This window comes from Nyctereutes procyonoides, unplaced genomic scaffold (genome assembly GCF_905146905.1).
Source record: "Nyctereutes procyonoides isolate TBG_1078 unplaced genomic scaffold, NYPRO_anot_genome, whole genome shotgun sequence".
Classification (NCBI taxonomy): domain Eukaryota; kingdom Metazoa; phylum Chordata; class Mammalia; order Carnivora; family Canidae; genus Nyctereutes; species Nyctereutes procyonoides.
In genome coordinates, this window is record NW_026575160.1 from 21,035,371 (window position 1) to 21,107,459 (window position 72,089).

General features: G+C 39.5%; 2 protein-coding genes and 1 pseudogene across 2 annotated transcripts; 2 read left to right on the forward strand and 1 right to left on the reverse strand.

The window, feature by feature from the left end:
• The first annotated feature begins 2,061 nt into the window (after positions 1 to 2,061).
• Positions 2,062 to 2,781, forward strand: LOC129502766 (dnaJ homolog subfamily A member 1-like; annotated as a pseudogene).
• A 15,510-nt stretch (positions 2,782 to 18,291) lies between these two features.
• HERPUD2 (HERPUD family member 2) lies at positions 18,292 to 52,140 on the reverse strand. The gene is made up of 9 exons (XM_055314693.1): positions 51,827 to 52,140; positions 51,168 to 51,610; positions 40,875 to 40,952; positions 37,046 to 37,159; positions 34,776 to 34,930; positions 23,510 to 23,632; positions 20,661 to 20,984; positions 19,848 to 19,965; positions 18,292 to 19,157 (listed from the first exon to the last, which is right to left on the reverse strand). The coding sequence occupies exons 2-9, from the start codon at positions 51,312 to 51,314 to the stop codon at positions 18,996 to 18,998; spliced, it is 1,221 nt and encodes a 406-aa protein (XP_055170668.1). The 5' UTR covers positions 51,315 to 51,610; positions 51,827 to 52,140; the 3' UTR covers positions 18,292 to 18,995.
• Positions 25,986 to 26,770, forward strand: LOC129502856 (60S ribosomal protein L7-like). Its single transcript, XM_055314694.1, has one exon. The coding sequence runs from the start codon at positions 26,081 to 26,083 to the stop codon at positions 26,696 to 26,698; it is 618 nt and encodes a 205-aa protein (XP_055170669.1). The 5' UTR covers positions 25,986 to 26,080; the 3' UTR covers positions 26,699 to 26,770.
• Positions 52,141 to 72,089: the final 19,949 nt, after the last annotated feature.

Consider the following 72,089-nt stretch of genomic DNA (forward strand, 5'->3'; position numbering starts at 1 on the left):
GAGTCCCACATCAGGCTCCCTGCATGGAGGTTGCTTCTCCCTCTGCCTGTGTCTTGGCCTCTCTCTCTCTCTCTGTGTGTGTGTCTCAAATAAATAAATAAATAAATAAATTAAATCTTTTTAAAAAAGAAGAAGCTAAAGGAAAAGATCAAAAGAAATATCAAGCAACTCTGGCCACTTTTATCTGTATGCTTGAGTTTTAGACAGTAATAATTAAACCTGGGTAATAAGAGATGAGGCCCAAAGAAAGGTGTCTCCTGAGGGAACTATGATGTAAGGCATGAGGCAGAGGGGTCATCTCATTATCAAAAGCTGTGGTCTTGTGGACGAGTTTTCTGTGCATTTGTCCAAAATGAATGCTGTCAAAAATTAAAATGACCCTCGCCTGAAAAATAATGGTCCAGCAGCCAGCTCTGGACAGGAAGATAGTGAGACTGCCATGCTTAGCTCCTTCCAGAAGCACTTGCCTCTCTGGCGCCCTCCACAGACCCTTCAGTCACCTGCACAAGTGGTTATTATTCTGTTTCTGTATGTTTGAAATATTCCATAATAATATTAAACTCATGTTTTTCTAGATTTTTTTCCTATTGAAACTTCAATTTTGAAATACTTGCAGACAACTTGCAAAAATAGCTCACCCTTCACCCAACTTCCCCATATGATAACATTTCACATAGCTATAGTACAATGATTAAAACCAAGAAATTAACTTTGAAGAAATACTATTAATTAATCTACTAACTATCTTCAAATGCCACCAACTGTCCCACTAATATCCTTTTTCTGGTCCAGGATCACACATTGCATTTAGTTGCCATGTCTCCAGTCTGGGGCAGTTCCTCCGCCTTTTCTTTCACATCCTTAACACTTTTGAACCATCAAAGTAAAGCAGTTAAATTCATGGAGTTTATGGCAATCTCCCCAAAACAGTCTTATTGAAGACAGCTCTTCAGATCGTTGCCAGCACATCAGGGAAGAGCCGTGATATGGGTTCTTATCTGAGATGTCTCTATCACCTCAAGCAAACCCCCAGAAGGAGCAAGAAGAGGATAAGGAAGTGGCTGAGCGGGGGCAGGACTGTCTTGCATCAAAATTACAGACAAACCAAGCTTTTAAACTAAATCTCCTGAGCCTCTACCACAGTGCCACGCTCCTAGATACCCAGAAACCTCACCTCCTTTGCTGGAATTTCTGAGGTGGGGGGGGGGGGCACTATGAGTAAATATCTGCCCAAGTCCATTCACCAGGGCTTGGTGAGGGAGTTCAACCCAAAACTGTCTGAGAGAGGACCAAGCTGTCAGTACTGTGCGCCCTGGAGCAGAGTGGGGGCCTCGGTCTCCAGCCTTCCCAGAGTTTAGCATAAAAGACCAGACTGTCAGGGCCAAGAGAGGGGTTTCCTCTATTGCATGCTTTCTCAGGCTGCTGAGAAATAGCATCCTGCCCCGCAGGGCCCCCGGGTAACATTCCCCTAGGGCTCACAGCAGTAGAGATAAGTGGTGATATACCGCCATCTAGGGCTGAAATAAGAAAGTGCAACAATGCTTGCCTGGTCTTGGGGACCTAAACTAGTTACTGAGCAGAGGTTGACAATCTAGAAGAAGCAACATGTCAAGATTTACTCAGTTTACTAATATCATACTCTGGAAAGCCAATATAGTTTATTGGGAAGAAAGACTTTGGGGTCGGATGGACTGAGAGAGGATCCCTCTCTGTATTCAGTGTGGCTTGTTCAGTCTCTGTCTCTGGCCTTTATTTTCCTCATATTTACAATGAAGCTAATAATAGTTACATTTAGGGTTGTTATAGAAGCACCTGGGTGGATCAGGGTTGAGCCTTTGGCTCCCCCGTGGAGATCTTTGATTTGTTTTTTTGGAGGAGGAGGAAGGATGCAGAAAGGAGAGGTAAAATGTTGTACATCAGCTCTCAGTAACCTTGGAAGGTTTATATAATGGTGCAACAAGAAAACTAGCTCTGCAAAAGAATGTGATTTGCGATAAATGTGAAGGCCGAGGTGGTAAGAAAGGAGCAGTTGAATGTTGTCCCAATTGCCGAGGTACTGGAATGCAAATAAGAATTCATCAGATAGGACCTGGAAAGGTTCAGCAAATTCAGTCTGTGTGCAGGGAGTGCCAGGGCCATGGGAAACGGATCAGTCCTAAAGATAGATGTAAAAGCTGCAACAGAAGGAAGATAGTTGGAGAGAAGATTCTAGAAGTGCATATTGACAAAGGCATGAAAGACGGCCAGAAGATAACATTCCATGGTGAGGGAGACCAAGAACCAGGACTGGAACCAGGACATATTATCATTGTTTTAGATCAGAAGGATCATACTGTTTTTACCCAATGAGGAGAAGATCTTTTCATGCATATGTATATACAGCTGGTTGAAGCCCTGTGTGGCTTTCAAAAGCCAATATCTACTCTTAACAACCCAACCATCGTCATCACCTCTCATCCAGGTCAGACTGTCAAGCATGGGGATATCAAGTGTGTGCTAAACGGAAGCATGCCAGTTTATCGTAGACCATATGAAAAGAGTCACCTAATCATCAAATTTAAGGTAAACTTCCCCGAGAATGGCTTTCTCTCTCCTGATAAACTTTCTTTGCTGGAAAAACTCCTGCCTGAGAGGAAGGAAGTAGAAGAGACTGATGAAATGGACCAAGTGGACCTGGTGGACTTTGATCCCAATCAGGAAAGACGGTGCCATTACAATGGGGAAGCATATGAGGATGATGAACATCATCCTAGGGGTGGTGGTCAGTGTCAGACCTCCTAATGGGGCCAGTGAAAAACACTGCTGCTGGCATCTTATATGTAGTAGTGAATGACTGAAGGACTATAATCATAGCTCACTACTTGCTATTGTTTTTAATATTCAACTATAGTAGTGTTTTAAAAGTTAAATGAAGAATAAACTCAAATATAAAAAAAGAAAATTACATAAATGAATATCTACAAAGCACTTAGTAGAGTCAACATTTGATGAGTGTGATCAATTATTAATAATATTTCTGAATGTTGCCGACCCAAAAATGCAGGACTGGGAGTGGGAAGGCTCCCAGCCAGCATTTATTTGATTTATAAAAAGAATGTTACATATTACATTTCTTGTCTTTTTGAATGCTTCTATCCCATCCCTTGTGTTTTCCCCTAAATACACACACACACACACACACACACACACACACATCATCTGTTTTCAAATAGTAACTTTGAGTCTGATGCCTCTTAACTGTTAGCTTCCTGGGCCAGACCATGAAGTAGCATGGCCTGGGCAGCCTAGCCGGGCTTCATAGAGAGCCGGGCCCCTCAGAGAGCTGCATATGCCTTGTAAAGAGAATCTTCTATTACTGTAAAATCTCCCTCTTACTCCAGTTGCTTCTTACCTTAAAGTCCGCTTTGGAAACTAAAAACATCAGCTTCCTGTTGGTTCATAATCACATGGGAAGGTTTTTGCCACTCTTCTACTTTCAGCCCTCCCATATCCTTATACTGAAGGTTAGGTTTTGTTTTTAAAGATTGATTTTATTTGTTTGTTTGTTTGTTTATTTATTTATTTATTTATTCAAACATTCGTTCATTCATTCATTTGACAGAGAGAGAACACAAGCAGGGGGAGCAGCAGGCAGAAAGAGAGGGAGAAGTGGGGCTCAATCCCAGGACCCCAAGACCATGACCTGAGCTGAAGGCAGATACCCAACCACCTGAGCCATCCAGGTGCTCCAACCTTTGTTGTTTTTAAGGCTCTTAAAAATCAGATTTTGTTATTTATCCAGGCCAGCAATATTGTCTTTATATTGTAATATTTAGTCCACTTCTGCATGATGTAAGTATTGATGCATTCAGGCTTAAATCTACCTTCTTCCTGTTTGCTCCATTGGTTCCCATCTATAGTATGCTCCTTTCTCTCCTTTCTTGCATTCTTTTGAATTTTTAAAATTTCATATTCCCCTTACACTATCTGTTTGCTTTACATTTTAATTTTTTTAGTAAATACCAGAGAAATTGAAATACACACCATGCTTTATTAATTCCTAATATAAATTAGTGCCTTCAACATTTCCATTGCCAAGACAATCTAAGGGCCTCAGGATATTCAATTCTATTTACCTCTCATCAGACATCTAGGCTACCTTTGTCATAATTTTTAGTTCATTATACATGGAAGACACCATAAAAATCAGATTACTACTTTATGGATTTTACTTTTTAGATTTATACACATATTTACCTTTCCATGCCTTTTCAATTCCTTTCTTCACCTCCAAGTGATCTGTGATCATTCTCCTTATGTCCAAACAGCCATTAGTATTTTCCTTTTGGTACTTTCAAATGGTGACAAAATCTATTTTCATTTGCTTGAAAATGTCTTTTGAAGGATATTTTTGTTGCCTATAATCTCCCAGGTTGGCTGTTTTCCTTAAGCTCTTTGAAAATATCACTATTATGCTTACTTACTGTTACTTCATTGAAAGTTCTCCTCTGGTTATTTTTATAACTTGTTTTTTTTTCCAGTAGTTTTACTAGGAAGCAATTGATGTGACTTTTTTTTTATTATAAATTAATTTTTATTGGTGTTCAATTTACCAACATACAGAATAACACCCAGTGCTCATCCCGTCAAGTGTCCCCCTCCCTCCGTGCCCGTCACCCATTCACCCCCACCCCCCGCCCTCCTCCCCTTCCACCACCCCTAGTTCATTTCCCAGAGTTAGAAGTCTTTATATTCTGTGTCCCTTTCTGATATCTCCCACACATTTCTTCTCCCTTCCCTTATATTCCCCTTCACTATTATTCATATTCCCCAAATGAGTGAGAACATACACTGTTTGTCCTTCTCCGATTGACTTACTTCACTCAGCATAATACCCTCCAGTTCCATCCACGTTGAAGCAAATGGTGGGTATTTGTTGTTTCTAATGGCTGAGTAATATTCCATTGTATACATAAACCACATCTTCTTTATCCATTCATCTTTCGATGTGCACCGAGGCTCCTTCCACAGTTTGGCTATTGTGGACATGGCTGCTAGAAACATCGGGGTGCAGGTGCCCCGGCGTTTCATTGCATCTGAATCTTCGGGGTAAATCCCTAACAGTGCAATTGCTGGGTCGTAGGGCAGGTCTATTTTTAATTCTTTGAGGAACCTCCACACAGTTTTCCAGAGTGGCTGCACCAGTTCACATTCCCACCAACAGTGTAAGAGGGTTCCCTTTTCTCCACATCCTCTCCAACATTTGTTGTTTCCTGCCTTATTAATTTTCCCCATTCTCACTGGTGTGAGGTGGTATCTCATTGTGGTTTTGATTTGTATTTCCCTGATGGCAAGTGATGCGGAGCATTTTCTCATGTGCATGTTGGCCATGTCCATGTCTTCCTCTGTGAGATTTCTCTTCATGTCTTTTGCCCATTTCATGATTGGATTGTTTGTTTCTTTGGTGTTAAGTTTAATAAGTTCTTTATAGATTTTGGAAACTAGCCCTTTATCTGATATGTTATTTGCAAATATCTTCTCCCATTCTGTAGGTTGTCTTTGAGTTTTGTTGACTGTATCCTTTGCTGTGCAAAAGCTTCTTATCTTGATGAAGTCCCAATAGTTCATTTTTGCTTTTGTTTCTTTTGTTTTCGTGGATGTATCTTGCAAGAAGTTACTGTGGCCAAGTTCAAAAAGGGTGTTGCCTGTGTTCTCCTCTAGGATTTTGATGGAGTCTTGTCTCACATTTAGATCTTTCATCCATTTTGAGTTTATCTTTGTGTCTGGTGCAAGAGAGTGGTCTAGTTTCATTCTTCTGCATGTGGATGTCCAATTTTCCCAGCACCATTTATTGAAGAGACTGTCTTTCTTCCAGTGGATCGTCTTTCCTCCTTTATCGAATATTAGTTGACCATAAAGTTCAGGGTCCACTTCTGGATTCTCTATTCTGTTCCATTGGTCTATGTGTCTGTTTTTGTGCCAGTACCACACTGTCTTGATGACCACAGCTTTGTAGTACAACCTGAAATCTGGCATTGTGATGCCCCCAGCTATGGTTTTCTTTTTTAAAATTCCCCTGGCTATTCGGGGTCTTTTCTGATTCCACACAAATCTTAAAATAATTTGTTCTAAGTCTCTGAAAAAAGTCCATGGTATTTTGATAGGGATTGCATTGAACGTGTAAATTGCCCTGGGTAGCATTGACATTTTCACAATATTAATTCTGCCAATCCATGAGCATGGAATATTTTTCCATCTCTTTGTGTCTTCCTCAATTTCTTTCAGAAGTGTTCTATAGTTTTTAGGGTATAGATCCTTTACCTCTTTGGTTAGGTTTATTCCTAGGTATCTTATGCTTTTGGGTGCAATTGTAAATGGGATTGACTCCTTAATTTCTCTTTCTTCAGTCTCATTGCTAGTGTATAGGAATGCCATTGATTTCTGGGCATTGATTTTGTATCCTGCCACGCTACCAAATTGCTGTATGAGTTCTAGCAATCTTGGGGTGGAGGCTTTTGGGTTTTCTATGTAGAGTATCATGTCATCGGCGAAGAGGGAGAGTTTGACTTCTTCTTTGCCAATTTGAATGCCTTTAATGTCTTTTTGTTGTCTGATTGCTGAGGCTAGGACTTCCAATACTATGTTGAATAGCAGTGGTGAGAGTGGACATCCCTGTCTGGTTCCTGATCTTAGGGGAAAGGCTCCCAGTGCTTCCCCATTGAGAATGATATTTGCTGTGGGCTTTTCGTAGATGGCTTTTAAGATATCGAGGAAAGTTCCCTCTATCCCTACACTCTGAAGAGTTTTGATCAGGAATGGATGCTGTATTTTGTCAAATGCTTTCTCTGCATCTAATGAGAGGATCATATGGTTCTTGGTTTTTCTCTTGCTGATATGATGAATCACATTGATTGTTTTACGAGTGTTGAACCAGCCTTGCATCCCGGGGATAAATCCTACTTGGTCATGGTGAATAATTTTCTTAATGTGTTGTTGGATCCTATTGGCTAGTATCTTGTTGAGAATTTTTGCATCCATGTTCATCAGGGATATTGGTCTGTAATTCTCCTTTTTGGTGGGGTCTTTGTCTGGTTTTGGAATTAAGGTGATGCTGGCCTCATAGAATGAGTTTGGAAGTACTCCATCTCTTTCTATCTTTCCAAACAGCTTTAGTAAAATAGGTATGATTTCTTCTTTAAACGTTTGATAGAATTCCCCTGGGAAGCCATCTGGCCCTGGACTCTTGTGTCTTGGGAGGTTTTTGATGACTGCTTCAATTTCCTCCCTGGTTATTGGCCTGTTCAGGTTTTCTATTTCTTCCTGCTCCAGTTTTGGTAGTTTGTGGCTTTCCAGGAATGCGTCCATTTCTTCTAGATTGCCTAATTTATTGGCGTAGAGCTGTTCATAATATGTTTTTAAAATCGTTTGTATTTCCTTGGTGTTGGTAGTGATCTCTCCTTTCTCATTCATGATTTTATTAATTTGAGTCTTCTCTCTCTTCTTTTTAATAAGGTTGGCTAATGGTTTATCTATCTTATTAATTCTTTCAAAGAACCAACTCCTGGTTCTATTGATCTGTTCCACAGTTCTTCTGGTCTCAATTTCGTTGAGTTCTGCTCGAATTTTAATTAACTCTCTTCTTCTGCTGGGCATCGGGTCGATTTGCTGCTTCTTCTCTAGCTCCTTTATGTGTAAGGTTAGCTTTTGTATTTGAGTTCTTTCCAGTTTTTGACTGGATGCTTGTATTGCGATGTATTTCCCCCTCAGGACTGCTTTTGCTGCATCCCAAAGATTTTGAACAGTTGTATCTTCATTCTCATTAGTTTCCATGAATCTTTTTAATTCTTCCTTAATTTCCTGGTTGACCCTTTTATCTTTTAGCAGGATGGTCCTTAACCTCCACGTGTTTGAGGTCCTTCCAAACTTCTTCTTGTGATTGAGTTCTAATTTCAAGGCGTTATGGTCTGAGAATATGCAGGGGACGATCCCAATCTTTTGGTATCGGTTCAGACCTGATTTGTGACCCAGTATGTGGTCTATTCTGGAAAAAGTTCCATGTGCACTTGAGAAGAATGTGTATTCAGTTGAGTTTGGATGTAAAGTTCTGTAGATATCTGTGAAATCTATCTGGTCCAGTGTATCATTTAAAGCTCTCGTTTCTTTGGAGATGTTGTGTTTAGAAGACCTATCAAGGGTAGAGAGAGCTAGATTGAAGTCACCAAGTATAAGTGTATTATTATCTAAGTATTTCTTTACTTTGGTTAATAATTCGTTTAAGTATTTGGCAGCTCCCACATTCGGGGCATATATATTGAGGATTGTTAAGTCCTCTTGTTGGATAGATCCTTTAAGTATGATATAGTGTCCCTCTTCGTCTCTCACTACTGTCTTCGGAGTGAATTTTAGTTTATCTGATATAAGGATGGCTACCCCTGATTTCTTTTGAGAACCATTTGAATGGTAAATGGTTCTCCAACCTTTTATTTTCAGGTTGTAGGTGTCCTTCTGTCTAAAATGAGTCTCTTGTAGACAGCAAATAGATGGGTCCTGCTTTTTTATCCAGTCTGAAACCCTGCGCCTTTTGATGGGGTCATTAAGCCCGTTCACGTTCAGAGTTACTATTGACAGATATGAGTTTAGTGTCATCATGATATCTATTTAGTCCTTGTTTTTGTGGATTGTTCCACTGAACTTCTTCTTAAAGGGGAATTTTAAGAGTCCCCCTTAAAATTTCTTGCAGAGCTGGTTTGGAGGTCACATATTCTTTCAGTTCCTGCCTGTCTTGGAAGCTCTTTATCTCTCCTTCCATTTTGAATGAGAGCCTTGCTGGATAAAGTATTCTTGGTTGCATGTTCTTCTCATTTAGGACCCTGAATATATCCTGCCAGCCCTTTCTGGCCTGCCACGTCTCTGTGGAGAGGTCTGCTGTTACCCTAATATTCCTCCCCATGAAAGCCAGGGACTTCTTGTCTCTTGCTGCTTTAAGGATCTTCTCTTTATCTTTGGAATTTGCAAGCTTCACTATTAAATGTCGAGGTGTTGAACGGTTTTTATTGATTTTAGGGGGGGATCTCTCTATTTCCTGGATCTGAATGCCTGTTTCCCTTCCCAGATTGGGAAAGTTTTCAGCTAGGATTTGTTCAAATACATATTCTGGCCCTCTGTCCCTTTCGGCGCCCTCGGGAACCCCAATTAAACGTAGGTTTTTCTTCCTTAGACTGTCATTTATTTGCCTTAATCTGTCTTCATGGTCCTTTAATTGTTTGTCTCTTTTTTCCTCAGTTTCCCTCTTTGCCATTAACTTTCTTCTATGTCACTCACTCGTTCTTCCACCTCGTTAACCCTCGTCGTTAGGACTTCTAGTTTGGATTGCATCTCATTCAGTTGATTTTTAATTTCTGCCTGATTGGATCTAAATTCTGCAGTCATGAAGTCTCGTGAGTCCTTAATGCTTTTTTCTAGAGCCACCAGTAGCTGTAGAATAGTGCTTCTGAATTGGCTTTCTGACATTGAATTGTAATCCAGATTTTGTAGCTCTGTGGGAGAGAGGGCTGTTTCTGATTCTTTCTTTTGAGGTGAGGTTTTCCTTCTAGTCATTTTGCTCAGTGCGGAGTGGCCAAAAACAAGTTGTATTGGGAAAAGGAGAGAAAGAGAGAGAAGGAAAGAAAAGAGAAAAAGAAAAAAGAAAAAGAAAAGAAAAAGGAAAGAAGAGAAGAAAAAGGGAAAGAAAGAGAAAGAAAGGTGAAAAAAAAGGGGGGTGGGGGAAGCAATCAGAAATCAAAAAGAAAAGAAAAAAGAAAAGAAAAAAAAAAACACGGGGGAGTATTTCTGTAGACTTTAAGTCCCTTGACTTCCCCTGGAACTGGTCCGTCCAGCTGGTCTTCTGGGGAGGGGCCTGCTGCGCTTTGATGTGACTTTCTTTAAGGTCAATAGCATTTCTTACATCTGTGGTTCAATGTCTTTATTTTTTATTTTTTTATTTTTTTTATGGTTCAATGTCTTTAATCAGCTTTGGAAAATTCTTAGCCATTGTCTCTTCAAATATTGTGTCTGCTTTATTCTCGCCCCTATTCTCTCTCCATCGGTCTGGATATTTGCTGACCTTTCAGTTCACCAATTCTCTCTTAAACTGTGACCATCAAAACCATCTACTGATTTTTTAAATTTTAGCTATGTTATTTTTCAATTCTAGAATTTCCTTTTTCTATGATTTCCAGGTCTCTGCTGAAATTTCTCCTTCTTCTCATTTAATTCCTTGAACTTTTTTTTTTATTTTACTTATTTTTAAATGTTTTTATTTCAGTATAGTTGATACACAATGTTACATTAGTGTAGGTATACAACACAGTGATTCCATGTCTCTGCTATACATCATGCTCTGCTCACCACAGTATAGCTACCATTGTCACCATACATTATTACAATATCATTTACTGTATTCCCTATGCTGAATATTCATTCTATAACTTTTATTCATTCTATAATTGGAAGCCTGTATCTCCTCCTCACTCATTTTGCCCATGTCTCTACCCAACTCCACTTTAGTAACCATAGGTTTGTTCTCTGTATTTATAGTTCTGATTCTGTTTTTTATTTGATTATTCATGTTCTTTTTAGATTCCACATAAAAGTGAAGTCATAGGGACGCCTGGGTGGCTCGGCGGTTGAGTGCCTGCCTTCAGCTCAGGGCGTGATCTCCTGGAGTCCTAGGATTGAGTCCCACATCAGGCTCCCTGCATGGAGCCTGCTTTCTCTCTGCCTATGTCTCTACGTCTCTGTCTCTGTGTCTCTCATGAATAAATAAAATATTTTTTTAAAAAAGTGAAGTCATATTTCTTAGTCTGACTTATTTCACTTAGCATAATACCCTCTAGGTACATCCATATTATCACAAATGGTAAGGTCTCATCCTTTTTATAGCTGCATAATATTCCTCTGTGTGTATGTATCTTCCATATTCTTTGTCTATCATGGACACTTAGGACACTTGTTTCCATATCTAGGCTATTATAAATAATGTTGCAATAAACACAGTAGTGCACGTATCTTTTCAAATTAGTGTTTCCATTCTCTTTGGAGAAATAATAGTGGAATTACTGGAATATTTAGTATTTCTATTTTTAGTTTTTTGAGGAGGCTCCATACTGTCTTCCACAGTTGCTGCACCAATTTACATTCCCCACCAACAGTGTACCAGGGTTCCTTTTTCTCCACATCCTCACCAACAATTGTTGTTTCTTGTGTTTCTTGTTTTAGCCATCCTGACAGGTAGGAGATGACAGCTCAATGTGATTTTGATTTGCATTTCCCTGATGATGAGTGATGTTGAGCAACTTTTCATGTGTCTGTTGGCCACCTGGATGTCTTCTTTGGAAATATGTGTATTTAAGGCCTCCATCCATGTTTTAACTGGATTGTATTTTAGTGTTGAGTTGTATAAGCTCTTTATATAATTAGGATATTAGCCCCTTATCAGATATATCATTTGCAAATATCTTCTCCCATTTAATAGATTGTCTTTTTTTTTTACAGATTTTATTTATTTATTCATGAGAGACACACAGAGAGAAGAGAGAGGCAGAGACACAGGCAGAGGGAGAAGCAGGCTCCACGCAGGGAGCCGGACTCGGGACTCGATCCTAGGTCTCCAGGATCACCCCCTGGGCTGAAGAGGGTGCTAAACTGCTGAGCCCCCAGGGCTGCCCAAGTCTTTTGTTTTATTGATGGTTTCTGTACCTAGGTTAGGGAAATTTTCAGCCATTATTCCTCAGATAAGTCTTCTGCCCTTTTCTCTCTTTCTTCTCTTTCTGGGATACCTATAATGTGAACGTTTGTTCACTTGACGGTGTCTAAAAATCCCTTAACCTAATCTCATGGGGTTTTTTTATTCTTTTCTCTTTTTGTTGTTTAGCTTGGGTGCTTTTCATTACCCTGTATTCCAAGTGGCTGGTACATTCTTCTATATCTGCTAATCTGCTGTTGATTCCCTCTAGTGTATTTTTTATTTCAGTTTTGTTAATCTTTAATTCTGGTTCTTTTTTTATATTTCCCCCCTTTCCTGAAAATCTCACGGAGTTCTTCTCCTCTTCTCTCCAGACCAGTGAGCATCTTTACAATCATTACTTCCAATTTTTTATCAGGTATATTGCTTATCTCCATTTCATTTAGTTCTTTTTCTGAGATTGTGTCTTGCTCTTTCTTTTAGAACATATTCTACATCTTCCCCATTTTGCTTGACTTTGTTCTTTTTCTTTTTTTTTTGTTTTTGTTTTGTTTTGTTTTGTTTTTGTTGTTGTTGTTGTTCTTTTTCCTATGGATTATGCAGAAGAGTATTTCTCCTATACCTGAAGGAATGGTCTTATGTGTGGTCATCCCCTATGTAGACTGTGTGTGCTTGGTGACGTTTACTGGCTGGCTGGAGCTATGACTGGCATGGGCTAGTGGCCCCAGGGCTCTCCACGTAGCAGGTGCCCTGATAGGGCAGCTGAGACTAAAGTGAGTGCAAGGGGAGTGTTCTGAGGCTCTACATACAGAGAGCACCTTGGCACGATAGCTGAAGCTGAGTGGGTGTTCTCTGGAGTGTCCTGGGGCTCTCTGTGTGGAGGGTGCCGTGGCAGGCTGGCTGGAACTGATGCAAGGTACAGGTCAGGAGGTCCTGGGGCTTTCTGTGCAGTGGGAACAGGGAAAACAGCTAAAGCTGAAGCGGGTGCAAGCCAGGGAGTCCCAGGGTGCTCAGCTCAGGGCGTGCCTGGCCTGACCCCTGGAGCCGAAGCCAGTGCGGGGGCGGGGAGTGTTCCGGGACGCTCCGCACGGGGGCACCCCGGCAAGGTGGCTAGAACTGATGTCGGGGTTCTACAAGGGCTGGGGGTTCCCAAGCACGGAGTGCAGGGGGCACCCTGGCAGGGCAGCTAGAGGTGAAGGCGACGTCAGCCGGAGGTTCCTGAGCGCTCTGCGCAGGGGTGGCTCTAGCAAGTCGTCCGAAGCCAAAGGGCTGCGGGGCTGGAGGGCGGCGGGGCGCCTGGGGCCTCCGTCACCTTGGCAGGAAGGCCGAGGCCGGAGTGAGCGCGAGTGAGGGGTGTCCCAGCGTGCTGCGCCCTGGGGGCCCCGGGGGGCCGGCTGGGCCCCGGCTCACGGAGGAGGCTGGCGGCGTGGGGCGCCCGGCCCGCGCCCTGGTCTGTGTCTCCAGGGACGGGGAACACCGAGCCGCGTGCAGCCCCGCCCACCCGAGAGCCGGAGCCCAGCAGCTCCGACCCCGCCGGCCTGCGCATGCTCAGTCACCGGGAGCCAGCAGCCCCGCCCCGCCCCGCCCCGCCCCGCCCGGCTTGCGCATGCTCAGTCGCCGGCCGTTCGCGTTCGGCGGAGGGGCCTGCTCCCGGTCGGCGCCGCTTACCGCGGTGGGGCTCTGCGCCGTCCTGCGCCGTGCGGCTTCCGTCGAGCTCCCCGCTCTTGCTCAGGAGGACGCGGCCCGTCGGCAGGTGTGAGTGGGCGCCGGGCGGGCGCGGTGCCTCCTGCGTTCGGGCCCCGAGCCCTAGAGCCCCGGAGCATTTCCGTCCAGCAGCCCCTGGAAGGCCCCGCCGGGTCAGGCTAAATATCCGAATTTTCTGAGGGTCTCGGTCTCTTCGCTTTGTCAGCTCAGTCGGATCCTGTGTTTGTGTTCCGAGTTACCGTTCAATGAACAGACTTCCACAAAAAAAAAAAAAAAAAAAAAAACTGGAGGGAAATTCGAGAAAAATGCATGTTATCTTCCTTCCACGGGAGTTCATTGCTTCTGGCTGTTACTAGCTGTGCTGCAAATGGCCTCCCGCGGGGCTGAGGTGACTTGAGGTTGCGCTGCAGCCCCTGGGAGCGCGCGGCCACCCGCAGTCGTGGACTCCAGGGCTGCGTGGCCCTTTGCGATCCCTGTAGCTTTGAGGTGGCAAGAGGTGGCACCAAATGTAGGTCGCCCCTGTCTGGAACGCTGGCCGTGGCCTTCCTGACCGCTCTCGGACCTCTCAATAGACACGTGTTCTGACTTTCCTAGTTTCCTCAGCAGAAGGGCAGATGCTAAACGGGCTAATCGCCCATTGCTGGAGGCTGAACGCTCCCCGCGCCTCACGTGAGTAATTCGTTTTGCAGGGCTCACGTGCTGAGGTACAACAGACTGCAGATCTGGACGCTGCCGCTTCGCAGCCGTGTGACGTCAGGTGAACTCTGTAACCTCCTGGGGTCCTGGTGGCCGCATCTGGCACAACAGAAGTAACCGCGGCACCTACCAGGAGTCGTTTCAAGGATCTTTTTCAGATGCAGGTCAGAGCCAGGAATGTAGCAGATATTCAAATGTCATTCACATCTTGGTAATAATAGTTCTCAGATACTATAATGATTATTATTAATTATATAAATTGATACAAAACAGCAGCCTCTCTCTTGCGCACCCTCTGTGAGAAGTGGTAACTGGAGAAGACCCTGACACAGATCTTAGTTTTTCCGACTTTTCAAACTGTGGCTTTGGAACCCTTGGATAGGCTGGCTCACTGCACCGCTCGAAATAGTTTAGGCAGGCAGTGGTATGTTCGTTTTGGAAAGTAGATCCGTTGGTGTGAGAATTTAGCAGCAGGATCAAGGAAGCAGGCTTTGGCTAGAAGATTCATGAAATTAGCCCCCCTAGACTGTGGCCCCGAGGGTGTAACCAAGTGTAATGAGACAGTAATCACCATGGTTTGCTCTGGAAAAGGGAGACAGATCTTTTGCTGTCCTCACTGTATTAAGGGTGAGCCCTCATTGTTCTGGGAAACGCTTTCTACCTACTATGACTCCTGGACACAGAGAAGCTCCAGGTGCTAAGGAACAAGAACCCTAACTAGTTATCCTGGGTTCTCTTTATAAGAAAAACCTTTATTTCAAAGATTCCATAGTATTTTAATAAAAGGCTTACATTGCTTCAGAACACTTAAATTCAGGAAGCATAATTTGTCTTCTAAATGTCTGAAATTTTTAAAATGCTACTGTATTATACACTTAAAAACCTGCTAAGAAAAAAAAAAACTGTCAAGAGAGTGGATCTCAGGTTCAATGTTCCTACCATAGAAAAAATTTCAAAAAACCGTTTGAAGTCCTTTGAATCGTTGATGTATTGAAACATCCAAACTATTTATGTCAGATATAAAATACCAGAAGCATGCTTTGTACTCACCATGCAGTCAGTTTATTTCACTTTCCCAGGTTACAGTTAGAGCACTCGATCCAGGTCGGGAGTGAGTTCAGCCACACCAGGACTCCCAGTAAAGACTCCGTTGTGGGGAGCACCACATTCCGGAACCCAGTGCAGTTTTGCATACCCAGCAACGCCACTCCAGATATGACAGGCCTGATGGTCTGATTTACACCAGACTTACAGAAAGCTGATCTATAAATCGGCACACCTTAGTCTTTCCACAGTGAAGCAAAAACAGTTGCTGAGACTATACAAATGAAGATCCAAACACAGCCTTTCCTCCCCTCATTTGAAAAGCCAAATTTCAATAGTGGTGTTGGAGCCAGAGAAACCAGTTAGAATAATGGTGGATGGTGGCACTGAAAAGTGCCACCAAACTATGGCAAGAATGTCTCCAGCTTTGCAGCCGAGGATCACCCTTTCCTTTTACCCACCTAACGTAATCCGACCCACCTCACCCATATTGCTTGGCTGTACAAAGTCTAGTCTTTATTGTGATGTGTAAGGAACAGAAGTTCTAGGAAGTGCTTATATCCCACAAATCCATCCTGGCTGTTGCTAGTCAGCATTTGACCTAGAGACCAGTGTCTGGGTTTCTATGCTGCTGTCTTGCCACCTGGAAACCATCTCCAAGCTACCATTGCCCCCTAGGCACCATCTGGCCCAGTATAGACACATCTCCTCCCTTAATTGTCTAAAACACAGCTGACAGTGGGCTGTAGTTTTTCACAAAGACTTACCAAAAGTGAGCCTAACATGAGGGAATTAATAATATAGGGAAAATAATTAAGTTCTAACAACACATTCCAGTGTTCTTAGAATTCTTAGCCATGTGCCTTCTGAGGGCAAGTCTGTGACTGGCATTTTTCTCCTCAGGCCCCATTCTGCCGCTAGACACAAAGACCTGCTCATTTCCTCCACATGGGGGTGTCACCTATAACGCAGTTCCCCTCTATGAATTCTATGGCTCCGGTTCTCACATCTCTGGCTCCCAACAGAAGATAAAAAGACTAATCTGTCTCATAATTATCTCTGCATTCTTACCTACCCATTCTGGTTTGATGTGACCAATGAAGCATTTCTTGCAGCTTTAACTATTTATTTATTTAGCTCCTAGGTTAAAATCCAGACCTTCCCTCTGGATGCACTGACTCCATAAGCCATCCCTTCATAAGGGATGAAAAAAGGATCCCATTTCATAAGGATGAAAAAAGCCATCCCTGAACGTGATCCAAACAGTATACAAATGTACCATAGCTCACCCTGTTGAACATCTATCAGTTCTAATTCTTTCCTGTTAAAACAATGCAAAGAATATCTTAAAAAGCTAAATCTCACATATGCACCATACTCTCAAACTTTTGCTGATTCAAAGGGTATGCAAATTTTCAATCACTCATTGAGTATCGAACTAACTTCTGGGCAATCTTCTAGGACTGGAGATACAATAATGAGCATAAATATATTTCCAGAGTCATAGCCCTCCTATCTTGTAGGAAAGACAAATAAATAAATGTGAACTGCAGTGGTGTCATTTGAAAGAACAGTGCTACCAGGGAAAACTTCTCCACAGAACTGGCCATTAGCAAAGATCTCATGAATGATTAAGTAAGTGTGAACAAGGCAAAAACAAACAAAAAGAAATAAACAGGAAGAGACTGTGTTCCAAGCAAAAAAAAAAAAACAAATTTAAAATTCTTGGGGCTGGAAAGAGAGAATACTGGTATTGGAAGACCAGCCTAGCTAAAACAGGCATTAATGGTGAGCACAGATTGAGAGGGTGCAAGGACCCAACCTTTCAGAACTTTATAAACATGTTAAGAATCTTATCTTCATTCCAGGAACAACAGGGTGACACTGAATGATTCTGTGCATTTTTAAAATCTCATACTTGCTGGAAAGGCTATGTACCATTTTATATTCCCCTATAGCTTCACCTACCTTTTTTTTTTCTTTAACCCACACTATTATGATCTTAACAATTTGATAGTTTGAACTTTGGACTCATTACATCTGTTCTCATATTTATTGCCCGTGTTTTTATCTATTAAAGACATAATGTTTGTGCCCCCTACAATTCATGTTGAAGTTGCACCCCCCAATGTAATAGTATTAGGAGGTATGCCTTTGGGAGGTTATTAAGCAGGAGGGCAGAGCTCTCCTGAACAGGATCGGTGCCCCTGTAAGAAAAGAGAGGAGAGAGAGCTTGCTTCTGCTGTTCTCTGCTGTGTGAGAATGCAGCAAGCTGGCCATCTGCAAGCAGGAAGAGGGCCTTCAGCAGACCCACAGTCCGCCTGCACCTTGGTCTTAGACATCTCAGCCTCGCAGGACTTGTGAGGCTGTGACAAATAAATAAATGTTCGTTGTGTAAGCCACCCAGCCCAAGATAACTCGAGAGTATCCTTGCCCATTTCCTACTGGGATATTGTCTTAACTAAATTTAAGACTTACTACTGTCTTTTTCATTTTTCCCCTAATTATTTGCCTTTAATTATGTATATCGAAATATGACAGACATAGCAAAATTTTCTTTTAGGGATTCTGCCCCAAAGATATTTTGTCACCCCAACAGTATGTAAGTATTCATCTGTATTTTCTGTTTGTGTCTGTTATGTTCAGCTGCTCATACTGAATATCTTGATTCATATCTCTAAATAGAAAACTAATTTTACTTTTCAAAAAGTTAACCAGCTATCCCTTGAAGTGTCACTTATAATAATTTACCATTATAAGTAGATAACTTAGAAAATCACGTATGAATGTTTTCTTAATCTTCTATTTTGTTCTATTATCTAATCATGTATTACCAGACCAGTACTACTATAACTTTATAACACATTTCACGTGAGATAAAGTTCTTGCATGAACAACCCCATTTGTTCAGTTTCAACTGTTAACTACTCCTTTCTTATAAAATACTGACTTGGCTTTCACACAGGAATTTTTAAGTAGATTATCAAGGTTTCAAACTGAGAACAAAGATATCCATCTGGAGCACAAGGAGGTGAAAATGACCTCGAAAACTTGCAACCTTTCCCAACAACTACTGAAATTTACATAGATTCTTACATGTAATGAGTACATTACTGAAGGGTCTGAACAAATACCCCATAAGACAGTTTACCATAATTGACTTTTTATTTAAAAAAATTACAGGGAGCAATTTCCAGCATATTTTATAAAAGTACTGCCTGTATCAAACATTTATATCACTATTAATTCCATTGAAGAGCTGCCTTTTTTTTTTAAGGTACTAATTCCAATTGATGGGATACATGCCCTTAAAATAGAAAGTTTCCATTATTTATCCAAATGTCAAAATTAACATTATTGAGAAGTTTATTGCTTTATGGCTGGGCAAGATGCTGCTAGCACATTTTATGTAAATAATATTCTTTATTAAAAACTATGAGGTCCTTCTGTTTAAAACTTTCAGGATAATTCACAGAAAATAGATGTATTTATTCAAATTATACACTGAAGGGCTGGGCTATTGGCTATAGACATTTATATGTGAAGCAGCTCTTTAAAGAGATAAGACACACAAAATAGGTCTGCCTTAATAGAATATACATAACTGAAATTAACAAAACCTGGAAGACCAATATTGTTATACTATGTTCTGTTAGGATCTTAAAAAAGAAATCACACATTTAGTAGTCCATTTGTGCTTAAAATATTCATATGCATGAGAAGCTTAAAGAAAAAACACCTCTGTACATGATGATGAAAAGAAAGTAATAAATTTTTTGAAATTGCACTGTTATTTAAAACACTTTCCTAAAGTCAGACCCTCCTTTGTAGCTGGCACAGTTTTTCAGGTCTAATTGGCAACCTGGGGAGGCCCTTCTGGTATCAGTGAAGTAAAGAAGGTGGTGATAAAAGACCAAGCTGACGCCATTAATCCAGGCCTTTGAACTGCACTGGCGTCTTCACCTGCATCTTCTCCACTCTCCTCTTCAAGCCCATCATCCATAAGACGCTCCTTTCAAACAAAACAAGAAACATAATCCTAGGGGATTTGAACAGCTAGCATTAACTCATGAAAGAAAGAATTAAATTCTTACCTACAGAAAAGGAATATGAGCATGTAATAAGGAAATGGTACATATCTGGTCACTGTAAAGCTTTATTAAATCCAAAATTGATAAATTCCTCAGTGTTCATGTTCAAGTGGATAACTGCCAATTTAATACAATAAATTCTCAATGTGTGCATAATTTACTTTCTAGGCTGTTTTCAGGAAGAATAATGTTAGTTCTTAAGTCTCTTTGGGGTTTTTTGTTTGGGTTCTTTTTGAGAGAGAAAGAAGAGGGAAAAAGCAGATGGTGAGGGAGAGAGAGAGAGAATAGTAAGCAAGCTCCCTGCTGAGTGCAGAGCCCAAGACAAGAATGGATCTCATGACACTGAGATCATGCCCTGAGCCAAAATCCACAGTCGGATACTTAACCAACTGAGCCACTGAGGCACCCCTGCTTAATTCTAATACATGACTGACTCAGTATTATAATCTAAGTTCTCCCAGATAAAATCACACAATTTATATGTTAATATTTCTTCATGTGCCATTCCACAAAAACTTGTGGAACACCTCAAGATTCTTTTATCATGTTGGTTTCTTACAAGTGCTGAGGAACATCTATATTTGAAGTATACAAAACCCTCATTAGCATACCATTTCTTCAAGTTCTAGGTTGTTTGCATTTTGCCCATCATTGTTAACTTCGGCATTATTGTTGGGAGCCTGTTGCTGACCTCCTTCTTGCCTAAAAGGAAACCATCCAGCTTGGTGTCTGTTCAGTAAAATAAAGAAAAAAAGAAGTCGCAATTGTTTTTATTTGTAACACTAAAACATTAGTGTCCTACAACAGAAAAATTATTTCAACTATAATAAATAAAAAGACCAAATCTCCTACTTCAAGCCAAGAACTACCCCCTCCTCCTCAAAGCAATGAGAGCAAAATAGGAATCGGCTTAACTCTAAAAATTTATCATGGACTTTAATGGCTCTATGCTAGATATCTTAATATCTAATTTAGCTATCTTAATGTCCTAACACATTGAGAGTCATAACTTCTTTTCCAGTATTTTTCAAAATGAAATTCAACTACGTATTTCTTTGCCTCTTAGGGAAAAGGGGGGCAAGAAAAAGCCTACTTAGGAAAAAAAAAGCCTGACCTATTCCCATAGGTCTTACTATTGATATTGATAACTATTACTAAAAAGTACATCAGACACTTCAAGTTCTAAATAATTGATATGCCAGGTCTAATTCTTATGAAAGATGGTAAAAGGAAAATCTGTAGACAGTTCTGATAAACATTCCTACTCAATATAACCTACTTTACTTTGGGTGCTAGATATCTGGAGTCCAAAACTCCTATCCCTTCACTCAACAGTCATGGCAGATTACCATATGCCAAATTCTGTGCTCAACAGTTAGAAAGTAATTAAAAGAAATCACAAAAAGTTAATGAGCATCACTCACAAATAAACCAGTAGCATGGCTCCCATTACCATGATAAACCGACTAAAAGAAGAATAGAAGTATACAATGCTAAGGAGAATTGCAGCTCGTGAGAACGTGTACATCCAGTCTAGCCAGTCTCGATTGAAGTCTTCTTCATTTAGCACTGGACCTCCCTGTGCATTCATTTGAACATTCTCATTCATGGGTCGATTTTCTTGGGCCACTAGGTTTGGAGCTGGTGGGGGTTCTTCTCCAGGAACATGTGCCAGATTTAGAGGCTGTGAAGCAGCAGGCTGCGCTGGGTTGGCATTTGATGTGGCCTGAGCTGAAACTGCAGCTTGACTGAAATATTCACCAAAATTAATATTAAAAAAAAAAAACTTTATCATACTATATTTTGTAAAACTTCCTTGGGGAGCCGTATGCATTTTCATAAACCTAATATGGAATATCACAACTCCTATAACACATTTCTTAGGTAAGTACAAATCATAGTGGAAAGTGGAGCCAAGATTGATGATAGGAGTGAGTAGCTCAAGAAAGGATGCTAATACCTCAGCTTCACAGTCTGAGACGGTAGGGGAGAGGTGGAAGAGATAAGAAAGCCATGGTAATTACTATATTTTCTCTCTTTCATTAAAGTACCTTATAAAGTAATAACCAAATCCTTTACCAAATCTTTTCACTAGTGGCCCCTTTTGTTTTTCTGCATGGGATGACTACTACCGCACCCACCACCTCTCCCTTAGAGCCATGTTTTGAAAAATACGTCTAAAAATGTACATTAATCATTACCCTATGTATCCACTGTCAGTGATAAAGGATTTATATCTGTATTTTAAGATATTAACTAGATCCCAGATAACAACACCTCAACCCCAATCCCGACTTTTGGGAACTCCATCTAGGAACTACTTGAATAGGTACTTGTAAACCTACGAGGAATTGTGATCCTGAAGACTGCCTATAATTTGATTGCTTGAAAGAATAAATTTTCCAGAGGCTCCCAGTAAGATGATAATATATCTGGGATTTGCTTTAAATTATCCAGCAAAGGAGGGGAAAGTTCTAGAACAAGAATGCCATGATTTGATAAATGTTGAAGCTGGGTGGTAAGTACACAACGATTCATTTTACTATTCTATCTCTTCACGTGCTAAAATTTTTCTACAATAAAATGTTTAAAAATCAAGATAGCAAAATATAAAGCCAGAAATTTTACAAAAACCTATTTAAGTCAGTATGCTAATACCTTGTATCTGTAAAGGCTTTTTTAGTTACCAAAAATACTTCCTACCTAACAGATATTCTGATTCTTGGTGAGTTATTTCATTAAAGGAAGGAACTTGAGGCTCAGGAATTAAATAAATACATAAAACTGCATGATTTAGTAGCAAGCTACAATAAGCTCCACTCATCTTACACAAATTCTCAGGAGGTTATATAAATGAGATAAGGGGTATAAAGCATCTACAGTACAGTACTAAGCACAAAGCAGTCACTGGAATAATAACTATTATCACAGCAACAGGTAAGGTACAAATAGCCTGTCTGCAGCCAAGGGATCATGCGAAAGAACATTAGGATATGAGGTTCATAAAGCACGTCAGCTTTATGGGGTAAGGTCTGGAGTAAGGATAAGGATACCAACTTCACACCATAGATAAGGGAATCATCAGATACTTCGGAGGGATACATCAGATACTGGCTCAATTCAGTGTTAGGCACACTAACCTGGCAGCAGTAGAATGAAGTACAGTAAAGAGTCTAAAAGGAGAAAGAACAATTGCAGTAAAATAGGTCCAAAATGAGAAAAGATCTGGGCAAAATATAGATAAAATAAGATACGGGGGAAGAACAAAAGTGAAACAACATATTAACTCATCTTAGTAAAGTGTTGGGTTCAGGGACAACTGAAGGCAGAGTCAAAGCTGATTTAGGTTAAGGGCCTAGAGGATAAATAAAAAGAGACTGTGTCACTGACGAAGTCAAGAAGGAGAACACATTTAAGAGGATGGTGATGTCAACTTTGAGATGTCCTGAATTGAGAGGTAAGGCAAATGTCCCTATGGAAATCTTCCAGCAATCCGGATGAAACACAGGAGATAAAGAATAGGGGTCACCCACAGAGAACTAACAACTAAGGCTGCAGAAAAAAGAAATCCAAGAGAACTGGCCCAGGACTGGATCTTCTCTTCCTTACCAGACTGTCATAAGGTACATGGCAAGTACACAAATACCCATCCAACTGAACATGCAATGTTACCATTTAGAAGAAGGGGGAAATGGGCCATCAAGGACACAAAATAAGTAAAGAGAAAAACAAAATGAAGAGGATAACAAAATCACATAAATAAGAGAACATTAAAAAGAAGCTGGAAATGTTAAATGAATGCATAGAAGAATGAAGGCTGAGAAATTGTGCTCCATGCTGACTAGAAGAAAGACTTACTAAAATACTGACAGTCCAGAAAGCATATTAGCCCTGTGCCAACATGAACCTCCCTGGCATAGGACTCCCTTTTTCTTCAGCATCCTCTCTCTTCATGTAGATTTGCGGCCTTCCAGTGAAACTCCCCTAAGTTTTCTCTTCTTACATAGATAAAATGTTGTATTAAAGAAAGCATCTCACTACTGATAAATGTAATTAGGGGAAAGAGGGAGAAGCAGATAAGTTTAGCTGATGTGAACTGGATGTGAACCTCTCCTCTGTAGCCAAATAATTTAAAAGAAAGTATCTGCTGAAATGCTGGCAAACTCATTCTCATAATTTTTAAAAACCAGTAAAATGAATCAGTACATGAAGTCCCAAGTCAACTTACCTAGTATGAAAAAGAAAGCAAAAATAATGAACTCAAATAACTTACTATTGCATGTAATACTGATGAGCATACATCTGTTGCCACCACAGCATCTGCAGGGGGCTGAAAGCGGGATACACTGGGAATCCAGCTGGAATAGCTTGCCCAGGAAGCTGGTTGTCCACATTTCTGCAATAAAGAGATAAAGAAATGTCTTTCCATGCTCTAGAAGTTGAAAGCATTTCTCAGAATTTTCATTTCTTAAGTATAAGCCATCCATAGACAAAATATATTAAACCATATTGAAAAAGAAAAATACTTATTTTCAACATTCTTCAAATAAGATATTATGGCTTATATAAGATGACTCAGACCCCAGGTGTATCAAACAACTAACATTTCGGCCCAATCTTAGTAAGAAAGCAAACACCAACAAAATGTGTGGCAAGCCTGAATATTTGCTATCTTCTCATTTCAGCAGGAAAGGCCAAAAATACTCTTAATTCTATTTTAAGTACATTCTCCTTAAGAACCAAAAGCCCTAAAACAAACTTTACAACAAAATGTTTCAGGAATGTGGAACCTACCAAAATGATATTTTATGTTAGTAATATTTATATTAACAACATAGCAGATATTAGCTATAAAATAGAAAACATTATAAAAATCTGTAAAATATTTCTTTAGTTAAAAAAACAAGATTGGCAGAACATATTTATATGTACATTTTTAAAGCAGGCTAAATGCCTACTAACAAAATTTGTGTAAGGTCATATTTAAGGGCTCTATGCCTCAGTTTCCTTACCTCTAAAATGGGGCTAATAATAGAATCTCCTTCATAGGATTGTTAGTTTGTACTCAATAAATGTTGGCTATTTTTATTTTTACTGTCCCCTATCCCTAAATCTGAATACAACTTGAAAGTGTGTATTTGCAGAATCTGTGTGCTAACTTTCCTTTTCTTCGTATTACTTGAATTTTATCTTTAGCTGGTATAAGCTGTCTAACCAGATGAGACAAGAATCGTTAACAAATTCATGAACTTTTAATATGATATGCAAAAGACTGTTAGTGTACAATTGGCAATAACTGATTATAGAAAACTAATTTCGAGTACCTAGGTGGCTCAGTGGTTGAGAGTCTGCCTTTGGCTCAGGTTGTGAATAGGGTCCTGGGATCAAGTCCTGCATCAGGCTCCCCCTGGGTGGCCCAGTGGTTTAGTGCCTTCGGCCCAGGGCATGATCCTTGGAGTCCCGGGATCAAGTCCCACATGGGGCTTCCTACATGGAGCCTGCTTCTCCCTCTGCCTTTGTCTCTGCCTCTCTGTGTCTCTCATGAATAAATAAAATCTTTAAAAAATAAAGAAATAAAGCTTCATCTCATTCCAAATATTTAAATAAGTATTAAATGGACTAAAATGAAAGTATTAAAAGTTAAACCATAAAAAAACTTAGAAGAAACTGCAACTGATTATTTATCAAACCTTTGGAGGGAAGGAGATTTTCCTAACTTATAAGCAATAGAAGAAAGCATTAAAAAAAAGGAATCCATATATTTGATGACATAAAATTAAGAGACAGAGCTTGGGAAAAAATGTTTTCAATAAATAATAGTTCATATATTTTCTACATAAAGAATTCAAAGAAAGGGAAATAATCATTAGGACACCAAATAAATGCAAACTAAAATATATTTTCTTTTTTGTCTGCCAATATCCAGTATTGGCCCTCAGGGGATACAAGTGAAACCCAACTCTTTCACTACTAGCAGGATGAAATGGAATACAGCTTTAAAAAACAATTTTACGGGATCCCTGGGTGGCGCAGCGGTTTAGCGCCTGCCTTTGGCCCAGGGCGCGATCCTGGAGACCTGGGATCGAATCCCATATCGGGCTCCCGGTGCATGGAGCCTGCTTCTCCCTCTGCCTGTGTCTCTGCCTCTCTCTCTCTCTCTGTGACTATCGTAAATAAATAAAAAATTTTAAAAAAAAATAAAAAAATAAAAAAATAAAAAACAATTTTACAAATTAAATTCCTTTAAAAATGTTCACTTTTACCCAACTGCCCAAATAATTCTACTTCTGAGAATTAAGAAATACAAAGTATGGGAAAAAATTTCATATCTCCGTCCCAAATAATATTTTATGTTAGTAACATTGTTAAAAACATAGCTGTTACTAGCTACAAAATTTAAAAAATTTTAAAAATCTATTAAAAAAAAGGTGGAGGGAGTAAGAGATTAGAAGAGCTTTATGAAACAATCTGTCAACCTCTCTGAATATGGACTCAATCAAAACAACTATAAAAAGACATTTGAGATAATCAGGAAAAACTAAACATGAATTGAGTGTTTGATGTTATTAAAGAATTTTTGAGTATTCTACTAGTATTTTGATTTTCTTATAGTCCGTATCTGTCGTATCTGTTACATACAGCCAGTACTTACAGATGGAATTACAGAGTATCTAGGGGTTTTGCTTTAAAATATTCCAGCCCGCCTCTTTTTCCGGCTGGAACCACGGAGGGTGCAGAAAAGAAGAAGAAGAAGGTTCCTGTTGTGCTGGAAACCCTTAAGAAAAAGCGAAGGAACTTTGTGGAGTTGAAGATCAAGCATCTGAAAAAAAAGTTTGCCCAAAAGATGCTTCGAAAGGCAAGGAGGAAGCTTATCTATGAAAAGGCTAAGCATTACCACAAGGAATACAGGCAGATGTACAGAACTGAGATTCGCATGGCGAGGACGGCGAGAAAAGCCGGCAACTTCTACGTGCCTGCAGAACCCAAGTTGGCATTTGTCATCAGGATCAGAGGTATCAATGGTGTGAGCCCAAAGGTTCAAAAGGTGTTGCAGCTTCTTCGCCTTCGCCAGATCTTCAATGGCACCTTTTTTAAGCTCAACAAGGCTTCAGTTAAAATGCTAAGGATTGTGGAACCATGGGGGTACCCAAACCTGAAGTCAGTGAATGAATTGATCTACAAGCGTGGTTATGGCAAGATCAACAAGAAGCGAATTGCCCTGACAGATAACACATTGATTGCTCGGTCTCTTGGTAAATATGGCATCATCTGCATGGAGGATCTGAGTCACGAGATCTATACCGTTGGAAAACGTTTCAAAGAAGCCAACAACTTTTTATGGCCCTCCAAATTATCTTCTCCACATGGCGGAATGAAGAAAAAAACCACCCGTTTTGTAGAAGGTGGAGATGCTGGCAACAGGGAAGACCAGATCAATAGGCTTATTAGAAGGATGAACTAAGGTATCTACCATGATTATTTTTGTAATCTGGTCAGTTAATAAATGACTACTTTCAAATGGAAAAAAAAAAAATTCCAGCCCAAGAAAAAAAAAGAGGAACAAGAGGGAATAGATGAAGAATGTTTAACAATTGAGGAAGTGGGTGTTAGGTAAAAGGGAGTTCTTTATAATATTTTCTGTACTTGGTGAACGTTTAAAAAGTATAATCAAATTTTTAAAAATTAAAAAAGCAGTGAATAAAAATATTGACTTACAATATTTTTAACATAATAATATACTATAATTGTTATAATATAACAATAAAAATATTGTTTACCCTACACACATACACATGTCAACAGGGAATGATTCATTAAACTATAGTAATCTGGGATGCCTGGGTGGCTCAGCAGTTTAGCACCTGCCTTTTAGCCCAGGGCGTGATCCTGGAGACCCAGGATCAAATCCCACATCGGGCTCCCTGCATGGAGCCTGCTTCTCCCTCTGCCTATGACTCTGCCTCTCTCTCTGTGTGTGTCTTTCATGAATAAATAAATAAATAAATATTTTTAAAAAATTATAGTAATCTATATAATGGAATATTATGCACTTAATAAAGAACAAGACAGGGTCTTGTGTATTAACAGGGGACGATGTTACTACATTTAGTAAAATAAAATGTAGGTCAGTGTGTATAGGATGTACACTACTATTTGTGTTAAATACACACGTCCATGTACCCACATATGCGCATGCACACACACATACACACACAGTATTTGTCATGGATAACTAGGACACACAAGAATGAAACTGCTGCATACTTTGGTCACTTTTAAAATGGTTCCATTTGCATGTATCACCTCTTAGAAAATAACTAAAAAAAGAAATGATCTGTTCATTTTCCTATCTCTCTGATCAGATTCTGTGCTCCTAAGAAAAGGAAATAGGTTTCATTGTGCTAAACCCTGTTATTGTATCTCCAGGGCTTAGCACAATAAATATCTGTTGAACAACTACATATGCATAGCAAGAAAACTCTGAAATAAAGAGCTGATTATAAGCAACTATTTTATCTAGAAACTTGTAAGTTTCATTTAATTTTCAACATTAAATGAAGTGTAATGTTAACACAGTAAAAATTACAACTATATTAAAGAAAACCATTTGCAAAAAAAAAGAAACACTAAATGTTAACAAATAGTTGTCTTCAGATGATTAGACAGGGGAGTACTTTTCCCCCTTCCTTTACTGTTCTTTTTCCCCAAAAAATCTTAATATACATATATTACTTTTATAATTCAAAATAATTAAGTAGTCCTTTTTTTGCAAAGAGCCAAATAAAGTAGCAGAAACATGGGGAAAATGTAACTATTTAGAATGTGAAATATGTTTGTCTCCAAATAAAATTTCATATTCTTTATGCAAGGAAAGCAAAGTAAGAGGATAACCTGGTCTCTCCCTCTGGCCTTGGGAAAGTCGGCTGTACATACCGGTGGCAGGAAATCATATGACGGCACAGGTTATGACAGCTTTTTTTTTTTCCCCTGACACAGACTATACCAGTTAATACTATTCAATAAACGCTAAACAATGGAAAAAGGGGGTGAAGGAGATTCATAGGACACGGAAATGGTTGAGTACAACAGAGACCATGACAAAAAACAAGAACCTGAAAGACTACCATTCACAAACATATACTTGAAAGCTATACCAAAAGATACTCATTAGTATGCTTTCTAAAGTTAAGAAGTACAAAGGAGAGAAGATAAAAGGACCTGGAAACTTCAAAAATCAGGAACAGATTCTTTAAAATAAACCCTGTGAAGTCAGCCCCATTTCCTTTACCACTCCATAAGATGCAGCAACTGCATGGAATCCCCACCTCGCTCCCAGAATATGCCTTCTCAAGCCTCTCCACTCTCAAGAAGTCTTTGTTCTACCTGCTGAACTTCCCTTAAAATCAGCTCAAACATTACCACGTACGAAGCCCTCCCCATCCCTCCAAGCAGAGACAGTCACTTCCCTCTCCAGGTTCCTGCAGAACTTTTTTCAAGACTCTGATAGACAAACAGATTACCATCTGCTGATGTGCTATCTGACCTACTTCCATTGAGGGCAAGTGCATAATTCATTTTCCTGTCTTCAATGCCCAGCATATAGCAAACTGTAAGGTAAATTTTTACTGAAGAAAGTCACAAGGTCCTCAAAGAAACAGATCTGCTTACTCAGTTTGCCAATACTTAAAATCTGACCAGTAGATCTGACTAGAAAACAGTTTTTTGTTTTTTGTTTTTTTAGAAAACAGTTTTAAATGGGAGGCTGGAAGGGAGACAAAAACCATTATAAATGAAGTCAAAATACAAACAGCAACCTACTAAAACAAATGATAGACAAAATAGGGAGTCACTTCCCCAAGACCATTAAGAACACAGACTTTTAAGTCAGATATGGATTTTAATTCTAGTTCTGCTGCTGACCACTTCTGTGAACTTAGGCAAGCTACATGGCCTTTACGCCTCCTTCTCATCTATAAAATGGGAGAAAATAGTACCTGGACTAGAGTGGATATAAAAGTCAATGTATAGCACTGAATTACATAGCATATATAAGTGCTTAACACAATGCGTAACTTTTGCTTAGTGCTTTATAAGTATTATTAATATTCTTTTAAAGAGCTGTCACATACAAATTTTGGAAAATAGCAACACACCAAAACACAAGGATTTCATAAAACAAAAAGAATGTCTCTTTATCATGACTCAAATTAAAATAGGAACATTCTAATTAATCGCACTGGCAAGCACATGGGGTATCAGACTCTAACAACTGTTATTGGAAGAACAAACTAGTACAACTTTACTGCAATTTTGCAATAGTCTTAAGAGTGTGAAAAGTGTGGGATCCCTGGGTGGCGCAGCGGTTTGGTGCCTGCCTTTGGCCCAGGGCGTGATCCTGGAGACCCCGGATCGAATCCCACGTCGGGCTCCTGGTGCATGGAGCCTGCTTCTCCCTCTGCCTCTCTCTCCCTATGTGACTATCATAAATAAAAATTAAAAAAAAAAAAGAGTGTGAAAAGTGTTAAGATACACTTTGACCCAAGAATTCTCCTCTTACAACTTATCCTAAAAGAATAACTGCTAATATATAAGTATTTAAGAATATTGATTGCAGTGAGGTTTAGTGGGAAGAAACTAAACAACTCAAACATTTATGATAGAATATTGCCCCAACTCTTCACTGTTCTATAACAGGATTATACATGCATACTGTCTGGCATATAGTGGCAAATTCACTTATTCCAGCTGATATTGACTCACAAAGCTAGCTGCTCACGTTCAGGAATTTTGTGAGCCAACCCTAGGTACCTTGAAATCAGCAAATGCTACAAATCAGCTTTATTCCTGCCCCCCTGGAAAAGCCAGTTGGTAAAGCATTTACCAGCACGCCACTGGTAACTTGGCAATACCTCAGTGCTATTGACCATGGCCAAGGGATTTGTTTTAGCTAATGGAATGTTAGTGAATGTGATACATGCAGAGGTTTTAAATGTGCTCAGGGGTTAGCTTCCCCTCTTGTATTCCTGTCATTTGTCATAAGGAGAAGGTGTCTAGTCCAGAGAATGAGAAACATGAAACAGACCAGAACTCAACCTACAGCCTAGAGCAGAGCTGTCCCGAGTGACTACCAAGACTCATGAACAAGAAAAAAGAAGTATATTGTGGTAAGCCACTGGGATTTTGAAGTCATTACACAGTAAAACCAACAAAAGACATTCTTCATCAGTAGAGCAAATTGACATCCACATAATGAAATATCATAGACTTTTTTTAAAGAAATGGACACCAGATGCTGAGACAGACAGAGATAAACCTGGGAAGATAAGATGTTCTGGGTGCAAAGTAGTCTCCCTGGAAAGAACGAGCTTTGAATTGGGTGGTGCATAATAAGACTATGATTAGCAAAGTGCTGAGCAAAGGCTGTTTCAAACAAGAAGTGGGTACAGAAGATGACTAAGGGGTAGCCAAGTAGGATGTTCAACTAAGGCATTCCTGGAACATGAACAACTGGAGAAACTTGTACTCTTTGTATCTCTTCTCCTCCTGTGGAAGGAGTATTTCCATCAGCTGTTTGAGGTGGTAGGAGAGGGATTAAGGACCTTGTAAGCATGTTCATATTCAAATACTACTACTCAATCTCTGAGTATCCTGGCTAGCTGAAGGGCTTTTATTTGGCTGTTTGGGAACTGCCTCTAATGATCTCTCTCCCCATTCTTTTTTTTTTTTTAATTTTTATTTATTTATGATAGTCACACAGCTAGAGAGAGCAGCAGAGACACAGGCAGAGGGAGAAGCAGGCTCCATGCACCGGGAGCCCGACGTGGGATTCGATCCCGGGTCTCCAGGATCACGCCCTGGGCCAAAGGCAGGCGCCAAACCGCTGCGCCACCCAGGGATCCCTCTCTCCCCATTCTTTATCCCCACCCCCAACTCTACTCCAGAGCTAAATCACCTTAAATAAATGTTGAACAAAAGTCTAAAAAATATTGGTGTGAATATAAGAATTCACCCAAAGTGCTACATGTCTCAAAACTTTTTTTTAAGATTTTATTTATTTATTCATGAGAGACACACAGAGAGGCAGAGACACAGGCAGAGGGAGAAGCAGGTTCCATGCAGGGAGCCCGACGTGGTAGTTGATCCTGGGTCTCCAGGGTCACACCCTGGGCCGAAGGCAGCAGTAAACCGCTGAACCACCTGGGCTGCCCTGTCTCAAGACTTTAAATGTGGTAGATTTATATTTGAATTGGAAATATGTCCTGGCTAAACTATGTTTTTAAGAAAGGCTTATGAAATATAATAGTATGATTTTTTATTTAAAAAGTTTACTTAGAAAAGTGAAAGGATATTACAAAAACATGAGCAATAGTTATCTCTAGATGGTGAGCTATAAGCAATTTTTACTTTTTTGGGAGGGGGCGGGCAGAGGGAGAGAAAGAATCTTATGCAGGCTCCAGGCCCAGCACAGAGCCCAATGCAGGGCTTGATCTCACAACCCTGAGATCATGACCTGAGCCAAAATCAAGAGTCAGATGCTTAACCAACTGAGCCACAGAGATGCCGATGCCCCAGCCATTTTTACTTTAAAAAAAACTCAAATAATATGGAAGGGTATAATGAGTAAGTTTTCGGTTTTGTTAATTATAAAACAAAGCTGTTAACATTTCAGGGGGAAAAGCTGGTACACAAAACAGTGGGTATTCTATTCTATAAACCAGCAATTTTTGGAGTTAAACTAAATAAATGTGAGCACAATAGACTTGAGTCCAAAACAGTCAGTCAGGATTTATAAATGACGTTATAAATGCACAGCCAACGTGGTGATGTACATGTTCTGCTTATTGGTCTTCTCATATTTCCTCAAGACTTAGATATGGCAATAATCACTTGCATTAGGATTTCTCAAAGTGACATTCCCAGAGTATTAAGTCGGCAAATTCCTGAGCACAACCCCAAACTTGGTGATTCAAAATTCCAGGGAGAAGGGACCAGGATTTGACAATTTTAATAAGCTCACTAAAGACTGAGAAGACTCACCTACGTGGTAAAAAATATGTGACTAGTTAAATGTAAGCTGTACTGAATTTTGAAAAAGGAATGCAGAGCTTATATTCTGTTGGTGAGTTCATCAAGCTTACTAAATTATTGCTCTTGCACATTTAAGGCTAAAGCCTATGTTAAACAAAATCTACTTAAAGATGAATTTAAAGTCTTCATTAGTAAAAAAATTATAACTATAAGATTAAGTTAAATTATATTCCTTATTGAACTGAATAATCTATTAACTCTCAGTAAATTGCTTTGTATATTACAAAGTGCTCTTCCCAAATATACTTATTTTCCAGCACCTAGTACTGGCATTCATACATTCAAATCTGTCTGCTGAATGAATGTCCAACATTCACTTATTAAGTATGAATGAATTTGCAAGTAATTGCTAACATTAACACCTTACGTACATGTACTCTTTTAATCCACACTAGAATCCTGTATTATAAGTACTAGAATCCTGTATGATAAGTACTATTCTCTCCAGATAATGAGCAAACTGAAGCAAAGTGGGGAAAAGACTTGCCCAAGCTAGTCAGTAGATAGACCCAAACCAAGGTAAGCTGGCTCCAGAATCTGTACACCCCCAAGATATACTGCCTCCCTGATTTAAAAACAAACATTATTCATCTAGTAATAGATTCCCTAAGTAAAGCTATCATTTCTTTAAAGATTTTATTGTTCATCATTTTAATACTTAGCATTTGACAAAATAAACACTATTTCAAATTTTTCTGATCTGTTTGTTTAATACATTCCTAAGAGCTGAATGCTTTCATCTTCTGTTGACTTCCTCAATGGAAATTATTAGAAAAATTATTAACCTTTTCCCAAGATATCTATGGTCTTATTCTGAAGACCTGCAACTTATAAGCTTTGTTTTATTATAAAATACATTCACTATAAGTATGAGGAGTTAAAAATCTTATTGTCATTATTGACTTATCATTATATATTCTTCCAGATTTATTATAGGCATAATACTCCCATTTTTCCAGCACTACTACCAAATAAGTAAAATCACTATATAAATTGAGAGGAACTGAAAATGTCTTACTCTGCAAAAAACGAGAGGAAATGAATTACTGTCATAAGATAAAAAATATCTTAAGCTACCATTCCATAACATAAATCCTGTGAACGTTACTTTTTACAAATACCTATGTTTTGGCTTAGAGTAATCATTTTCTAAAAACCAAAACAGTTTCATAGGTGCTTCATAAAAACCTACCAGCAATCTTACCTAAAAATTTACTTTTAGAGAAAAAGCTTCACATTCAAGAAATAGGAGACGAGTTTTCTTCTATTTTGCTATATACTCAGTTTTGTTTTTCAGCATTAAGAATTGAGTTTTAGTGTACACCTTAAGTTTACATAATGTTTTATATCAAATATTTCTGATATTTTTATATCAAATATTTTATATCAAATATATCAATATAATTCAATATAAAAGAAAAAGAATTGAATTATGTCTAAAGTTCTAAGTAAAAAGAACCTGAATGTTTATTCTACCCTGTGTAACATGGCAGTCAACAGCTACTCCTTGATTATGTCACTTACACTACCATTCTGAGGTTCTAGCCATTTCCTTATTTCTAGCACAACATAGACCTGGAGCACTGCCACACACCCTGCAAGACCATAACATGATATGCAATACAAAACGATCTCACTACCTGTTACTCATGTTTCCTTTACTTCAAAAGTAACAAATAATAGGACCCCAGTTAAATACCCTGGTTTACATAAGGCAGGTCCAAACCGTATTCTCCAGGATCCTACTCCTTGAGGTGTCTGAAGAATGCTGTGGTTATTGGCTGCATTTCCCCCTAGAACTGCCTAATCCAAGAAGCCTGCTATAATTGCTAAATATAACGTAGCCATAGCAAGTTTCTTGAGTAAAGTCCCCTAACAGACTCTAGATAACATGCAATGGTTACCATATCTTTATAGTGTATCACAGTTTTACCCTACGTCCGCTGTCACCAAGCCTGGCTGATCAGAAACACCTGTGGAACTTTTTAAAAACAGATCACTCAGTCTTACAGTCTTCCAAGAACACATTCACTCACTCTTCTGCTTCCCAAAGGCTAATTTGAGTAGATTGATAGTGAAACTGAGTAAAAAAGAATTTTTTTAGTCACCTAGATCCTTGCTATTCAATGCACGGTCAAAGCATCAGAAGCATCAGCATCAACTGGGAGCTTGTTGGAAATGCAGAACTTCAGGCCCATCAGACCTGCTGAATCAGACTTGCAGCTTAACAAGATCCCCAGGTGATTAGCACAAGCATTAAACACCAAAAAGCACTGCCCTAGACGATTCTGATGTATGGCCAGCTTTCAAAAGATTAATCCCCTAACCCTTAAAATGTATAAGGAAGAATATGAATAAATTTCTAATGTACTTTGATTACTGTGGAGGGGCCCCCATGAAAGTCAAGAGTAACAGATTTTTAAGACGCCCAAAACTATGGTTTCACTCACCCTTGCATTACATATGGGAACTGATGACTCTGTGCTGGGTCGGTTTGTGCTTGTGGAAGGGTACGTTGCCTCAATCCCTCTGAGGAAGAACTGGCAGCTAAAGACAAGGTTTCTTGACTGGATGATGGAGTTGTTGATCCTGACTGATCTGAACTCTACAAACAAAAATGTAATTATTTCTTCTAGGAGACTTAATTCATTGCAATCATGAGATTAGAGACACATTGTTAAAAATGCATTTATGAGATCCCTCTGCGAAAAGTGAATCTTAGAAATATACTTATCTGAATCTTGTGCCCAGTGTAATAGGCTGATATTTTAATTCTGATGAGATTAAGAGCTCAGAAAACCAACAAATGCGGGTATGAACAAGATACCAATCAAGATCTTAAAATTCTCATGTTCCAAAAAAAAAAAAAAAAAATTCTCATGTTCCGATGATGTCATTAACTCGCAGATTCAATAACTTTAAATAATATAACCCCTTGAAGATCACCCCAATTCGTTGCTGTATGAAAATAGTTCGTCACATGTTTTATGTAAATTTAAATCATAATTACATTTGATATAAATTACAGTTATCCCACTTTAAATAGCTGGACACAATATAATTTTAACATCCTTCCAACTTCTTTAGATTCAGATTTTACCTGTACTGCCTTCCTATTGACTGGATGTCTTTTTGTAGTCTATCTTCCTAAATCCTGCCATATAAAAGGTCCCAAGGACACTGGTCTTTTTGCAAAACTAACAAAGCTTTCTTTAAAGATTAGTCTGCATAAAGTAGACACCAAGTAGGTGTCTACCTAATCAGACTGAGAAGTCTAATCCTTAGGGACACAAACTGGTAAAGGCCTCTTTTTTGTCAAGATCTCATTAAGTTGACCAGCATAAAATGGTATTCATTTAAAAAGAAAATGAACAGAAGAAAGGCATAGCCATTTGGCAGCACAGCCTAATTTTGCTAGAACTAATTTCTTTTGACCTTAATATTAGATAACTCTTGCATGACTAGATTTTTAAGACAGTCTCAAATCCCACTGAAATTTCTCTGCCATAAAAAATGAAGGGGAATTCAACTTAATTTTCCCTTGATATTTTTCATATTTTCATTAACACAGCTTGAAAAAACTGAATATATATATACTAATGACATGAAATCATGGCTGAGAAACCATGAGACAAGTCAGGAGAGGTCTTTCTTAACAAAAACTGAAGCAACACAACTGTGTCCAAAGACCATCTCCTGAACTCTGCCAATGCCGATATTTTCTCCCTTCTTATGAAAGGTAGGAAACATAGAAAGACCCTTTGGTTTACTGACAAACTATACTTCAGTTTAACAAAAGCTAAATTCCCATAGCTAGTACTAGAACATACCACTAAGGCCGTACTAATTAAACATAGTAACTAAAGGATCTAATTCTTAAAGAAGCAGTTAACTAGTAATTACTGAAAGATCCTTCAATTAGTTATCACCTCTGACATCCATCTCCTCCCTAAAGTTTTCGCTAGATTCTTCACAAGAAGGAAAGTATATTTGGCAGTATTTAAGTAAGTTCCTTGCCCAAGAGGTTTAAAGCAACCTTCCACTCATCCAATCCTTCTCTCACCACCAAAGGTGTCATATAAAACCTTAATGAGAAATCAAAAACAATTTAACATAAAGAATTTGTCTTTAAAACTTACAGAGTATATCTAAGTTGAAAAGTTCAACTATTTAAAATATTCCCAAAACAATTTTAGGCAGATGGAAAAATAAGAAGAAAAAAATGAATACTCAAGTTTGAAAGAACTGAGTAGGTTAAGTAATTTTTCCTCCTGAAGTTGAAATGTATGCCCAAATCTGGTCATTTGAAAAAACAAACTTCTTGACCAAGTAATCTACTTCAGGAAGATCTACCATACTCCAAATTTAAATAATTTAATTCACCTTGAATAAAATACAGTATATTGAGTACTTTTAATATTTTTGAAACTTTACTGTCCCTGGATTTTAAATTATGTAACCCTATCATCAATCTGTTTCCTGGGTATTTTAGTAATTAAACTACTGAATATTGGATCTTCCATCCTTACAGCAAAAAACTCATGGGGAACAAGCTTCCAGGGACAACACTATGCACTGGTTCTCTAAAAACAAAGTTTAAACAGCCTAACTCAAGTTGTTCAAAACACAATCTCACAACCCACAAGCTCCAATTGTTCTGTTTTTCACTTAATAGGATAATCAGAAAACTTTAACATTTACTCCTCCCAAAACAACTCACAGAATTGCTGCTGGACGCCAGTGCTTCAAGACTTTCTCTAGTGGTGCTGGATTTTGGAGAACTGGGAGGAGTCCGAGAAGTACATACTAGATGAACCATATGATACTCATCTTGCTAAAATTAAAGAAGATTACATTTAAAGGGTAGTACTGGAAAATGTATAGTTCAAAAAGTTGGCAGCTAAGCTGAAATATTTAGCTCAAATTTTAAGTTCCTTTCTAGCATAGCCATTTTATACAATAAATTCTTGCCATGTGAAGGTACATTTACCTTTTTAGTATTTGGGGCCCTTCTGAATTCAACATATCCCCCATGCTTAGAAAATCGTCTAAATACTCAGTACCTACTATATGAAAAAAATAATTACTTTGTATATCAAAGAGTCTTGAAACAAGCAGGGCTGTGTAGTTTTATCAATGCAATCTATTACTTCAACATAAAGACATCTAGCATCTTAATATCAAAACTAATAGTCACATTGAAGTTTAGGCCTACAAACTTCAAGTAGTGAAAATATTTCCATTACTTGAGACTACAGCCATAATAAACTCAACTGCAACTACTCTCATTTGCCTTTATTTTAACAAGGTGATGTATAGTTTTTTTTAATTCAAAAACTAGTTTTACCTATAACAATTATACACGTACAATTAAAGTGTACGTTTGACTACATTCAGTACATATTCCATGTGTTTCCATAAACCTACAACTAAGACTGAAGAAAAATATTCCAATAAGGATTAAGATTGGCATTTAAGATTAGTGATTTCATGAGTTTATTTATAGTCAGGCATAAAGCTAGTATGGAAGATAGAGAAAGGAGAGAAAATAAAAGAGGGCAGAGAAGAATAAAGGATGCCTCAGCAACTTTTAAAGAAAGGAAAGAAAACAGAATGATAAAAGAAAAGGGGACAGTAAGAAAACAAAGATGCCCAGTTGTGAGAAAGAAATAAAGCTACCAGAAACTAAGAATTTATCAACTGCCTCCCATAAACCTAGAATTGTGCTTAACTCTGAGGTAAATCCAAAAAAAAGGGTCTGAGTCAGCTCTTCGCCTAAAGAGGCTCATATTATTAAAAGTTCAGAATAGCACATTAAAACACAATTAGAGAATAGATAAAGTCTTTTGCACAAAACAGAGAAGCAAAAATTACAATTGCTTGAGAAATTTGGAGAAAGGAGTTAATCGCATTAGAATGCTAGGGGAAAGGCATTCCCAGAGACAGCATGACATGAACTATGTCTATCAAGGGAGGTAGAAAGCACATCTGATTTAATATACTCTTAGCTTCAGAATACAGAATACTAAAAAGCATCCAAGGATAAGATGTTTATCCTTAGAAACCTAGTTTCAAAGGTCATATTAATCATAATTAACTAGTTCTCATTCACCTTTGGGAATGTTTTTACAAAACAATTTATAACTAACTAAACAGGTAAAGCTAATGGCAGCATCTACCTGAAAAAAAGTAAAAGGGTACACTGACTTTAACAAAAATGCTTTAAAGGTCTATTCAAGGGATCCCTGGGTGGCGCAGCGGTTTGGCGCCTGTCTTTGGCCCGGGGCGCGATCCTGGAGACCCGGGATCGAATCCCACGTCAGGCTCCCGGTGCATGGAGCCTGCTTCTCCCTCTGCCTGTGTCTCTGCCTCTCTCTCTCTCTCTCTCTGACTATCATAAGTAAATTAAAAATAAATAAATAAATAAATAAAGGTCTATTCAAAATATAAACATATGTTCAAAATGTTTTATTTTTTTTTATTTTTATTTTAATTTATGATAGTCACAGAGACAGAGAGGCAGAGACACAGGCAGAGGGAGAAGCAGGCTCCATGCACCGGGAGCCCGACGTGGGATTCGATCCCGGGTCTCCAGGATTGCGCCCTGGGCCAAAGGCAGGCGCCAAACCGCTGCGCCACCCAGGGATCCCTCAAAATGTTTTAAATAAGGGACACAACAGTTCTTTAACTGAAGCACTTTTATTTTAACTGTTCTTGTCAGAAATCATTTCTGAAAGCAAAAATCTTTTAAAGGAATATAAGGGAAGGGAGAAGAAATGTGTGGGAAATATCAGAAAGGGAGACAGAACATAAAGACTCCTAACTCTGGGAAACGAACTAGGGGTGGTGGAAGGGGAGGAGGGCGGGGGGTGGGGTGAATGGGTGACAGGCACTGAGGAGGGCACTTGACAGGATGAGCAATGGGTGTTATTCTGTATATTGGTAAATTGAACACCAATAAAAAATAATTTATTATAAAAAATAATAATAAAATAAAAATAAAAAGTATTCACATGCATAGTCTAGCCATCCTTGGATTAAAATAATAAATAAATGTATATTTCAAAGAGCATAGAGCAGAAATGTTTTTAAGTATAAACACGGGGAAAGGTGAACAGGTGGAACCCAAAGGATTTCTAGGGTAGTGAAACTATTCTTCAGGATATTATAAGGCTGGATACATGTCATTACACATTTGCAAAAACCCATAAATTGTACCACACCAAGAGTGAACCCTAATGTAAACTGTGGACTTTTGATGATAATGCTGCATTAGTGTAGTATTCTGCGTACGATGCCGACTGTAACAAGTATACACTCTGATGTGGAATTTTGTTAGTGGGGTAGCCTAGGCATGTGTAGAGGCAGGAGGTATATGGGAAATATATGGGAAATCTCTATACCTTCTGTTCAATTGTGCTATGAACCTAAAACTGCTCCAAAAATTCCAATCTATCAGGGCACCTGGCTGGCTCAGTAGGTAAAGCATATGACTCTGGATCTTGGGGTCATGAATTCAAGCCCCATATTGGCCTAAGGGCTTCCTTAAAAAAAATCAAGTCTGTCTAAAAGGGGGGGGAGAAATCTGCTGCAATACCACTATTTTTGAGGGGGCTAGGGAAGAGAGGCTGTTATACCACTTTGGCAACCTAAAACTACCTGATTAAAATGAAAATAATATCAAGAAGTCACACTGGCAAAGCTAAAATTTCAACTATCTAAACAGAAGAAATATACCAGTATAAGATTTTTTTTAAGTTTCCCACAGGTGATCATAAACATAGAGGAGAGGATATAGATCTTCTAAATCAGATTAGAGATATCCAAAAGAACATTAAGAGTTAAGTCAAAGAGTTAAGTCAAAGGTGAAACATAAAAGCTATATATTTGATTCTGCTACATTCACAAACAAAAAGTAACATCTCAAATGCAGGGAAGCTCTAGGAGTATAATTCCACAAATGAACATGAGCTAAGAGCCGCCCTTACAATAACTAACATTCCAGCTGATTCTCAAAAAAACTACATTGAAAAATATTTTTAAAAAAGAAAAAAAAGAAATATATTTTAGCTCTAAGCACCAACATTCAGAGGTTGCCAACTGATCGACCAATTGGACTTCCATTCATTTCCTGTCCTGAAATTAAACTCCTAACTCAAGCAACTTGTATTAAAACATCATGCAGTTTGGTCAAAAGGGGATTTAAGAGAGAGAAGATTATTAGTGTAAATCCTTCACTACTACTTGAACGCCCTACTCCTGCTCTACTGATCAATCAATACTGCTTCCTGATACAAGATGTCAAATACCAGGACACATAATCCTATTTCATATTTAGCCATCAGATAGCTATACAAAACTATTACCTAAACTAATTAGAATCTATTATTATGTTATTTTCTAGTTCATGTTTACCCTGTTATACTACCCAAAAGGGTTGATTTTAAGTATCTAAAAACTGAACCACCTGGATATCAGTAACACTTCAGAACATATCTCCTCTCACACTCTGAATGTATCTGGTATCAAATAGTGGTAGAAGAGCTTACTTTTCTGAGAATGTCTTTCAGCTGCAGATGATCGGGAAGCAGTCTGCCCGAATACACCAATCTCTGATCCTTCGTCAACTAAGAAATGGGACAAAGAAAAGAATTCAACTTTTTCTAATTACACAAATTCGAAGCTGGGAATAACATGCCTAAATATGAGTAAAGTAAAACTCCCTTTAGGCACAGATGAGCAGAAAACTGACATAATTTAAGAATTTTTTTTCCAAATTCTACTTAAAACATTAAGAGCTCAGCATATGGTAGTCTATCTATTGAGGATATTATAAAACACAGACAATTACCATATTAAAAAAAAAGGAAAAATGGTAAACTGGAAGTTTGCCTTCTCAACCATATTGCAATCCATGTATGATTATCATTAAAAACCTTCAAGACTATATAAATGAGAAGGTGGCTGGCCTTCTAGTAGTAATAGTCAACAATGGGATAAAATTTCAAGGTCACCATAGTTATTTTGAATTGTTTTGCCAGTATTTTTAATCTAAGAGAATACACAAGATTTATTTTCTTCTTTACTAGCATCATGCAGAATAACTTAATGGTTTTGGTTCAAGATCCATTTGGATTTAGTTACAGTTTTACATAACTGTTCTAGTTTTTATTATTCCTGCCACTCTCACAAATACCTCCATACATTTTTCAAAAACACAAGATTAAGAAAAATCAACTCAAGTGCACAGAGATTCAGCTGCCATCTCTATATGCAATCAAGAATAGGAAATACATTCTGGTTACTTCTGCCCTATTTTGTACATGATAAATCTGCTAAGTGCTCACACTGCTAAGCAGTAAAGTATTTAAATCAAAGCATTTATGTATGGTCCCCATAAGACCTCCTATTTCATAAATGGAAAACAGGCAGATGGTCCATGAATTCTATTAAAACAATATTTAAAAAAATATATTAGCTGTATCAACAAACTGCTAAATATGCCAAATCCAAGCAACAACTGTAACAATTTTCAAACAGAATATATGTATTCAGGGTGGCTACTAAAAAGGGTCTTATATTAAAAATAATCATACTAGGGGATCCCTGGGTGGCGCAGCGGTTTGGCGCCTGCCTTTGGCCCAGGGCGCGATCCTGGAGACCCGGGATCGAATCCCACGTCAGGCACCCGGTGCATGGAGCCTGCTTCTCCCTCTGCCTATGTCTCTGCCTCTCTCTCTCTCTCTCTCTCTCTCTCTCTCTCTCTCTCTGTGTGTGTGTGTGTGACTATCATAAATAAATAAAAATTTTAAAAATAATAATAATAATAATCATACTAGAAACTGTCATACTGAATAAGATCTGGTTCAGAGAATCTTAAGAAACCAAAGACGGAAGGAAAGGTATAGCTGTCTTTCCAAGATACTTAGCTGTTAGGCATAATCTAGATTCTCCTGGAAGTATTTTTGAGTGTGGCATTCCTAAAAGGCATAAGTTCAAATTCCCATATATAATAACCAAGTCAACACAGGAGGTGATTTTTTAAAAATATATCTCGCAAATCTTGAAACTTCAAACAATACATGTAAATATTGAGTGTGTGATGAATAGTTAATTATATAACATAAGTTAAAAGCCAAGTAGATAATAATTGATTTAATCCTTCAACAAAATGAATTCTATAATGCTTTATAAGCTTCCATAACATAATTAATTCAGTTGGAAGCTAAAAAATTTTTGATAAATACTACATCATAAACTATCATTTTTCCATCAGTACAAGCATTTAATAGATACTTCTATGCCATATCAACATTCCACATAAAGGACATCAGTCTTATGATTTTTTTTTTACTTTACTATGAAAATTCTCAAACATACACAAGGTAGAAAGAAAATGAACTCCGAGGTACCATTTTCAAGAACTCCCAAATATTCAATTCCAACAATTATCAATATTTTACTATTCTTGTTTCATCTATCCCCCATTGCCTTTTTGAGGGGAAAGAGAGTTTTAAAACAAATATCACACATCATTTCTTTTCACCCGTAAAAACAGTATGCATCTGGAACAGGTTTTGGGGTGTTTTTTTTTTTTTTCAAATAACTGAACATTGCCACAGTCAACAAAATAGTCAATTGGGTCAACTTCAAATAAATTTGTATCTTCCCACAAGAGAACATCAATTTTCTTTTTTTATTTTAAAGATTTTATTTAAAAATAAAAAATAAAGATTTTATTTATTTATGATAGACACAGAAAGAGAGGCAGAGACACAGGCAGAGGGAGAAGCAGGCCCCCTCAGGGAGCCCAACGTGGGACTCAATCCCTGGACCCAGGATCACCCCCTGAGCCAAAGGGAGATGCTCAACCACTGAGCCACCTGGGCAGCTCAAGAACATCAATTTTCAAAAAAGCAGAATACAATAACAAAATATAACAAAATTACATGGCATGTCCCACAAAGTACAGGAAGCAAAAACAAGTATGGATGGGGATGTGGAGAAACTGGAACCCTCACACACTGCTGATAGGAATGTAAAATGGAACAGCCCTTGTGAAAAATTTTGACAGTTCCTCGGTTAAAAAAGAGTTATTACCCAATGAAGGGCACCTAGATGGCTCAGTCAGTTAAGCAGCAGACTCTTGGTTTTGGCTCAGGTCACGATCTCAGAGTCCTGAGATAGAGCCCCTAGAGGGGATCCATACTCAGCACATGATCTGCCTGAGATTCTCCCTCCTTCCCGCTCTGCCCTTCCCCCTGGCTCACACGCTCTCTTTAAAATACATCTTTAAAAAAGTAAAAAAAAAAAAAAAGTTTTACCTGATGACTCAGGGTATACAATTCCATTCCCAGGTATATACCAAAGAGAATTGAAAACTTACATCCATAAAATAACTTGCATAAGAATGTCCCTAACAACATTAGTCATAATAGCCAAAAAGTAGAAACCCAAATGTCCATCAATTAATGAACGAATAAACAAAACTCTTTAAATATGTTGTATTTATGACATGTAATAAATACTAGTTGGACATAAAAAGTAATGAACTCTCCAAAAAAAAAAATGTAATGAACTGATACATGCTAAATATGAGTGAACCTTGTAAACATTATGCTAAGTGAAAGGAGCCACACAAAAAAAAGACCACATATGCTATGATTTCATTTATATGAAATTTCCAGAATAGGCAACTATATAGACAAAAAGTAGATCAGTAGTTACCAACAATGGAGAGTGACAACTAGTGAGTATAAGTTTTCTTTTTCGAGGTAACAAAAACGTTCTGAAATTAGACATTCAAAATAACTGCACAACTTTGTGCAGTGGATTACTAAAATCCACTGAGTTGTACATGTTAAAGAGCAAGTTTTACAGAATGTGAATTATATCTCAATTAAAAAATTGTTTCTTGAAATATCCAAATGCCTTCAAGTGATCAGAAATTTTGAAAGAAGTGGGGCACCTGGGTGGCTCAGTGGCTGAGCATCTGCTTTTGGCTCAGGACGTGATTTCCAGGTCCTGGGATCGAGTCCCACATCATGCTCCCCAGGGAGAGCCTGCTGCTCCCTCGCCCTATCTCTCTGCCTCTCTCTTTCTCTGCGTCTCTCATGAATAAATAAATAAAATCTTTATAAATAAATAAACAAGAAATTTTGAAAGAAGAAAAGAATCCTTTAATTTTACTGTGACTGAAAAACACAGTGCCTAACTTAGGTGAGAAGATTTGAAAATTTTTCAGTCACTAAAGCAATTGCCTCTTCACTTTATATATCAATGAATTAATTTAAGTATCTGGAAAACCAGTGTTAGGCATAATAACAAACAATTCAGTAATCAACTGACTGAACTTTCAATTCGCCTTTTTGGATTATAAACTACAGTATTAGAAAAAATACAGATTTTGAGATCTCAATTGAAATTCAATTTCACTTATAAAAAGTGACACAATTTTATTTATCCAGGCCTGCTAATAAAAGCATCGTTTACCTTAACTGAAAATCCATTTCTGTATTAGTTAAGGAAAAGTACTGCTACCTGCTATGACAAACTCCATAATCTCAGTAGCTTAACACAATAAAAGTTCATTTTTCTCTCTTTCAATATAAAAATCCAGAATTCGGGATCGGCAAATCTAAAACAAAGTACTGATTAAGTTGTCACTTAAAAGTCTACTGCTAAGATACTGGCTACACAGATACATATATACTTGACCATCTATGTTAACACCACCACCATTCTTCCTGTTGCTCACACCCTACATCCAAGAGTCAGCAAATCCTACCAGATAAAAGCTACTTTCACTGCCTCCACCGCTGGTACCTGGCATTATATGGCAGAGCAGAGACAGCTAAATTACCAAGTTAGAAACATCCTAATGGTACTGAGGAGCCCAGAGACAGAACTATGCCACTCCAAATAAATACCTGCTTAACTAGCTGGCCCAAAAATTTTTGCCATCCACGTAACAGACATTGCTAAAAACTAAGGTGAGGAAAAGCTCACTAACATGCAAAAATAGATTATCAACTCGGGAGATTTTTTTCTTTCTAAAACATTTACATATACTTTCTAAAGTATCTGACCTTTTTTTTTTTTTTAAGATTTTATTTATTCATGAGAGACACAGAGAGGCAGAGACACAGGCAGAGGGAGAGGCAGGCTCCATGCAGGGAGCCCGACGTGGAACTTGATCCTGAGACTCCAGGATCAGGCCCTGGGCTGAAGACGGTGCTAAACCACTGGGCCACCCAGGCTGCCCAGTATCTGACTTTTTAATGTTTAATCAGATATCAAAAACAGATAAAACACTATGTATCCCTAATGCATTTAAAACATTCACAGGTGTCTGATGAGTTTACAAAGCCAACAACATTTTCATATTTCTAGAAAGTCACCTCATTGGTATTAAAAGGTGAAATTTTGTATATGAAGAACTAAACAAGTCTTTCATTATGCATGGCTTTAAAAAAATCATGTCCTTAGTATATGACATCAACATAATCAAATAGCTTAGTGAAAAATCTTCAACTTATATGTTGGTTCAAAGAACTAGAACCCAAATCCCTTCTAAGTGGTAATTACTGGTATTTCAGTACTTACATATAGTTCAGTCACAAGTGTCTAATAGCTTTAAAGAGGTGGTTCCCAGAAGGTGCACAATATATTTCTGTGGAAAATGAATTCTATGAATTTGTAGTGTAACATATCTTTTTCTCAATTTGTACTGTAACATATCTTCTTCTCACTCCCCTAAATTCACTCAATTTAAAGCCCCAGAGAATTCAGAAGCACTGTAAACAGAAGCATGGTTTACCCAAACTGCCTCTACCCCTTATCTCCTTGGAACAACAGTAAACAAAACCAGCATACAGGAGCTTTAAAAATATAATTTTCTCTATAACTCCAAAGAGACATTCCCTGTGTAGCAGTTTCTACTCATAGACCATTTGCAAATCAGGTATACATACAACAGAGAATACCAAAATACATGACTGCTATAGTTTATACAAACAAGTGAGGATGTGAAGATAAAGCAAAGCAATGTGCTTTGAGGTCTTAAGATATTAAGTTCCTGTATCTTCCCTAAAATTTATCAAAATAAACAGAAATAGCACACACTAAGATCACTAAGATAACATGCATTAAAACACTATTAAGGCTAAGTTATGCATTCATCTACAACCTTTATATGATAAACCATCTGAACACATACCCCTCCTGTTATAGTTCACCTCTTTTCAGTTTGCAAATATCTAGCTAGCTAAGATGGCCAGGTCCCTAAATGCCTTTTTTTTTTTCATCTTATTACATATAACCATCATATACAATGTGAATTATAATGGTTAAGCACTGAGGCTTGAAAGTCAGACCAACGTGGGTTCAAGTTCCAATTCTACTACTTAAGGAGTTCTAGCACCAAGCCTCAGTTTCCTTATCCATAAAATACAACTAAAAAATAAAACTTAAAAAAAAAAAATAAAAAATAAAAAATAAAAAATAAAAAATAAAACTTACATCATAAGGTGTCTGTAGGGAATAAACGTGATAAAACACATAAAGTTCTTAGTAGGATGCCGAATATACATGGCAATCACTTAGTAAATGGAAGTTTAAAATCTGAGCACCAAATATGACGTGAGAAACTTAAAGTTCTAGAAAAATCTGATTTTAAAAAGACGGATGCATGATTAAACAAAATATAGTACTGTTATTTTCCAAAAGAATACATTAGGAAGAGGAGTTTAACAAAGGAGTTAAATAAAATAAATTTAGTCAGCACTCATTCAAAACTTTTCAACAATCTTCACATTCAATTTAATAATATCCTTTATTCAAAGAGTTTTAAAAATATGAATGATATTGCTAGGGACCATGAAACTCTCTTAAACACAGGCACTAAAATTTTAAAGACAAGTCTTATAAAACAAAAATTATTTATGTGTGTGGATTATAAGCTCCTTTAGGTCAACAGTTCTGAGACAGTTAAATGAGTAAGTCTTAAAAATGACCTGCCTGAGTAAGGTAATAGGGAATTACAAAAGCGAGGCAGATATAAATCTTAAACTTTACTATTATTACAAGCTATTTCCACTGCTAATGAAATTAAAACTTCCATTTGAACTGTGGGAAATTGGTTATGAGATGTTATATCCTCAGAATACAACCTACACAACTGGTTCTATTCCTATTTCTTTAATTCTAACAGATCACGGTGCAGAGGAACAATCTGAAAAAGCAGAACCAACCTCCCTAGCTGACCAGGAGAGCGAGCAGATATAAGTAATGAAACTGACTGCTTTAGTTTAACAACTTAAAGCACCAAGACAAAGGAAACCTACCCAGAACCGAGGCATTTTGACCTCAAGACTGAAAAATGGAGAACCAAGGCATAAAATCCCCAGAAAGGTTTGCCCTCAAAACTGAATTCAGGGTGAGTTGGGTCCATCTTGCTTATTGTTTGTGTATGAGAACAAGAGTGAAAAAGAAGAGATAATGAGAAAGATGCCTACTCAGACTTAAGAGATCCTTACTTTTTAAAGTTTTCTGTAGGATAGTCCATTCTACTGAATAACATTAAGTTCAACTATTTTGATATTTATATCTCTAGCAAATAAGCCTAAACAAGATCAGTCTGAAACTACTCAAGTAAAAGTGGCGTTCTTGACAGATATCTTCATGCCCCAAATTAGAGAATAATTATTTCACACTACAGGCCAATTTCAGGATCTGAAACTCTAAAGCCATAAAGTGATAACAAATGTCATATTAGAACATGATTCACAATTACCTATATGCACTATCAACATGCACTTTCCAGTTCTTACACGAAGTCCTACACCAATTATCAACATCATTCAAAGTTAAAACTCCGGGGCAGCTCAGCGGTTTAGCGCCACCTTCAGCCCAGGGCATGATCCTGGAGACCTGGGATCGAGTCCCACATCAGGCATCCTGCATGGAGCTTGCTTCTCCCTCTGTATATGTCTCTGCCTCTCCCTCTCGCTCTCTCATGAATCAAATAAATAAAATATTTTTTAAAAAAAGTTAAAACCCCAATAGAGTTCAAATCCACATCTAAGGTTTTTATTGATGGCACTGTGAAGTTTTTCATAAATGTGGCAACTGCCTTATTTCCTAGGAAATACTGAAACTGGAAAACTCTCCCCTTCACAGCCCATTATGGATCTATATTTTTACACAGTGCTATATTAATTTAGAATCATCAGAGCAAAATTACCTCTGAAATAACAGGTTTAAAAAAAAAACAGCTATCATCTTGTCTGCTTAAAACTGTTATCAACTCTTTAAGAAAAATGTCCCTGTGAACCTTTTCTGAAAACAGCTACACATTCCCTTATCTCCACTTCAGAGTTGGCCATTTCCTCCCTCTGCTCCTATAGCATTCAGTACATCCCTCTTGTGTAACACCAGTCACATATTACAGCTTTTCACTTACATGTCTGTATCCCCCACTAGACGTGAGCTTCATAAGAGCAAAGGAAATCATCATCACCTTCATGCTTAGCATATAGACACCCAAATGCCAGGTCAATAAAATCCTAATTCAGTAAACGAAATCCAAGAGAGTATGTTCTGGCGAGAAAAGGCATATTTGCTGTGGGTTTACTGACAAATGGAGAACTGAATTTTAAATATCCATGTGGAGATTATCTGGGATTAAGTCTGTATCTGACCAGATCTTACACAGTCTTGCAGAGTTTAGCTAGAATTCTGTTAACGGCAGTACACTTTTGACCTACTCTTTTAGAGATCCTAAAAGGACAACTTCAAACCTCCATTCTGCTCCCTCCAGCAGTTCCTGTTTACTTTTCTAGAAGCCACTGCCCACAGGGACCAGGGCCCTCTATCCACCTTTGGCCCATAAGACCTAATGCGAGCAGTACTAACCAGACCATCAACCTTCTACTCCTTACTGAGGAACACCTGCTTCTACAAGGCACTGGAACCGTACTCTGCTTCCAAATCACTCACTTCCACCCGGCAGATGTGCAAAGAATCAAGAATAAGAAATATTCTCTGTTAAACATCAAATAGCCCTTGAGACACCTAAACACAGAATCAGTGTTAAGCAGTCTTTGTGGCTGGTCATAAGAACCCACACTTCCCTCATAATATATTATTATAATATTGCCTGTATTATAAAAATGTTCTCTGTTCTAAATAACCATCTTACAAAGTGAACTTTTAGTACTCCAATTTCTAGGCTGAGGACTACCTGTGGGGTATCATTCAACAGTTGATGTGTTCAACGACTAAGACACTTCACATCAGTTCTCATAAATAAATTTGAATGCAAGCCTGTCAAATCTAGTAACCACTGGAAGTCTTCAGTGAAGTTCTAAGACAACAAACACATAGTCCTCACCCCCAGGGTCCACCCACTCTCATTAACCTGGAAATAAACTTCAGTATTACAATTCACTTAGAGATGACTTGCTGGAAGAGAAGAAAAAAGCAGGTTTGCTACAGTTAAACCTGAAAGTGTGTGTACAAGCAGCAGGTGGGTTAGGGGGCAGGATGCAGAAAAGTTTGCAATTCATCTATCCTCCAGCAGGCAAATGATCCACATGGGCACTAGAGATTAGAACAAGGACAGAACTCCTGCCAAAAGCTGGCTTCTCCTGTGTGCAGAGAAGTCAAATGGGTTTCACACTCTTCTCTTAGACACTTTTTGAAAAAGAGAAAGTTTTAGCAAAGTGATAACTCTTGGATCTATCATAGTGTAAACCAAGTCCCTTTTGGTTTAATCATACAATATAAAGACCTCACATAAGCACATACTTGAGCATATACCTTGGTGTGCATATATACACATACTTACACTTATATATTTGAGTATATACTTCTATATTTAGGAATGGTAATCTGGCTATGTTATTAGCAGTACCACGGTAATCTATGACTTTCAAGATTGACTACTCTGAAAAGCAATTTTCCCCTTTGAAAATGTGTAAAACAAATATGTAATAGGGAATCTTCCATAAAGCAGAAAATATTAAAACAAATGTGTTACCCCCTGTGTAAGTCTTAACTCTCAAACAAAAGATCTGAAAAAAAATGAGGATTCCATCTACTTTGTTCTAAGTACTTAAATACCTCAGGGTTTTTATTTCCCCTACTAAAAACACTTGTAGGGACGCCTCGGTGGCTCACCAGTTGAGCACCTGCCGTTTGCCCAGGGCGTGATCCTGGAGACCCTGGATTGAGTCCCACATCGGGCTCCCTGCATGGAGCCTGCTTCTCCCTCTGCCTGTGTCTCTACCTCTGTGTGTGTGTGTGTTTCTCATGAATAAGTAAATAAAATCTTTTTAAAAATTAAAATAAAAAATAAAAACACTTGTATCAAAAGTGCTAACAAATAAGGGCAAGTAAGAGTTGTTTTTCTAAACCTTTTTTGCCCTATTTCTGTAGTTCTTCTAAAAGTCCCAACGCCTAACTAAAGCAATAAAAGCTTTAATATAGGTTGCAGTGTTTATCTTTTTTTTTTTTTAAGGATCCATCTGTCACTCCCATATTAGGCCAATGCCTTAAATCCAAAGAAAACGGCCCTTTTCCGTGCCTGTCAATTCTTACGTCCCTTGATATTTCTGTACAAGAACTCTTACTAATTAACTGAACCTCATGAGGAAGATGTTAACGAGGGTTAGGACACTCAAGACACACACACACACCTCGGAACTCAAAATACGTCGCAGTCTGGCTGGGGACCTGACTCCAGAGGGGAGGGGATGGGCAGAGCGACGGGAGCGCATGGCACGAAGAAGTTGCGGGCCCGAGCAGCTGTGCCCAGCTGTGCCCAGCTGTTAGACACTTACTGGTTTGCTCGGGTACACGTTGGACAGATGCGTTTTTAGTTTCCCCACGGTCCAGTTCAAGAAGCAGCTAATAGTCTGGTCGCTGTATTTCTGATTCGGCGCCTTAATGATGAGGGTCACGGGAATCTCCATCCCATTTTGGTCCATGGTGCCCCCCAGAGCGGAACCGAGTCCAGAGGAGGAGCCCACAGGGGCCGAGGTGGTAACTGGCGGCTCGACCGGCCGGGGACGGCAGCGAGCGGGTGTTAACAGTCCGTGTTCGAGGCGGTCACAGGCGCGCCGGGCGATACAAAGGCCATCGCCGGTACCAAGGGTGATGGGCGGCGGCGGCGGCGGCGGCGGCGGCGGCGGGGGCGGGGTCGGGGTCGGGGCGCCCGGCCGTGGGTGCAGCTTTCCCCGCCAGGTCCGGGCTCCGCCGGGCTCCGGGCTCCGCCAGGCTCGGGCTGCGGAGAGAGGCCGGGAGGGAGGAAGAGAGCGAGAGAGAGAGAGCGAGAGAGAGAGCGAGAGCGAGCGAGCAATGAGGAGGGAGGGAGGGAGCCACCGCCCCGCCCCTGCCGCGACCCCCGGCTGAAACGCAACAAGGCCCCTACGCGACGGCGCTGCCGGGCGGCCAGCGAGGGGGCCGCGCCGCTCGGGGCGACCCGCCGGGGCAGCGGTACCTGGGACAGGCCGCGGGGCCCGCCGCCGCCGCCCTCCGCGCCCCGCCTGGGCCGCCGGCCGCACAGTCCCGCCGGGCGTCCTCCGCGGGGCCGCTCCCTTCCTGCTGCGCGGCGGCGGCGGCGGCGGCGGCGGCCCCGGGTCTCGCGAGGCGGCGCGGTGGCCGCCGGAGAAGTTGGCCAAAGGGCGCGGCCGGCTCTCCGCCCGACCCCTCGGCCAGGACAGGGCGGCGCGGCGCAGGGCCGGGCGCGGAGGGCGGCGGCGGCGGCGGCGGCCGCAGGTGGCAGGAGGGCGGGGACTCGGAGCCCCGGCGCCCGCGCGAGCGCGCCGACTCTGTTGTTGTTTTGAGGAAGGTCTGGGTCCCCTTTAAGCCGGAAGGAGCGGGCCGGAAGTGCGTCACGCGGGGCCCGCCCAGACGCCGGGTCCTCGCGGTCCCGCGGGAGCCGCCCGCCGGGGTAGGGCACCGCCCGCCAGGCTAGGGCACCGCGGGCACCACCCGCCAGGGGCACCAATGGCCCCTCCCACCTGCCGGGGTTAGGGCACCACCCGCCCGGAGTAGTGCACCGCCCGCCCCGCCCACCAGGGTTAGGGCACCGCCCGCCCCCCCCCCACCCGCCAGGGTTAGGGCACCACCTGCCCGGGGTAGGGCACCGCCCGCCCCGCCCACCAGGGTTAGGGCACCGCCCGCCCCCCCCCACCCGCCAGGGTTAGGGCACCACCTGCCCGGGGTAGGGCACCGCCGGCCCCTCCCACCTGCCCAGGTTAGTGCACTGCCCGCCCCGCCCGCCGAGGTTAGGGCACCACCTGCCCAGGGTAGGGCACCGCCCGCCCCGCCCACCAGGGTTAGGGCACCGCCCGCCCCCCCCCCACCCGCCAGGGTTAGGGCACCGCCCACCCAGGATAGGACACCGCCCGCCCCGCCCACCCGCCAGGGTTAGGGCACCGCGGGCCGAGTTCGAGTCCCCTCGCAGCCGCTCTGCGGTGCCCGAGCGCGCCGGCCTGACGGCTTGACCCCGTCGCTCGGTCCCGCCCCGCAGCCGCGCTGAGGCCTCCCCGCTAGCCGAGCTGGCGCTGGCACCCCCTGTCTCACCCGCACCCCGAAGATGAGAGAAGCGTTCCTCCACCCCAGGAGTCGTCTCTGCAGGAGTTAGTGACCTTCCAGATGCGGGATCAGACGTCCGCTCCGGAGGTCTTGCGTCGACTGCCCGCAAGGCACGGTACGGGGCCCCGGCTCGGGCGGAGAGGCCGCGGGGTGCACTGCGCAGGGGGCAGAGGCTCTCCGAGAGACCTCAGGTCGGCCGCTACTTTCCGCGTGACCCTGGCTGTCCTTTCCGAGCCTCGGTTTAGTTCTCTGAGCGGCCAAGGCTGCCTAACTGCGTGTCGATGAGTCGATGAGCTCCGAATGCAAGCCGTGGGGTACAGTTGAAGCATGTGACAGCCCCCCGGATGTTGCTTGCCATCTCTTCCCTCTCGGTCCTCCCAAAGTTGGCACGTGTTTACCGAGCCCCTACTGTGTGTTTCGTACTTCCCGAGAGGAAGAGGGATGGCTCTGGCTTTTCGGCGTAGAACGCAAAGGTGATGGCCACGGCCCGACGCTGCATGGGTCCCGGGGTCAGTAGAGCCAGTTCAAGTCGGGCGTGCATTTTCACGGGCTTGCACCTACAGGAGAAGGCAAGCGGAAAATACAAAGAGCTCTGCACTTCAGAAGTCTGAAGGTTAGCTACCATTGAGTTAGTGACCTAGGGGAAATTCTTCCTCCCTATAGCTAGTGCAGCAGGATAGGACCCCTTTTTATTATTATTTATTTATGATAGTCACAGAGAGAGAGAGAGTGAGGCAGAGACATAGGCAGAGGGAGAAGCAGGCTCCATGCCCCGGGAGCCCGACGTGGGATTCGATCCCGGGTCTCCAGGATCGCGCCCCGGGCCAAAGGCAGGCGCCAAACCGCTGCGCCACCCAGGGATCCCCAGGACCCCTTTGACCCTGACTTCGTTCACTTCCTCCTTTGGAGTACCGAGCACATCCTAGCCATACCCTCTGAACGCTCTTCGGCAATAAGAGCATCATTTTTTGTCGCCTGTTGAGGACAGCGTGCTATGACTCAGGTTTTCTGTAGCAGGCCCTGGTCTCTTTCTACCTCGTACTTGGTCATCCTAGTGGAACTTTAACTTAATTCTAGCTAAAAATACTTTTTCAGACCCCTTTATATCTAGGGGTAGCCATTTGACGCAGGTCTAGCCAATGAGACAAAAGATGAGGTTGCCACTGGCTCTCTCACGAAAGCTCTTAGATGGGCATGGTCTGCAGGCCGGAGCTCAGCCTGTCCTTGCTTGAGGAATATGATGCCAGAGGTGCAGCAGCCGTCGTTCAGTCGTGAAGCAACAAGCAGAACAGAGGCTTGCATTCCAGGGATGGCAGAGCAGAACAATTGAAGGAGGCTAGATCCTTTATGGCATCATTGTGGAACCATGTAAGTCCCAAGCTGTCCGTCCTAAGACTTCTTTTTTGCCCACTACCTGTTTGAGCCAGCAGGTTTCACAACCTCCTGTTAGCCACCACCACCTAACCAGGCAATTCTTGTCACTTATGCCTGTGACTCAGACTGAGTATTGTGGTCATCTCACTTGGCACTATGAAATATGCATTTTTAGTGGGATAATCATTAATAATTATTAAGGCAGAATGTGCATCTCACTATTTTTTAAAGATTTTATTTATTCATAGAGATGCAGAGAGAGAGAGAGAGAGAGAGAGAGAGAGAGGCAGAGACACAGGCAGAGGGAGAAGCAGGCACTATGCAGAGAGCCTGAGGTGGGACTCGATCCAGCGTCTCCAGGATCACACCCTGGGCTGCAGGCGACACTAAGCCGCTGCGCCACCGGGGCTGCCCTATTTTTTTAAAGATTTATTTATTTATTCATGAGAGCCACAGACAGAGAGAGAGGCAGAGACACAGACAGAGGGAGAAACAGGCTTCTCGCAGGGAGCCCGATGCAGGACTCGATCCCGGATGCCGGGATCATGCCCTGAGCCGAAGGCAGGTGCTCAACCGCTGACCCACCCAGGCGTCCCATATCTCACTACTTAAAACTGAAGCTCACTAGTATGGACAAAAGCATTTAAAAAGGTAATGAACATTGAACAGATTGAAATATATGGGTATAAAGATGATATAAACAAAAATGATTTTTTTAAGAAATTTCACAGCCACCTGATTTAAGTGCCTAGAAATGCTTTTGCTGCTGCTGAATTTGGCCATAATAAATGATGCTGGAATGTGATCCCATTTTTGTTAAGTATATGTGTGTGTAGAACAGCGTATGAAGGAGTGGTCCTCAAAATATTGATAGCGTTTACCTTGGAATGTGGGGTAGAAAAAATTGTTAACATTGAGGTGATGCAAGGTTGCAGTTACTTAAAGGCTGCTATGAGCATTGAGCTGCCCCTTTAGATTATCGTACATGTTGCAGATAAATGGAAATGCCAAAGAACAACTGCACATCTGTACCACTTATTGCTTAGAGATAACCTCCAATGAGAATACTTACAAGTGTGATGCTAATAGATAATAAAGGATTTGTAGTTCTTAAGACTAAATCTACTTGAACAATATTAACTATTCAGTATACATAATTCTAGTAGTTAATTCAGTAGTTCAGAGTGATGAGGTAGTTTTGTTAGCAAAATAAAACAAATCTAAAGAAAATTCTTTGTAAATAGTATGAATTGATTTCCAGTATTTGTGGGACATTTATTTACTTCCAATACTTTTCATCTTTGAGATGAGAAAGAGGATAGCTAGAAAAGGGTATATTGACTCATTCTGTGAAATTCCAGTTTCTTCTAAAAACCTAAAGAAAATAAAGTGCTTGTTACTGAACTTTTCGTAACTGAAATTTGGAATATCTTCCAGGATGGTAAAATTCTTTATGATGTTGAATAATATAGTTTGTGATATTTGGGTATTTTGTTGTTGTGGGGTTTTTTTTAAATCTAGAGAGGAAAGACTTTAGTCAAGTGATGATCTTGCAGTTGCAAATTTCAAAGATGATTTTGGCCATCTGGTTTCTGATTCCTTCTATTTCCACTTATACCAAACTTGCCTCTTTTTTTTTTAAGACACTGTGCCACAAAGTATCCAATCAAATCTTAATCAGGTTCATTGTTTAAAAACAATGAAATTCTACATTTGAAGCCTAGGAAAATTAGCTCGTTTCAACACTACACTTTCAAAATCTTAATTGGTCCCAGATGTTTGATTATAAACCATATTGTAGAAAATGGAAAGAAGAAAAGCACACATGCACTAAGTGCCAAGTGGGTGATTTAAGGGATGTGTCATCTAATGAGTTCTCAGAACAGCCCTGAGAGGTAGTGAGAACAGTGAAGCTCAGAAATGCTAAGTGTCTTGCCCAAAGTCACTCAGCTAGTTCTGACTCCTCTATAATGCAGACTTTTCCCACTGAACTTTCTTATTTAAAGATATTCTCCTACTTACATGGTAAAGATACATACCGAGACACATTCAGGAGGAGAAGGCTTTCAAAAGCAACATCTTAGAGGTTACCTAGATCAGTTTTCCAAGTACTGCCAATATTACCACATCTCTGAAGGACAGTCAGCCAACTTTGGCTTGAACCCTTCCAAGGAGAAGGAGCACTGTTGTTTTCACTACAGCAAAACCTGTTGTTAAGTAGCCATAGTTATTATAAGTGAATTAGAATCTGCCTTCCTATAATTTGTCATGAGGCAACTTTTCTCTTCTTGATGAATCTAAAATATATTTACTCTTACACCACATTCCCAGCTCTTCAAATGGATAACTATTAAATGCTCTCTGTGATTTCTCCAGATGAAATAGGCCCAGATCCTTAACAATCCTTAAGAACACTTACGAGATCACCCTGAATACTGACTCACCTTTGGACACAGTAGTTAGTATAACCCTCATCAATTATGGTGACTGCAATAAGCACTTAGACACATGATTTCCCTAGGGTAGTCTTCATAAAGACACATCTGTATTTCTCTTAGTTTGTGTATTAGTAGAAATCTTCATAAACTGGTTTACAGTTGGATTTCTGCTTTTCATAACCTGTATATCCAGTCAGTACTTAGAGTGACCATTTGCCTAAGACTGAAGTCTCTCTCTGATAATTCAATCTAGCGACTTACTTATGACAGTCCTTGGAGAAAATTGTAGCCAAATGACATCTCAATGATTTCTTTAGGTGACCAGAGAAGCGAGGCAGGGGAGGGAGGTGGGGGACAAATACCTAATACTTTTTACCATTTAGAGAATTTTTACCTAAATGTATGGATTGGTCTATTGCTGTAAAACAATATACACCCAAAACTGTGGGACAGAATTTTGAGAGCAGGTTATTTGGTGGGTTTGGTTTGAGTCTCTCATGAAATTGTAGCCAAGATTTCAGCTGGCATTCAATTACCTGAAGGCTATGTTGGGACTGACTAAAAGTCCTTCTTCCAAAGTGGCTCACTTGTAAGGCTGACAAGCTGGACTTAGTTATTTGTGTGAAGTATCACTTCCCCCCCATATAGGTCTCTCCACAGGACTGTTTGAGTGTCCTCACAACATGGCAGCAGGATTCCCCCAGAATGAGGGGTCCAAGAGACAAAGGCAGAAGCAGCAATACCTTTTATCTTGGAAATTAGACGCTGTTACTTCCATGGTGTTCTGTTGGTCACAGAAACTATCCCTGACCTGAGTCCATGTGGGAGGAGTGCACATATAAGCATGAATACCAGGAGGTAAGGACCATCAGTCTTATATTAGAAGCCAGCTACCATAATGTACCTCACCAAAGCATAGCAGGTCATAATAGACACCCCCATTTCTTCTATATACAACCATCCAAGCCCAAATCCCAATAATAGTCTTGCAGTTGTTTCACAACTGCTCGCCTTTCCTCTAATATTCTTTCTTTCCCCAGAGACCTTTCACTAATTTTCTCCCCCTAAAATTAGAACTATCCTTAACACTATTGGCTTTATTTCTCAAATGTTTGTAAATGTTTATCTTTGTTACTAAAAAGCAAATCTAGTCGAATTTGGGGATATTGCATTTGCTATTCTACATTCAAGTAAAGTTAAGAATAATCATTAAATTGAACCCGGAGAATAGTCACTAGGCCTTACCTGTGGCCTAATCTCTTAATCTGGGTTCAGAGATATACCTTGAGTCATCTACAAAACTGTGTACTTTTAATGTACACATGTGCATTTATCCAGAGGGAGAGCCCATGGTTTTTATCAGCTCCTCAAAGGGGCCATTTGTAATGCCTTTCAGAGCCCCAATAAAATCCAATCCTCATTGTAAGGTTTTTCCAGTTTAAAGAAAGTGGGTTATTGAGCCAACTATCAAGATTTTACCTCAAGCCCAAAAATACTCTTCATTGCCTGCTTTGTGATAATACAGATAAACCCTGTATATAGATTTCTCCTTTAGCTGTCATTAAACTAAGTTTTGTCAGTAGAGGGCACTACAGGGACACTGGACAAAAAAGAGGTATCTACCTGTGTAGTGTCATATGCTTCTTTAGGTAGGCTCATGCAGCATACATGGCTTCTGCAGCTCTGGGTTTCCACAGTGCCTGGAGGCTTGTGCTATGTAGCATCCTCTGTGACCAACTTCTCCAGGAGCCCTCTCAGGCAACCTTGCAGCCATCCCTCATGAACAGCTTCACAAGTGGCTTCACAGTGGAGCACCACCAATACAACACCCTCCAGAAACAGCTGCCCCTCACACCCTTTAGGCAGCCTTGCACCTTCAGCAAGCCCCTCTGAATTCAAATGATCCATAGTCACTTGACTTCTTTAACAAGGGTCAATCTCAGGCCTAAGAGCATTAGATGATCCCTATATCTGATTTTCCTATTTTCTTTAGAATTCACTTTGTTCCTACTAACCATCTTTTTATCCTTCCAGTTCCCTTTTATAAGGAATATTTTTTATATTTAACCTTCCATGTTCGAAATATTGTTTGATTTCTCTCTTGATTGGACCCTGATATACAGGATTGACATCAATAGTGGTCCCAGGAGATAAACATACAAAGAATTTAAGAATCGCTTTGGTCATGCCCTTTGACTGAGCTCCCTTCAGTGGGAAATGAAATAAGGGCATTACAATTAAACTATCATTTGTGGTGGATTGTGATGACATGCCAACTGTAGCAAGGGATTACTCAAGTGTTGCTGCACTTGACCATTACAGTTAAGATCTCCATCAGGACAATGGTGTGGAACAGATTCTTCTGAGTGTACCTTAGCACTTATAGAAAGAAAATGACAAATTCATGTCTTTGAACTCTCAGTTCTAGTCACAGTATAAGACCAGAATGTTAAAAAAAAAAAAGACCAGAATGTTTCCATGATAGAAGAATCTTTTAGTTCTTGCAGACACAAGGATGATAATGATGAAAATCAAATGCAACATTTTAAGAGTCATTAAATTATAGCAATAATTGAATTCACAATCTCATCAAAATTTTCGCTTAAAAGTTAGGATATTGAATGGGAAAAATTTGGATCCTGAAATTGAAAGGGGGACATCTGCTTAGACCCAGATGAAACTGACAATCTTGAAACTACAAGTCACTCTAAGTCTCCTCCGTTAGTGAAAGTAACCTATCGTCTGGAGACTTGCCTTATTGCTTAAAAACTCTGTGATTATCTCATCAATGTCAGATTCCTTAAAAGGGGATGTTTATTCTCCTCAAGACCCACCATCACCATCCCTTATTGCTGCTAGACCTACAACTAGGGTTAAATCTCAGCATGATTCAGGGGACAGGTACACACTATGACTCAGGAATAAATAGCTTACACACCAAAATAATGGCAAGCCTTTGGTAACCTGTGTCAGCAGAAATTGGGAATATGCATGGCAATATATTCTAAGAGTGTCAGACTGAGGAGGGTGAAATATAGCACTAAATCAGGACAAATTATTCAGTATACTAGAGATTCCAGAGTAAATGTGTGAGTTCATAAAACTGAAGGTGGCTCTCACAATTGATTGATTTAAACCTAGACTCAACCATGACCTACATTTAATAAAACTGAGATACCAGAGCTTTCCTGGTATGATGTAGATAAAGGAATCCAAGGTCCTAGGGAGATAGGAATGTTAAACTGTATCATGTGTTATCTACACACCCACTCACCCCCTCTAACATTCCATGAACAGACCCAGAAAACACTAAGACATTGAGAAACACATTAGTGAGGGGAGCACCCACATGCTTGTAAAGCTCTGTGGTTGCTCTCATTTGTAGACCAAGTATGGCTGAAAGGGATGCACTGAGATGAATCCCCTAGTTACAGTGCCAGATGGGACACAGCACCCTGAGAGGATGGGCGTGTTTTCTAGGACACAGTATGTTTTGAATCAGAGGCCATTATCTGCAGAGAGGCATGTGGATTCTTAGCTCAACTGCAAAAATACTTAATGTCTACCAATTACGTAATTATGATTGTGCTAGTCACTGTTAGAGAGGACACAAAGAAGAGCAAGGTATATTTGCCTTCAAGGAGTCTGCAGTTTAGTAGGAAAAAATAAGAAGCACACAAGTGACACAATAGGTAGGGGGAGAGCTTCAGGCCCTTCTGCACCCCAGTTCATGCCTCAGCCAAAAAGAAGAGGAAAGGGAGGGAACGCATGTAATCTGTTATATCAAAGTGGGGCTGGGGGCAACTTGCAAAAGGCAAACAGCAATTTGACATGATCTTTCCTTTCCTCTACCTTTTCCAACTTTTCCTCACATTTCCCCCAGATTTTCCTTTTTAGTTTCTTTGTGTATTTCTCTTCATTACTCCCTACGGTTCATCAACTAGGTGGAGTCTTTGAAAGAGCAAGCCAGCTTTAACCTAGAAAATTTAATAAATTCCAGGCTTTAGAGAGTAATAGGACAGCTTCTTGAGTATAGTCTTTGTAACACCCATTCTTACAGAGTGCAGGATTTTTTTTTATAAATTTATTTTTTATTGGTGTTCAATTTGCCAACATATAAAATAACACCCAGTGCTCATCCCATCAAGTGCCCCCCTCAGTGCCCATCACCAGTCAGCCCCACCCCCCACCCACCTCCCCTTCCACCACCCCTAGTTCGTTTCCCAGAGTTAGGAGTCTTTCATGTTCTGTCTCCCTTTCTGATATTTCCCACTCATTTTTTCTCCTTTCCCCTTTATTCCCTTTCACTATTTTTTATATTCCCCAAATGAATGAGACCATATATGTTTGGATCGGAGAAGGAATGTTTGTCCTTCTCCGATTGACTTATTTCACTCAGCATAATACCCTCCAGTTCCATCCACGTCGAAGCATATGGTGGGTATTTGTCGTTTCTAGTGGCTGAGTAATATTCCATTGTATACAGAGACCACATCTTCTTTATCCATTCATCTTTCGATGGACACCGAGGCTCCTTCCACAGTTTGGCTATTGTGGCCATTGCTTCTATAAACATCGGGGTGCAGGTGTCCCAGCGTTTCATTGCATCTGTATCTTTGGGGTAAATCCCCAGCAGTGCAATTGCTGGGTCATAGGGCAGGTCTATTTTTAACTCTTTGAGGAACCTCCACACAGTTTTCCAGAGTGGCTGCACCAGTTCACATTCCCACCAACAGTGCACAACCTCTCCACATCCTCTCCAACATTTGTTGTTTCCTGCCTTATTAATTTTCCCCATTCTCACTGGTGTGAGGTGGCATCTCATTGTGGTTTTGATTTGTATTTCCCTGATGGCAAGTGATGCGGAGCATTTTCTCATGTGCATGTTGACCATGTCTATGTCTTCCTCTGTGAGATTTCTGTTCCTGACTTTTGCCCATTTCATGATTGGATTGTTTGTTTCTTTGCTGTTGAGTTTAATAAGTTCTTTATAGATCTTGGAAACTAGCCCTTTATCTGATACGTCATTTGCAAATGTCTTCTCCCATTCTGTAGGTTGTCTTTGAGTTTTGTTGACTGTTTCCTTTGCTGTGCAAAAGCTTCTTATCTTGATGAAGTCCCAATAGTTCATTTTTGCTTTTGTTTCTCTTGCCTTCATGGATGAATCTTGCAAGAAGTTACTGTGGCCAAGTTCAAAAAGGGTGTTGCCTGTGTTCTCCTCTAGGATTTTGATGGAATCTTGTCTCACATTTAGATCTTTCATCCATTTTGAGTTTATCTTTGTGTCTGGTGCAAGAGAGTGGTCTAGTTTCATTCTTCTGCATGTGGATGTCCAATTTTCCCAGCACCATTTATTGAAGAGACTGTCTTTCTTCCAGTGGATCGTCTTTCCTCCTTTATCGAATATTAGTTGACCATGAAGTTCAGGGTCCACTTCTGGGTTCTCTATTCTGTTCCATTGATCTATGTGTCTGTTTTTGTGCCAGTACCACACTGTCTTGATGACCACAGCTTTGTAGTACAACCTGAAATCTGGCATTGTGATGCCCCCAGCTATGGTTTTCTTTTTTAAAATTCCCCTGGCTATTTGGGGTCTTTTCTGATTCCACACAAACCTTAAAATAATTTGTTCCAACTCTCTGAAGAAAGTCCATGGTATTTTGATAGGGATTGCATTAAATGTGTAAATTGCCCTGGGTAACATTGACATTTTCACAATATTAATTCCTCCAATCCATGAGCATGGAGTATTTTTTCATCTCTTTGTGTCTTCCTCAATTTCTTTCAGGAGTGTTCTATAGTTTTTAGGGTATAGATCCTTTACCTCTTTGGTTAGGTTTATTCCTAGGTATCTTATGCTTTTGGGTGCAATTGTAAATGGGATTGACTCCTTAATTTCTCTTTCTTCAGTCTCATTGTTAGTGTATAGAAATGCCACTGACTTCTGGGCATTGATTTTGTATCCTGCCACGATGCCAAATTTGCTGTATGAGTTCTAGCAATCTTGGGGTGGAGTCTTTTGGGTTTTCTACGTAGAGTATCATGTCATCGGCGAAGATGGAGAGTTTGACTTCTCTGCCAATTTGAATGTCTTTTATTTCTTTTTGTTGTCTGATTGCTGAGGCTAGGACTTCTAGTACTATGTTGAATAGCAGTGGTGAGAGTGGACATCCCTGTCTTGTTCCTGATCTTAGGGGAAAGGCTCCCAGTGCTTCCCCATTGAGAATGATATTTGCTGTGAGCTTTTCGTAGATGGCTTTTAAGATGTTGAGGAATGTTCCCTCTATCCAGAGTGCAGGATTTTTATCTCCCTGAAGGAATTTATGTTTCACAACTTTGATGTTGCCCAGTGCAAAATGCTCAGTTGTGGTGCAAGAGTTTGTAACTAAAATCATTTATGACAATAAAGCAACTTAACATTAGCAGAGTGCCTATTATGAATGTGGAGTGTGGTAGGGGCTTTTGTATAGTGATCTCTTTGAATCACCTCAAGATAAACCCTGAGCCCCCATTTTCAGACTTGCCCCATTCTCCAATGCTTTCTCTGTGCTTCATGTGACATCTACTATCACATTTACCATGTGATGGTTATCTCTTGATAAGTGTCTCTTTCCCTAGACTATGAGATCCCTGAAGCTAGATACTATGCTATAACCATTTTTTATCACTGTTGCTCAGCACAGTCCCTATTGTGTAATAACAATAAATATTATCGACTAAAATGATAACACTCATTTTACAGAGAAGGGAGAAGCACTGTAGAGAAGCTGAGTAATTTGCCCAAAGTCACCCAGTTAGTAATTGATAGAGCCGTTGCTACAAAAGTCCATTAATTTTATGGCATTTACTATTTGTTCCTATTTATTTTTTTTAAAGATTTTATTTATTTATTAGAGACACACAGAGAGAGAGAGAGGCAGAGACACAGGCAGAGGGAGAAGCAGGCCCCATGCTGGGAGCCCGATGTGGGACTCGATCCTTGGACTCCAGGATCAGGCCCTGGGCTGAAGGCAGTGCTAAACTGCTGAGCGACAGGGTTTGTTCCTATTTAATACCACTTCTAGATTCTGATTCTGTAGGATTTTTGTGTAACTATCCATGTGCTCTTTCATATGTGCAACAATAGACAGTGGAGGGCAGCCCGGGTGGCCCAGAGGTTTGGAGCTGCCTTCAGCCCAGGGTGTGATCCTGGAGACCCGGGATCGAGTCCCACGTCCGGCTCCCTGCACAGAGCCTGCTTCTCCCTCTGCCTGTGTCTCTGCTCTCTCTCGCACTCTCTCTCATGAATAAATAAATAAAATCTTTTAAAAAAATAATAGACAGTGGAGTGTCTGGTAGAAGGATAGATATCTGGGCCAGTAAAGAGATCTACCATGAGATTAGCAAAAAGACTACAGAATTGTCACAAAGCTCCAAAGTGATGGGCAGACATGACTCTTCATACATCTGCTGAGAATCTGAGGTACTAAAAGCAGCATCCCTGATTAACTATAAACTTGCTGTCTACCCAGAAAAAACAACTACAGAAATTTCAGCATTATACCTAATTCTTCTCTCTTACACTCTTCCTTCTGTGATTTAATGGCCAGACAACAAGCATTTTTCTGCTAACTCCCCTGCCAAACTCAATATTTTAATCTATTATTTGTTATTTTACATGTAACTGGAATCTCCTATAATTATTATATACTCGTAGGCTTTTTCTTTTGTATCTACGAAAGTCATTCTTTGGTTAACGCAACCATCTTCAATTCACTCTTACCCCAAAGTAAGGCTTATAATAGAGTAACACTTCAGGAAGGGAAAAGTTTGAAGCGCTCTCTATAAATCACCCGCATTTATGAGGAAGCCAAGGAACCAATGAAAATAAATAAGCTTAAAGAAGGAAAAGAGCATTCTGCATAATTTGGTACTTTTTCTCAGATTGATGTGAGACATGATCTTTGCTCCCCACCAGTCATATATTGGTTCTCTAGTTTTTCCAAAATTCCTTTAGAAACTTCCATTTGTATACATGGTTCCATTTTGACTTATTATTAACAGAAATCATTTTTAAATTGCTATTTCATAGAAATACAGAAAAAAAAACTTCAGCTATGATTTTCTCGTATTTAAAACTTATTTTTTTAACTTTATAAGAAATTTTAGCCTGATTTTTTATAATCTCACTATGTTAGCAACTATCATTTTTTATGTCTTCCAATTTTCATTATGTATATATACATATTTATAATGAATTTGTGCATATGTATAGTTTTATAAGGCTGAAATAACAGTATACATACACCATTTTAGAAATGCCTTTTTTCACTTAAAAGTGTTTTTGTAGATTCTTTTTAGCTCTATTTGATTACTTTTTTATTTTACAAAATCGTATTTATTAGTGCTGGAGTTTCAAAATATAATATTTTAACATGCCATAATTTTACTTAGTAGTTTCTTTCAAGTGATAGGTGATTTCACAATAGTTCATTATTAAAAATAATGCTCCTATAAATATCTTAGTATGCTTAGCTCTTATTCTTGAAACATATTCCTAAGAGAATGATTGCTAAGTCAAAGAAACTGAACATTTTGTCACTCTTGATATTCACTGGCCATTATATTTTAAAATCAATTGAAATGAAAATAAGAATTTGGCATTATTTTATTTTTAACTTGCTTTAGTTCAGCTATATATATAAAATGTGTAGTCATCAACATTTTGAAATTTTCTGAAAATATGCCACTTTGTCTATTTTGTTGCAAGTGATACTAACTAACTATCAAAAAGCCATGTCTGGATTCAGTTCTCTCTTCCATTTTTCGCTTACCCAATAATGTATTGGTATCATCCCTTCTTGGGCTTTCTCTCACAGGAGATCTGAAGCCTACATCTTTTAAGACTTAATAACTTCCATATATCAAATCTCATTGAAAGATTCTGACTATCCTTGCTTGGCTCTGATACCTACCCTAGATCAATCATTATGTCCATGAAGGTGTAGCACTCTTATTGGCCCAACATGGTCACATGTTCATGGGTGACACACCTCAAAACATTGTAAATGACAGCCCTCCTAGTACCTATGGATTTGGAGAGGTGATTTTCTTAGAGGGTCTATTGGTAGACAAAAACAATACATCCATTATATGCATGACCTATATCGTCTTTACACTTCTTTCAATCTATAAATGTAAATGTAAACTTGATTGTGAAGTAAGTTTTACTTTCTCTCATATCTCCCCTTTACTGCATCCTTCTTTCTCCCTTCTGTCAGACCTACCCACCACTGTCCAGTGACCTAATGTCCTTTCTAATCCATTTCCTATCAAAACCTACTTTCAGTTACCAGGAGTTGAAAACAAAAATCAAATTAAGACCTGGGATTCAAATTCCTATCTTCCTTAAAGTTGGTTTGTTTTCAATTGAGGACAGTCAGAAAGGAGTAAGAAAGGCAGAATTTTCAGGACAGTGGGGACATCGGAGCACCTTCAAATACTCTCCTTCTACTAGGAATTCATTTTTCCCCCTTTAGATTACTAGTCTATCTTTGGTGAAAAGGATGTAAGAGCTACCTGGGACCCAGGATCTCACACCCTTGAATCCTGTCCATTGAACTAGTCGCCAGAGAAAATACACATGTAGAAGGCAAGGCTAGCCAATATGTGCTCTCTATTCCTCTGACACTCTGTGCAACAAGGTAGGAGTAGTGAAGAGCTTAAGCTCTGCAGTTAGATCAACCTGTGCTCAAATGTGGCTCTATCATTTATTACCTGTATGATCTTGGGCAAGTGAGTTAACCTCTGGGAGTAATAGTACCTTTGAATATAAAATAAGAATAGTAATTTCTACCTCATGAGTGCTGTGAGGGTTAAGAGAGATAAGGCATGCAGACTGCTGCCACATTTTAAGCCCTCAATGAGAATTGCTGCTGCTGCTGATGATGATGATGAAGAAGGAAGAGGAGGAGGAGGAGGAGGAGGAGGAGAAGAAGAAGAAAGACAAAAAGAGGGAGGCGGAGAAAGACAAGAAAAAGAGGAGAAGGAAAAGAAGAAAGGGGAAGGGAAGGGAAAAGAGGAAGGAGAGAAAAAGAAGGAGAAGGAAGAGGGTATCATTTTCTGACCTGAAAGGCCAAATTATCTAGAAACCTTTTCACTTGGCTACAGGTGAGCCTTAGGACCTTAAAATAGTAATCTTCAAAGATTTCTGTTTTTACCACTCCAAAATCATTTTTTAACTATAAAACCCTTCATGAATTTTTAAATTGACATCTTAAGTTTTTAATCATGAGTTTAAATAGTTACAGAAAGAGATCATTCCTGGCATTTTATAGTTTTATTTCCAAATAAAACTATTACATCACTTTTAGCTACTCAGTTGTTAGAGTCATTCACTTACCGTAATTACAGGGTAATCACCAAAGACATCAAGTCTCTATACCAAGACATCAATAATTAATTATACCCATTTTTCTTTCTCTTGAAAACAACTTGTTTAATCCACCAGATTCAGAAAGGGAAATTAAAAATGTGTTAACTTCAATATTTTGTCACTACCATATGTTTAAAATACATTTTCATAAAAGGATTTCACTCATTTATTTCATGGCACTATTTGTTATTATACTTTAATTACCAAAGCCAGCCCAAATAGGTATCAGACTATTCTTTTCTATAGGAAAAGATTAACTTCTTATTTGATTGATATATCTGGGTTGACCAAAGGGAAGTAAATTCTAAGCATATGGGGTATATATGTATGTATACATACACACATACACCCCATACATCTACATACATTCATACATATAGTTTGGAGATCCAGGCCCCATACCAATAAAAGTAGGCTGTGCTGTTTTCCTCTAATGGGCCCTTCTCATCTTAAAGCCTCTTCAGCATCCAGCGCTACATTAGTCTGACATCAAGAAGTTACCAACCCAAGGGAAAGGACACGTAAAATGAGAAAATATTTTGAACTACAGCCCATGCCTATATCCAAAAGATGTTGCACTTGTAGTAGACTCCTACTTAGGTGGGTGGGGCTTCCCTCATAGGTCAGTAAAGGCCCAAGATGTGTGTATGAAATATCACAGTAGAAGAGAGCTGAAATTCAAAACTGAGTTACATTTCCAAATACTGTATAGGTATCAAACATATAGTGTTTTTTTTAACCTTTAAAGTCTTCTATTTAGTGCAAATTTAAAATTCCATAATATACAGTAAATACAATTTTACTTTATATTACAAATGCAAACCATTTTTCTTTTGACATGCTGGTAGTATTAATTTTTACAATGCAAAAAGGACTTTACATTTTCTGAGTCACAGAATATTTTACAACTCTAGGCAAACATATTTCAAAAAGCAAATACTACATGTTTTGACACACCCTCCAAAAATAAAAATAAATAATTTTGACTATAAAATTTTTATAAACATTAGCTACATTAAGAGTTCACAGCTAATTGTTACGGAAACCTAAAACTCATTTAAGATCACATAATCTCCCTATTAGACAACCTGTATTTTAAAACACAAGTCAGTTTGATTTCTGCTGAACATAACAAAGCACTGAAAATTATCACCATCTACTGGAGGGATCCCTAGGAGCTGCCAGGTATTCAGTGTTTAAGCCACTAAGTTTAAGGAATTAGGAATATACTAGGACAGTAAAGGATGAGAGAAATCTAAAAACAGACATGGAGATATGCTTTACTTCGTGTATTTCTTCCTGAGAATGTAGAATTTGCTATTATGTCTAAGTTAAGGCACTTTAAAATGAACAGGAAAATATCATGGCCAATGTGACATGTGATGTCATTCCCATCTGAGTTTTTACTATTGGGTTCATAGACCAACAAATTGCAGTTACTTCATGATTGTTCTCTCAGGTGGACACCTGATGTCCTGCTAGCAGGAGCGTAAATGAATTCCATATTTCTGGGGGTGCAGTTTAATAATGGATATCAAAATTTTAAAAGAGGGCTGTAATCAGGAAGGGGTAGGGCCAGTAATGTTCTATTTCTTTACTTGGGTGGTAGATACACAGTTGTTTACTTTATAACTGTTAAAATGTTTAAGTCGAATGTATTTTTTTCTCTGTTATGTTCTATTTCACAATTTGAAAACTGTTGCAGAGCGGCCCAGGTGGCTCAGTGGTTTAGCACCGCCTTCAGCCCAGGGCATGATCCTGGAGTCCTGGAACTGAGTCCTGCGTCGGGCTCCCTGCATGGAGCCTGCTTCTCCTTCTTCCTGTGTCTCTGCCTCTCTCTGTGTGTGTCTCTCATGAATAAGTAAATAAAATATTTTTAGAAATAAATAAAAATAAAAACTGTTGTAAAATATACCTACTTGGTTATTCACTTTAAATAATTCTCTCTTAGTTTAAAAAGGATGTAAGAATGATTCTAGATCATACTAAGGGTTTGGTTAAAGCATAGCACAACCATAGCTGGAATACTATACAGCTTTTTTTTTTCCTAGACAGCTTTTTAAAAATTTCATACAGGTAAATATATACTGAGATAGAAGTGGTCCGTGGCATAAGGTGAAAAACAAACTGCAAAAACAGTAAAATCTCTTTTACTTAAAAATTATGTAATCCAGGGACACCTGGGTGGCTTAGTGGTTGAGCATCTGCCCTCGGATTGAGTCCCACATCAGGCTCCCTGAGGAGAGCCTGCTTCCCTCTTTGCCTAAGTCTCTGCCTGTCTCTGAGTGTCCCTCTTGAATAAATTTTAAAAATTATATAATCCATATATGAAGACCAATTTCTGGAAATGCATTAACCAAAATATTAATAGTGAAATTGTGGTGAAGATATTACTTCTTTATGACTATTCATGTTTTCTAATTTTTCTAAATAAACTTGTTTTACTATTTTGATAAGAAAAAAAGTTATTTTTTAACATAACTTTTGAAAGCTCACTTATCTTTTAGATTCAGCAGCAAGACTTGTTGGCATTATTCTCAATTTTGGCCTTTCCTATTTTTAAATAAAATTATACATTTTATAAGAACAAACAGTTCTTTTCAATAAGCCCTTATATTTTAAAATATTAATGTATTTCGTTTATTGACAATTTGGGTAGAGTCAGACATTCTCAGGCTTTAAGTTAATTTCATGTTTTAACTTTTGATTTTGAATATCCTCGAAAATCAAGAGGTACTAAAAAAGGAACCTACTTTAGTGGTTTAAAAAACTACTTCTTTTAAGAAACTAGGTAACTTTTATTTTAAAAAGTTGCTTCCTTACAAATTCTTCAGTCTTTTAGATGAAGACCTAATTTGAGGGTGATATTCAAGTTATGGATTTCATATTTACTATCACGTTATTAAATTTCTTCTTCGAGTCACTTAGTGTTATATTTTCATGAGGAAAATATATTCATTTGTAGAACAGGAAACAGAATGAACCATGAAATGCACTATTGCTGCGGTTAACCACATTAGCCACTGGGTGGCTCTGCTGTTTCACTGCATTCACTATCTCCAATGGTGGAAGTTTCCAATAAAACCGAAGATGAAGGGTAAGGCTTTATTTACAGAATGCTTAATTAGGAACTGATACAGCATTTACACTCTCGACATTTTATTTAGAAACAGTTTTGCTCGTGTATGCAGTATTTTCTTGTGTTCTTTGATAAATGGGCATTTGATTTGCCAAGGAAGGGAGGGGGGAAGCTTTATTTTACTTTTTCATGTTTCATCATTTCCTACTCCAATGTTTTAAATCAGGACCAAAAATTCTTCATTTGTGACAACTTAGCTTTCATAGCTATTATTTTCAGAGTCCTATAATAAAATAATTCCAGTAAAAACAGGAAAAGTTACCACTAGACAGGAACTCGGTCTTCTTTTGGAAAGGGAGAAAACAACCTCTTTTGGAAAGGTAGCTTCTCCTGCTAAGAGATGTCACTGTGTTCTGGTAAAGACTCACGAATAGAAGACAGAAATAAACCACAGAGATGCAACATTAGCCTCTGAATAAGGAATCCTTAAAGATTCTTTGGAATCTCCCTGGAATCACAGATCTACATCTTGGATCTAATCAGAATTTGGAAACCTGACCTCGATTTTTATTTCTAGATGCCATTACATTTGCATTCCATGCATTTATGATAAGCTTCTTCTCCTTCCTGCTTTCTTTAAGTCTATGTTTCTCAACCCCAAACCTATCACTTTCTTCTGTGTTCTTGGTTCCTTTTCAATCTCCTATCCCCATCTTTCTCTTTTTTTTTTTTTTTTTGTTGCTGTCCCTTTTCATTTGCTAGGTTGAGCATATAACTTTTGAATGACAGTCATTGTTTTAAAAATTCTACTTTAGCCCTGAATCATTCCTTCAGAGGAAAGGAATTCTAGAAATCTAACATAAATGGTTCAGAGTTTCAGATGCCCCTAAATGTGAACATAATTACATGAATACTTGAGTTAATAATCAGTTATTTAATAAATTAGCTGTATAACAGGTTTACTAATATGCTTGGGGAAACTAATGAATGATGGAATCAGATTTAAAATAAAAGCATTTGAATTCCAACAGCAGTGAAATTAGAAAGAACATATTTTTTATTCTGCACGCTATAAATAGAGTAACTAAAAACAGAACTTGGTGTAGATGACAAAACTCCAAGGGAGAAAGGAGAAATTAAACAGTAAACTCACCTTAGCAGGAAAAAAATACAGTCATGACTTAGAGAATACACAATTTTAAACATATGCAAATAGACAAGGAAGAAGTAATGCAGGATCTTGGACCCCAAGTTTGGGAATGATTTAATTTCACATAATTCAGAGTTCTCTGCAGAAGGGGAAAAGAGTAAGGAATCTGATTGCTGATCAGGGAAAGAGAGTGAATCACAGCTATCATCCTAGCCAAAGAAGATAAATGCACAAAAAACCCTAGAAGCCCATTCATGCCATTTATCCCAAGGGTGGGTCAAATCCCGGTACTACCTCCTCAGTCAAAAACAAGCATATTTCCATAGTGTGGGAGCCAAATGGCAGCAACCACATCTACCCCAGACGCTTCAGTATTTCCCAAGTCTTCTGGGATTAGACTTCTATATTTTGTGAATAAAACTCTACAGTGGCTGGATCTCATGGGACACCAGTTTATATCTGAATTACAACTCTTGAATGGGGCTAAATCTATAACATTCTTTATCTGTAAATAGACTTGTATCAACAAACTTTTAGATCGAAAATGTATGTTAAGGGATCCCTGGGTGGCGCAGCGGTTTAGCGCCTGCCTTTGGCCCAGGGCACGATCCTGGAGACCCAGGATCGAATCCCACATCAGGCTCCCAGTGCATGGAGCCTGCTTCTCCCTATGCCTATGTCTCTGCCTTTCTCTCTCATTCTGTGTGA

Excerpts from the sequence above, each read along its gene's own strand:
- HERPUD2 (XM_055314693.1), bottom strand. The coding sequence starts at position 51,314 with ATGGACCAAAATGGGATGGAGATTCCCGTGACCCTCATCATTAAGGCG. Across the intron at positions 20,985-23,509 it reads CATCAGTATTACATGCAATA|TCAAGCTGCAGTTTCAGCTC; the intron begins GTAAGTTATTTG and ends TGAATATTTCAG. Across the intron at positions 19,158-19,847 it reads ACCTAGAACTTGAAGAAATG|GAGCGTCTTATGGATGATGG; the intron begins GTATGCTAATGA and ends TTTGTTTGAAAG.
- LOC129502856 (XM_055314694.1), top strand. The coding sequence starts at position 26,081 with ATGCTTCGAAAGGCAAGGAGGAAGCTTATCTATGAAAAGGCTAAGCAT.